General features: G+C 35.1%; 2 non-coding genes across 2 annotated transcripts; both read right to left on the bottom strand.

Moving 5' to 3' along the window:
- Positions 1 to 30,092: 30,092 nt before the first annotated feature.
- On the bottom strand, positions 30,093 to 30,165 carry TRNAN-GUU (transfer RNA asparagine (anticodon GUU)). The gene has a single exon. It is a non-coding gene; the product is annotated as a tRNA-Asn (tRNA).
- A 213-nt stretch (positions 30,166 to 30,378) lies between these two features.
- TRNAN-GUU (transfer RNA asparagine (anticodon GUU)) lies at positions 30,379 to 30,451 on the bottom strand. The gene has a single exon. It is a non-coding gene; the product is annotated as a tRNA-Asn (tRNA).
- Between the last annotated feature and the right edge of the window lie 41,638 nt (positions 30,452 to 72,089).

The following is a 72,089-nucleotide window of genomic DNA, read 5'->3' on the forward strand; positions in this document are numbered from 1 at the left end:
TCCATTATAATGAAACATACTCTCTCTGAATGGTTCTTTACTCCAAATACTTTTTCTTGAATCTATCCATCTTCAGTTTTTGAGTTTAAAAGCGAAAACGCAAGTAACAATGTCAGGACGATCAGTGAGTTTTTCGTGTGGGAGTGAAGCAATAGTAGAGGTCATTGTGGATTGTAGGTAAGAATTAAGAAAATGTCAGGTTTGCCATGCTTTCGAACAATAGACATAGCATCTTCGTAAAGCTGCTGCATGTTTCGTGAACTACCTTGAAATGTAGAGGGTAGAATCATTTTATCCCGCTAAGAGATCTTGCTGAAATGATCGGGAGGCCTCTTATTTTATCAGTAAGTAATACATTTTGGTCTTTCCTTAGGAACTGTAATTTTTTCGCTCTCTCCAAACAATACTGGAGAAAATCAGGCATATAAATATCCACACCACACCACCATTAAATATATGAAAAAGACCCGCACCACTTGATTAAGAACTATAAAAATATTTCATTCTTAATAACAATAATTATAAGTTACGTAAGTTTTGTAATTTTCAGTAACATATACTGTATATATTATACAGCCGTCACTCAGTAAATTATAGAAATGAAGATCTAATTTAAGATATTCTCTACGTCTACTTATATAACATCAAAAGGTTTGAGTTTTATATCATCAATAGGCTATATCATTAATATGTTTATTAGTGACAAATATTCGTATCATGGTATTAACTATAATAATATTTTACTTTTAATGGTGATAATGTCGTCAAACCACCTCAAATTTCGTAGCTTTTAATATCTAGTACACAGCTGTACTCAGATAATTACACACCACAGAATCAGATCTGTAAATTATTTTTAGTAAGTCGTGAAAGTTTTTAATATCCAATTATAGAGACGTTATAAAAAAATCACACAAATGAAGATCGACATATTGTCGTCATTATATAATCACAGAATTTGCTCTCATTTACGTCGATCCTGCAGGTCATGGCCTTCGTGTAATATTGCTTAATGTAATGTGTGTGTTTTGTTTTATTCTGAAAATCCATTAGTTCTCAAAACTGACGACAGATGGATTTTGGAAAATAGGAAAATGTAGGAAATTGACATTTCACTAAAAACTACTATTTTTCTGAAAATCTTTGGGTTGCAAGCTTCAAAATGAGGGGTCATTTATTAAAATTCGTTCAGCCATTATCCCGTAATTTCCATTCCCAGTTCAAATTATATATATATATATATATATATATATATATATATATATATAATTAAACAGAATATATATAGCTTTCCGCCGATGCATTTATATTTGTAACACAAAAAGAATATGACTATTATTATCAATATTATACAGTAATTACACTTTGAACATAATTCACTGCAATAATGTTTATGTTTTTATACAGGCACAGTAGTTTCTGTCACACCCAGAACGAAGAGAAATTGAAGAAAAATGTATTGTAGTAGACAAAAAATAACTCATACGGAATCAATTGTATGTAGTAAATAATAGTACCAGTCATTAAAATCATGATTTTAGTGTGATTGTAATCTACAGAACGAATCAGTTTACCTATGTTATATTAAAAATAGAATTACTTACAGAAAATACTCCCATTAAAAACATTTACCTACTTTATTGTTTTTGTACAAGAAGAACCATTCTCTTTCTACTATAGAATATCTTAAGAACAATTTCAGTAACTCCTTAATGCTATTCTTTAATTTTCTCGAATTAACAACAGTGGAAATATAAATCTCACAAGTTTCCTCATTAATACAGTGTTGGCACCTGTTAGTTTAAATATAGACGCATAAAAACCTTAAGTCGTCAACATAATATTTCTCCAGTACATCAAATACTGGGTGTTCATTTCAAAGTGTGTCATGACGTCACTGTTGTGAGTCAGCGATTTGAAGCGAGTTTCAGCTTTTGTGTCAGAGAAGTTGCCTATTAATCAAGGCGTTCAATCTGAACTTGAGAACGTGTACGGTAAACCTGAATGTCGTAGCAACAGATGGCGGTCTGTAAAGTCTGCGTGCTACCATAACCTCTTTCGATCTGTGTTTTGCGAGGGCAAGTTGTACGCAGGGTATTTGTTATCAACGGTTGCGTACGGCAACATTCCACAATACAAATCAAACGCTCCGTGTCCATGTTGACCGTCGAAGTTAATGTCAACGAATACGTAAGTAATAGCCTTAACCCTCTCTACATATCCCTACAGTAAGAAAAAAGCTCACCTCAGTACGTGTTTCCAAACAGTTCACATTCCTGCCACTACAGATGTTACCGTACGCATCGTTAAGTACTCTTCTGAATGAACGCCGTACTTGCTAGGCAACTTCTCTGGCACTTAAGTAATACGCCTCTGCGGAAGTGTAGGAAGATTGAATTCTCTAGGCTCAACGACTAGCCACATGACGGCATACAGCGAGCCATGACACACTTTGAACTGAACACCCAGTAGTGATGATACTAAGGGCATATGTCGACATAAAACGTTAATACAGACAAAATATTAGAAAATAAGACTGTATTATGACATGCATTCCACCCAGACAAAGGTCCGTAATACCAAATGAAAACTTAAGTTTTTCTTTTTAATAGCTTTTCTGAAACTAAAAATTGTAGAAAAGAAGTGAGTTGAGTCCCATTGACCATGCATCGAAGAATTATGAAAATAAAAAAAAAAAGTAAGAATTCTATTATAGACAGGCCTGTACGATAATCTTTAGATCTCCTGCGGCCCGGTAAAAAATGTAATCAAGAGACCTAGTTTTCTTACTAGTTAGCCTATAGTAGATACTACGAGACAACTTTCGTACACCCTTATTTTTTTTTTTTTAATTTCGGAATGTCTTTCTCGATACGCCGTGAAGTACAGGCCGACTGAGAGGGAACACGAATGTACTCACACACACAGCAGATAAACAGTTTAGTTCGCAGGACCACCGTGTCCTCACTCGCCTTGAACGGGTAATATAGGGTAAAGGTTGGTAATACTGTGATACGAATAATATTATGATAGTTCTTTTTGAGAATTTATTACAATTTTACTGTGTGAGAGGAAGCTCGGTTTTTTGCGTCTACGTATTAAGGGAATGTTCGTGGACAAGTTGCTGCCCAAAACCGATCCTTCTCTCGCTCAGTAAAATTGTAATAAATTCTCAAAAAGAACTATCACAATATTACTCGCATCACAGTATTACCAACATTACCCTACTTCTATTTTGGCCCTTTTATGACAGGCATATGCTGTTCTTTTTTATAAAATTATCGTTGTTTTGATTTTTTATAAAACTTTCAGTAGGGGCCGCAAACAACGGTCTCTCCCAAAAGTTTGTCGCGTCTTCAAAAGTTTGGAAACCTCTGGCCTACAGAGAAGCTATAACATGTAATACGGACAACTTGTTGAATATATATAATTTGAACTGGTAATAGAAATTATGGGAAAACGGCTGAACGGATTTTAATAAATGACCCCTCATTTTGAAGCTTGGAACTCAATGTTTTTCAGAAAAATAGTAGTTTTCAGTGAAATGTCAATTTTTCAACATAATTTTCCTATTTTCCAAAATCCATCTGTCGTCAGTTTTGAGAACTAGCTAAACTAGCTAATTGCATTTCAGAATAAAACAAAACACACGCTACAATAAACAATATTACACGAAGGCCATGATCAGCAAGAATGCTGACGTATGTAGAGCTCAAATTAAATTGGTTATTAAAAACTTAACTTACTAAAAATAATTTACAGGTTCGATTCTGTGGTGTGTAATTTTCTGGGTACAGCTGTGTATTGTATATTAAAAACTACAAAACGTGAGGTGGTTTGATGACATTATTACCATTAGAAATGAAATATTATTGTAGTTAATGCCATGATGCGACTATTTTTAATTAATTATACATATTAATGCTATATTGATGATATGAAAGTGAAACGTTTTGGGGTTATTTAAGTAGATTTAGAGAATAACTTAAATTAGATTTTGATTTCTATATTTTACTGAGTGGCGGCTATATAGTATATATAGTATATGTTACTGAAAGCTATAAAACTTACGTAAGATAAAAATATTATTAAAAATCAAATATTTTTATAGTTATTAATGAAGTGAGGTTTGGTTTTTTTTTTCATATATTTAATGGCGGTGTGGTGTAGATATTTATATGCGTGGTTCTCTTCAGTATTGGCTCGAGAGAGAGTATGTTTCATTATTATGGAAGCAAATAACTTTCAGAATATCTGTTATTCTTCATTGAAAATAAATCTGAAAAATGTTTATTTGAACGTCTAATGAAATTAGTTGCAGCATTTGCTTCATAAGCCACTAGTATTGATAGAATTGTGACAAGTGAAATGTCAACACACTACGGAAATCTGCCTCAATACTATCTTTATCATAAATATCACTTGCTCACTTTGTGATTCTAAACCGGTACTTTAGTTTCCATAATAACTTGGCTGCCTTTGCACTCCAGTTATTAAGCTCAATTATAAATAATTAAGTAATTTGCTCCATAATTCAGACAACACTTGAGAGAGAATGAATAATTTATAATATATTTGCTCGTATGTCTTATAGGTAATTTGGTCACTCATAATTGTCAATTATTCTAGAGGTATCATTTCAATTAGTCTATTACTTACTAGCAGAGGATTCCAGCCTATAATCTAACATTATTACTTCTTAGCTATGTTCATAATTATAAATGCTAAACTATTTGATGATACTACCTTTATAGAATTAATGGAGCCAGGAAGGTAAACATCTGATCTGAAACAAGAAAACAATTCAGTTTTGAAATCGCTGAAATGTATATTTAAACATGAAATGACGCAGTGCCACACATTGCAAAAAAAAAAAAAAGTATTGCCCTGTCGTGTAGAGTATTATTATTATTATCACTCCCCTTCGTTTTATACTCTCACTGCAACAACAAAATGCCCTTTCGAGGAAAATGTTTTATGAGGTGTAATTATAGAGTCGGAGCACTCAACTGTAAATACGTACGTCTGTCTGGCTCGTCTTTACGAGGCGCTTTCTCGGAACGCAAGTGCGTAGGGCTAATAAGTTCACCACGAACACATCATATCAACTGCTTTCCCTAGCTCCATAAATTTACAATTGAAAGTAGCCAGAGCGCCTTAATTTGCTTACCTTTACGTAAAGATTAATTTTTGGTACTACAGCGAAAAAGCCACTCCGGCGCCGGGGATCGAACCCGGGTCCTTAGTTCTACGTACCATGTGTTGTAACTACTGAGCTACGCCGAAATTCAATCCACAGCACCGGATCAAATCCCTCTTCTCTAGTGTTTTTCCCTTGTGGCCTAACTCGAAGTTCGACATGTATGTCAACTGTCATTATACAACCGGGATTCCACAATACTGTTGGGCGAAGAATCTAAGTAAAGATTAATTCTTGGCCCTACAGAATATATCTGTTATGGTAACAATATTATTAGAGGAGAAAAATTCGCTCCGGCGACGGAGATCGAACCCGGGCCCTCTAATAATCATTACATACCTTTCTCATGAAATGGAATTCCAGTTTGACTCGCCGATATTCGAACCCGGTTTACCAGCGTATAAAACGATACTGTAGCCATCCAGCTAACGGTACACCCTTTCAGACAAATGACATCCAATTTATTTTTCCTTCTTTGCTACTGGCTACACCTAATTCAAGAAAAGCGCAAAACAGAGTAAATGAATTGTTGAGATTTATTTACTGGCATTCCTTCCAGCGTTAATGTCGTAAATGGAGGTATAAAATGAAATGAAAAAAATTCTGCGCAAATATATAAATCCTCTGAAAATTCCTTCGCCCACCGAAGGCATTTTTCCTCTGAACATAATCTAAAAATCACCAGATTCAGTGAGGAACTACCAAAGTTGGCAACACTATGGCATAAGTTGCAGGATAACGAAATTCTGAATTGAAATGCAATAGAACCCAGTCATAAGTAGTTCTGGTTTGTACGTAATTATGCACATTTTTTTGGCAAAATTACATGTAATTACTACGGATGGAAGTTCGGACACCGAACCTATGAGGTTAACTACGTCGCGTGTTATACAAGTCGTGTTGTTTACATCAGCTCAGGGTGGTAGAGGGACTTATACAGAGCACTACTATGTTGTAATCAAAGCATTTCTCGGTAACTAAAACAAATACAGTATAACACACATTTAGGAAAGTGTCTTATCTCATTCCTTTATCTGTAGAAAATGGAGACCTAATACGTTTTAAATAAAAATTAATAATGATTGTACTTTAAGTTCACTAATTTTGTTGCAATGTACAACTGCATACATTCGTAAATTGTCAAATATAAACCTATTTCGATTGTCACTCAAATAAGGAAATGTTCTTTCGAAATTACACGATGTTATTGATGCGACATTTTGAAATAGTTTGTATTTTTATAATGTCGTTGTGTATTATCTTGTGCCTGTTCACTATTTAATTCATGTTGCACTTCAGGATTATTTTTCAATCATACTCTTCAGTCTTAGTTTAACCCTTTTATTGTTATCAACAGCTGAATTTAAAGTTATTTCTTAACACTAGGATAAGTAGGCCTATTGCATAGGCATGGTTGTTCGAGTCGGCAATTTCCTAGACCTGTACTTTTCAATGAATTGTTTAAAATAAGGATTCTCAAGTTCATGAAACGCAATTTTCTCACATATCATTATCAGATACAAGTCATAATAAAAAGTGAACTTATTCGAAATCAAATCACTGAACAACTTCAGATGTTCGATGTGTCTTTTATAGTCACTATCGTTTTCTAAATCACGACGCTTATTAACTTTTATATCTAACTTACAAACTTCACAACATAATATATACGTATTTGGTCATTGACTAAAAAATAGTAATCTCAGAAGTCTTTTACAAGCCTAGGCAAAGTTACAGATTTTATTGGCGGCATTTTAATACATTTTCACAGTACCTTCACCAGATCACAGCTAAACTCCTTACGAAATGTTTACTTTTCAAGCAGAAAACAGGCATGCAGTGTAGAAACAACCTATCAGAATGCAGTAAACCAATAGTTCTCAAAGTGACGTCCGCGGACCCTCGGGGATCCTCGAATCTCATTCTGGGGGTCCGTGAATATTTTGGATAGGGACATTTTTTCTCTCATCAGAAGGTACATGTTTTATGTGGCAATAATGTCATAAGCGCGTTGGCCTTTGTTGGTAAAACGTATAAATTCGTTCGATAAAATCATTGTTGACAGCCTTAATGTGTTATTAATAAATATAGGAATTTACCCACAGAAACTACAAGGTTAGATATGCATAGAGTGTTCGTTGTTGAAAGAGAGAGTGGGCGTAGCTAGCAATGCAGGTGCATGTTAGGGAATTCTGCCGTGGTATAAACAGGGTGAGATTGTAGCTTTATGTGGTTAATCAATCAACGAATCGCAGTGCAATGTAAACAAACCAATTGCCGGAGCACAACGCTGAACCCTACGCACGAGAAACGTATCCCTATTCAATTGCTGCGATACACAACACATTTCAGTTGTAACCTGGCCATACTTCAGGCTTCACGCCATTCATGACGTAACGACAGTCTAAGCACAAGTAACCTAATATCCTCATGTTGTGGTATAAATTCCTATAGTATGGATGAGATAAAATGTTGAGCATGTTTTTAACTTACTGTAAGTGCTGTATAGTGTAATAGTCATGAATGATCATCCTCGTTCCAGTTATTGTATTACAAAAATTACGTATTAAACACTTTCCTTTTCTTTTGTGACATCTACACAGCGATGCTTGCCTTGACTGTTTAAAAGACATACTGATTTGAAATCTACAATCTAACTGAAAAACAAGAGTTTCAAAATAACCGTTACTTTGTTGTCAGTAATTCCCAAATACGTAACAAACAAAAATCAACATTGGACGTTATACCCGATAAAATGAGATGAAAATACCTCGTTTTATATGATAAGTCGTAATTAACGATTTTTTAAGTACAGTGTTTAACATAAGATTTAGACAGGACCGTTAGATTTCGCCGTTATAGCCAATACGTCGTTAAAATCGATGTCGCTATAAACGGTTTCGATTGTAATATATTGCGATTAAAATGTGGTAAGTGCATTATAACAGAATCGAGGAAACAGTTTGAAAAAACGAGACGAAACCGAGTTTTTCAAGTTTCCGAGATTCTGGTAAACACTTAACGCCCATCGCCCATTATTTTTTGGTCGATCGTCATTTAAATAAATATTTTTTTTAATTTTGAATATTGCATGAATTTGTTTCACAAGTAGAAATTTTCCCTATAAGAAAGTTACGAACGTCGTTGCCAAGGTAGTATTATTAGGTTGTTTTGTTTCATTGTAAACAGTCGTTGTTTCTGGTAATGAAATTTGCATTAATCTGATAAATAAATGAGTTTTATTGTAAGTTTGTAATCATTTAATGATTATGGCAAAAGAATTGGTTGAGGATTTAATTGATGAAGAGATTGAAGAAGTATGGAGGATCGTTTGCACAAAGTTAATTAGTTATAACAGCACTGTGATTTCTTTTGTTTGCATAGCAACCAAAGAATGTGCGGTGTTATCAACTTACGAAGCATGTAATCAACAAAAAAAAGCTTGATCTTCCAAAAAAGTATATATTATAAATATCATTTGCAATGACAAATAGTAGGAATTGGCAAAAAATAACTTTACCATTGGATTCACAGTTTAAGATATGTGTATATTTTGTTATTAGGTCAAAATCGATTTTAGAGCAAAATAGCAGGTTTTGGAATCAAACCATTCAAATATGAATATTACATTAGTACTTTCTTTGTACCTATTGTGATTTTATCTTTGTACTTGTATTTCCTTTCCTCCCCTCTTTTCATTTGTATTTCTGGTGGTGTGGTAGAGAAGGCCTGATGGCCTGAATTCCACCATATATATATATATATATATATATATATATATCATGGATGTTAGAAGGTGATCAGAACATTGTTTAGCACAGGTGACGTACATTTTGAACACTTACTATGAAGAGTGTACGTATATGAACAATATACAGAATTTCTTAGAAAAGTCCACACCTGTGGAGTAAGGGTTAGCACGTCTGGCCGCGAAACCAGGTGGCCCGGGTTGGTTCCCAGCCGGGAGTTGAGGTTTTTCCGGGGTTTTCCCTCAACCCATTACGAGCAAATGCTGGGTAACTATTGGTACTGGATCCGGACTCATTTCACCCACCTTCATCTCATTCAGACGCTAAATAACCTAAGCTGTTGATAAAGCGTCGTAAAATAACCTACTAAAATAAAAAAAAATTCTCAGAAAATACCATTTTTGTTGCTTTGTGAGCAAACAATAAAAGTTAGAAAAAAAGTTTCAGTAAAAGTTGTTTCTTTTTCAAAGTAGTTTCCAATGGTACCTTCAATGACCCATGATCTCATTTGAAATTTCGAAGTTGACCACAGGTATCCCTATTTCCGGTTTGTACAGGAAATGGTACTGCCACCAATAGATTATTTACATAGGTTTTGGTTATCAAAATGTTTTTATGAACAACCAGTGTCACATCGTTTTCGAGAAAAAGAGGGTGATACGGGTGGTCTGAAACACCTGGTATATATATAAGAGTTCCTTGTTTAATAGCATTGGATATGAGCCATTGCACAAAAATGCAGGGCTCGATTTTTTATGCGTTCCCTGACTCTTTATATCACCCTCTCTGCTGAACAAGTTGCATAGCAGCTGACTGTATTGCCGGACATTCTGTTCCATGCGTGAACCGCAAGGTTTTCTTTGTGTTTCACTGCTCAAGTCGAATAAGCGAAATGACACACACTAGCATTTCAAGATCATAAGAGTATATAAGCCGTTATGCTCTATTCATACAAGCCTATTAATTCTCCACAATGAGTCGGCTACATAGCAGAATGTGTCGGGCCCCACATGCCAGATTCTGCCACTTTGAACTCTGAAATTAGTTACGGACTTGCATTAGAAGGCTTACAATTCATTGAATCCGGGAAACCTGTCACCGATAGTGTTTGATAACAAAATTCTGGGACAATTGAAGCGAAATATAAAGGAATCTAGTACCAGAAAGTTTGCATACATCGCCAACTTCAGTACTCGAAACAGATCAAATTATTATATCAAAGGTGGAAGTTACCTTGTATGGTTCCCGCAAACGTTCTCAACAGAAATGTTTCTCGTTCTGAAATAATACAAAAATAACGAAGTGCCTGTTGTAATGTTAATTGCGAATGTAGTGACACTACGTCAACTCCAACAGACCAAAATGGAGTGTATGTTAAAAAATAAATATTAACAGGGATTTACAATTTTTTATTGCACTTTCCAAACTGTACTGCGATCTTTGTACATACTTCACTAATTGAGACAGGGAAATCAAAAACTACCTAACTCCAATAAACCAAATTTTACAGGAGAGAGAAAAAACTTATTATTTATCTTACTAACTTTAAATATTATACATTTATCTATTAATATTGTGTAAAATTACATTCTTTATTAATTAAATACTTCAAAACCTAAATTTTTACATTATCTTACGCTACAATTTGAAACAAACACTTCTGGAGTTAGTTTTCTGACTTCCACAGTAGATGAATTAAGAAAAGTGAATAAATATGAGCCATATGAAGAAAAAAGATAAATATATCATAATTCCCTTATGAAACATTGTAATATACGAGAAAATGGAAGTTTATTATTAAGATTAACATTGCTACATTTTTTTTAAATTCAAATATATGAGACAGAAAATCACAAATTACTATAAAGCACATCAAAATACACAAATAAAACCACAAACAATATTAAAATGTTAACACAGTCGCATTCATGTTACGATTCTGTTTTTTTTTTCTCTCACTCTCATGTTCTTCCTGTGCATCTAGATTCTAGATTATTACTGTCCGCAAACAGGGTTTGGTAATTCATCCTACTTTCCTCAGAAGTAAACTGCATTAAATTTTGCAAGTCCTTTTGCTTTCTTCTTTCAATGGCAATGCTGAATTGTCCTTTAGTTGACTGGGGAATAATGCATCTGTATTGGGTTTCTGGAAGTTAATCGACTCGATATTGTGCCTTTAATAGTCTTACTTACATGGATTTCATAGATTTTTATGACATTCTGAATACCGTATCTCAACACTTTACTCAGCTGGTTGAGCGATAGTGCTGCCACCTACCGGGAAATTAAGCTTGGAATGCAAAAACTCTCTTATTCCATGGAGTAAGTGGAGTTCTGACTTCCACGAGTTTTAAAACAGCCCCCAGAATGCAGATGAATGACGATATTAGTGTATCCTTGCCTTCCACGCATGCGGGACAAACTAAAAATCATCATCCAGCCCATAACTCAATTTTGTCAAAAATTGGAGTTAATGGGTTTTTGATCTCCCAGTCTCAATTTATATTAATTAATTTTATTTCACTAAATATAATAGTATTTAGTTATGCAAAGCTTCAATTAGAAATAAATTGCTTCATCTATACCTACATTTCCCATCAATAAACCCCAGATTAAAATCAAAGCATAACCTGTGAGATTTGTCATGGCATGCGACCATGAAATTAATTTCTTTGGATTAATTCGATGCACCAGTCAATCTTCTACGAATCAAATCAATCGTTATGAATATTACTGTCGTCATCATTATCATCACTGCCATCTCCATCACCGATATTAACACCACAACCATCATCATTACTCCCACTCTTGTCAAAGCAATCAATAGTTATTAACATTACCACCGCCATAACAAAAAAACAACCATAGCTACAACAGCTGCCGTGTCCACACCTGTGGAGTAACAGTCAGCTGTCTGGCCGCGAAACCAGGTGGCCCAGGTTCGAATCCCGGCCGGGGCAAGTTACCTGGTTGAGGTTTTTTCCGGGGTTTTCCCTCAACCCAATACGAGCAAATGCTGGGTAACTTATGGTGTTGGATCCTGGACTCATTTCACCGGCATTATCACCTTCATTTCATTCAGACGCTAAATAACCTAAATGTTGATACAGCGTCGTAAAATAACCCAATAAAATATAAAAAAACAGCTGCCGTAAAAGAACCATCGCTCTAACGTCAACCATTGCCACAAATATTCCTATAAAAACCCCCTCCTTAAAACCATTATGACAACAACTAATGTATTAACAACCACCGCGATAACCAAACATTGCTACAATCACCATCACAATAACTACCCCCACAACAATCATTTCCACAACCACAAACCAAAACACCAACCATTGCTGTAATCACCGCCACAATTATTATTGTCATAACAAGCACCGCCACAACCATCTCCATAGCAGTCACAAATACAGAGTGATCCGTTTGGGTATGGATAAAATAAAAACACCATAAAATATTTACTACTGAACTTTATTTGTTGAAACTTTGTGCATACAACACTGAAAGATGGGAAATTCCTCAGAGCTCAACATGATCCCCATTGCGCACCCCGCACAACTCATAACGGTGATGCAATTCAGCCCATGTTCGTTGTAACATAAGAGGGGTGATTTGTTGAAAACCTTGAGTAATTTTTAGTCTCAGATCATCAATGTCCCTGGGTTTCTGTGAATAGACATTGTCTTTAATAAAGCCCTACACGAAGAAGTCAGGAGGGGTTAGATCTGGGGAGTTTGGGGACCAAGCCAAGAGATAGCTGCTTCTCGTACTGGGTTTCGCCTGCGACCTCCTGCATAATTTTTTAACACAGAATCTGTTTCTACAAATGTTCGATACCACAACATTATGGAATCGTATTTAGGTACATTATGCACACCATACTCAAGTCGAAATTCCCTTTGAACTCTTTAACACTCAAAGTTAGCATACCAAAGAACACATTATGTCCGCTGTTGATTTGTAGTAGCCATTTTAATCATCTACGGTTTTCATTTGTTCTTACAGATTATGCATTGTTAATTGTCATATATGGAAACTCCCATCCTTTAATCACAATATAACCAGCAACAATTTTTCTTACTATCATAATAGTTTTATAATAATAAATTAATATTATCCATACCCAAACGGATCAGACTGTATAATACAGTCATTTTTGTTTCACCATTAATTCCGGAATTGGTGCCCATACTCGTTGTTGGAAAAGACGTTTGCTACGTTAAAAGTGTTCATCAGTTTTCATATGTCACGATTATCATATAGTAATAAAACTTCATCATCTCACACAAAAGCATTATTTCATGTGTAGCTAAATTCCTGCGTTTAATTCGTATGGTAATTACGTACTTCTATACGCGAAGCTTCTCCATGAAGTACAATTTACACAAAGAAATTGCCAAGACGGAGAAGTATATGATTTTAATGCTAACAGTAAACTAACCTTCTCCTCCTTTTAGAAGTTGCTTTTTGTGCTTGCGGATTACTCATAAATTTCCTGCAAGTCACATCTCCCACAATTTTAAATCCACATTCATCATACATAGTGAAGCCTAGTCACTCCAAACAATCCTTCCCTTGCGTGACAACGCTCAGTCTATAAAGTCTCTATCTCTTTCTTATTTCACATTTTATGCATTAACTAACTACTTGGTACAGGATCTTCCCACAATAATCGATTTTTAACAACTGTTCAATAAAGCTTGTATTCATTTCTCTGCTGCCTTCTTAAGGACAGAGCTGTTATGGAAGTCAGTCAAGCTCTATACTAAAATACAAAGCTGTATTTAAAATAGTAGCCCTATTGGCTTATATTCTTTAGAATATTGTAGCTCTTCAATTCATTTCACTGTAACATTTTCGGTGCTGATTGCACGATCATGTCCATTATGTCTCCGGAACTGGTTTATAATCCTAAAAAGGATGTGGGTTGTACGGGCAAGGAAGCCTGATTTTCAGTGTAGATAATTATTATTATAATCATGAGCATGATAACTATGCTAATAATAATAATAATAATAATAATAATAATAATAATAATAATAATAATAATAATAATAATGTGTAACTTTGCTTCAAAATCTTCACAAGACTGAGTGAGGATGAAAAGGACTAATCCTCGAAATGTTAAAGTATAGTATTATATTATTATATATTATTATATTATTATTATTATTATTATTATATTATAATACCAATGACAAAGTATTAACTTCTTACAGGCTGAAAGGGGACTAAATAGCATCCTCTTGAGAGATGAATCTGAGCAGTGAATTGAACATAAAACTCTGATGTCATTCCGAATTTCTGTGAACGGGTTCTGAGAAAAGTAGCATTGTTAGTAGAATTTTAAAATGCGTAATCCAGAAGAATGTGCGACTTTGGAGAGATGATTTTGGGGGATTTTGTAGAGCAAATACCAACAAATTTGTCCTTTATTGGTTTGTTGCGTAATATTGACGGTTTGGCCGTAATTTCATTGAAGATCGGTAAACACCTGTGGAGTAATGGTTAGCGCGTCTGGCCGCGAAACCAGGTGGCCCGGGTTCGATTCCCGGTCGGGGCAAGTTACCTGATTGAGGTTTTTCCGGGGTTTTCCCTCAACCCAATTAGAGCAAATGCTGGGTAACTTTCGGTGTTGGACCCCGGACTTATTTCACCGGCATTATCACCTTCACCTCATTCAGACGCTAAATAACCTTAGATGTTGATAAAGCGTCGTAAAATAACCTACTGAAATAAAAGATTGGTAACAAAGAGTGTCACAAGAAGATGTGGTAACCGTGCATTCAGTGACTGTAGAAGCAGGTCGGAATAGAGCGGGAAGGAGGAAATGCAAAGTTACGAATACCTCTGTGACACGATGTTTCCATCTTTTCGCTTTTATTTTTATGAATACAGGGTATACACAATATAAACTGCCAAAATTATGTAGACAGTACATATCGGCATACTGAACAAAATTCCCTTGCAGTTTAATTATTTCTTATAATTTGAGTTTTAATTTGTAAAATACCATGTTTTTAATATTGTTAGTAGTCTAATATTTGTTTACATTTTGACTGAACGTGAATACAATTACTATTGACCTTGCGGCCAACACATACTAATACACAACAGAGTAACAAACGACTGCTTCGGTGCACGTATCGGCAAAGTAGCCTAAATACGAGTAATGTCTGTCTATTCTCAATTTCAAAAAGAAAGTTAGACCCATGACAAAATGTTTTTTAGTAAAAACTCGACATTTACAGAAAAATATTGTTTGATTTTTTTCTCCAGTTGTTTATGTTCTACTAAGTAGGCTATTTTTGGTAGTTTATATCGTTTATGAAACTGGATATTTTTACGAAATTAAAATAAGAAAACTAATGGACTTAAACGAGAACAGATTTCACACAATAAAGTATCTCCTATAGGCATCCAACAAACAAAACTCAGTGCGCAGAAATCAGCGGGCGTGACTGTCTCGCGCAGATGACGTTTGCTCCCTTTCTCAGCATGCTCCTCGTCTCCAATTACACCACCGACACTATGCGCATGCGCACGTATTATCTTCTTGTGCTGACCTGAACACGTGTTATTGCTATAGAGTCAGGGAGTCACATAGTGTTTTATATTATATATTAATTTTATTTTATTTAAATATTTAAAATTTAAATATGAGGACAGTTTCAGTGACAGCAGATACCGATTGACTTAGAAAGAGACGATGTTGACATCTTGTAATGTTATAATCTCTTAATTGGTTGCTGTTACAGCTGCTCTTTGAGTGCACATGTCCGCAACCGTAGTCGTTATAGCCATACCAGTAGCCGCTTCTCAAGGAACCCGCCTACTGCAGGGGGGTAAGAGGGGTATAGCATGCGCGGCGCGTGTAGTCTGAGCTGAGTTTTGCTTGTAGGATACCTATACCTCGCCTTTTTTCGAGGAATTACACAGTTATAAGGTTTTTGCTATCCGATTTCACATCGAATGTCCCATATGCGGGTTGGTGGCGTTGTGCAAAAAAAAAAAAGTGCAACATGATGGATTTTAGCCGCTTTACAGTTTTCGCCATAAGAAATTGTATCACCGAGCGTAGCTCACAGCTGGCGGGATTTTCAATTAGAGCACACATTTTGAACTCGCGTAGCCACTGTAATAGTCGCACGACCACTCTGTGCCACTACTCGAAGCGAACCATGTCGATTACTGCGCGCTCTATTTGAAAACGGAAGTTATTTTATGAATAGCCATAATATATTGATTAAGAATTAATTTACTATAATATTTACTTTTATAAATTGTAATATTTTTATGTAGGGATGAAGTTACAGGAGAATGGAGAAAGTTACACAACGCAGAGCTGCACGCATTATATCCTTCACCTGACATAATTAGGAACATTAAATCCAGACGTTTGAGATGGGCAGGGCATGTAGCACGTATGGGCGGTTACAGAAATGCATATAGAGTGTTAGTTGGGAGGCCGGAGGGAAAAAGACCTTTGGGGAGGCCGAGACGTAGATGGGAAGATAATATTAAAATGGATTTGAGGGAGGTGGGATATGATGATAGAGAATGGATTAATCTTGCTCAGGATAGGGACCAATGACGGGCTTATGTGAGGTCGGCAATGAACCTCCGGGTTCCTTAAAAGCCAGTAAGTAAGTAATATTTTTATGTATGTAACGGGAGTGTCCCGAGAAAATCTCAATAAACTTTTCTTTTCAACAATAAATACTACTCAAACTTATCAGAATTTGAACCCGGATCCTTGGCGTAGAAAGGAGACGCACTAACAAGTGAAGTTGTGAGCCAGTTTAGTTAACGAGTTAGTTAATTATCCACGTCGCGGGCTGACAGAGACACCCCCGCGCACGGCCACTTGATCCATCTCTGCGTAGTTTCGCGCCCCCTGTCGCGGTATTAATATGAAGAGGTTTCTTGCGATGTATGAAACCAGCCGCTGTACTTGTCAGGGCGCTGTGCGTGGGCGCCGCCGGCATATTAATGACTAGCTAATAAATGACACACACACACGTACAGGGGCGGGAGGGGGGAGCGAGTAATTTAAGGAGGAACTGTAAAATATCGATTGGTGTTAAGGGAGAGTTAAGCAAGAAGAAGAAGAAGACGACGTTGTGGAAGGAGGGTGCTACATACACATACAGCATCTTCTCCCGCTTCCCTACTACCCTTTCACAACTTTCTCCTCTCGAGCAGGATGGAGATAGACATCTAAGAAGCTGCACATGAGATGGAGGGAGATAGTGAAGAAAACCCCCTCAAGGATTGGTAATGAATTCCTCCGTCCCGTGTAGCAAGGCACCAACTAAGATGGATGGTGCAGGGCAAGCTACTTCTTTCCCAACCCACCTTCTTCTTATTCTCCTGCACCGTGATTCTCTTATAAGTTACTAAGGGGCGCCACTATGATCCCCCCCCACCCAGCCCCTTCAACGGACTGTTAATTAAGACGTGCAAAACCGCGTCACATATCTCGTGGTCATTGTGGAGCCCAAGACTTTTTGAGTCTTGAGCAGACGGGAATAATGCAGATACTGTCCGTCGCTGTGCAGAATCCAGGTGGACGATGCTTTCTGAGCAAAGGGAATGTGATTCGTTTCCAGGCGGACCCAGATAGATTAATTATAGTGCATGTTCTTTTCCTTGAGCACTTCAGTTACTTCTCCTATTTTCATTACACCATTGACCCATGACATTTCATTGACGTTGAGAAACCAGTGAGGGAAGTGACACAGTTTGAGCCGGTATGGAATACCGCCACTGGTTTCTATGGCCAGAAAACATACTGTTAGAAAAAAAGACATACTTACTTACTGCCTTTTAAGGAACCCGGAGGTTCATTGCCGCCGTCATATAAGCCCGCCATTGATCCCTATCCTGAGCAAGATTAATCTAGTCTCTATCATCATGTCCCACCTCCCTCAAATCCATTTTAATATTATCTTCCCATCTACGTCTGGGCCTCCCCAGAGGTCTTTTTCTCTCCGGCCTCCCAACTAACACTCTATATGCATTTCTGGATTCGCCATACGTGCTACATGGCCTGCCCATCTCAAAGTCTGGATTTAATGTTCCTAATTATGTCAGGTGAAGAATACAATGCGTGCAGTTATGTGTTGTGTAACTTTCTCCATTCTCCTGTAACTTCATCCCTCTTAGCCCCAAATATTTTCCTAAGCACCTTATGCTCAAACACCCTTAACCTATGTTCCTCTCTCAAAGTGAGAGTCCAAGTTTCACAATCATAAAGAACAACCGGTAATATAACTGTTTTATAAATTCTAACTTACAGATTTTTTGACACTAGACTGGATGATAAAAGCTTCTCAACCGACATACCGTCACTAAAAGAATGTGATCAGTAAAAATATTTGTTTATACATTTCTTCACAGCAAAGAGTACTCTCTGTTTGCTTCATAAATCTAAACCACGGCCTTCTGTAACTGTATTCAACGTGTATTTAGACACATTTATTTGATAAGTCAACCCCTGGAATGCTTACAACGGTAGTATTTCAAGTATATAAGACTGTGGTCTGTACCTTGTAGTGGTCATTGTTGCTAATTTGTTGACTGTATCATTTTTGTTGTTGCACTTTTTATGAATAATTAAGTAAGGCACTTTGAAGCTTTAACATTATTTTAAATTATAAGTCTCAATGGACATGCAAAATAATCTAGTAAATAACTAAAAAAACTCAAATTATTTTATTAAGAAATTTAATGTGTTGCGTAAGCTTCAAAGATTCGCGTTACTGACTGCACGAAACAATTTATTGTATACATCATGTATGTGTATGTTGTAAGGGAGGGAGTGTACCTTTTTTTAATCGAGGTATGCCAGGGGAAATTCCTGGGGTAGCATACCGCCTCTGGCTTTATCTCACTTCCCTCAATGTGTGAAACACAGACACTTCAAAATTTGTATGAGAAAGAAAAAATAAATCTATTTATTAAGGGACACTAGGACTGAATTTTTAAATGTTTACAATTTTAATCCGATATCTTTCATTTTTAACTGTTTGTTAGATGCATTAAGAATAAAGTGTGTGGAAATTTTCAGCTCAGTCAGACTCTAGTTTCGAAGTTAATTATAAGATATAATAATAGACTTCCCGAACAGCTATACAAATATAGAGCAATAGAGAAGAAAGATAGAGGACGACCACAGACAAGATGGAAAGACCAATTCTGAAAGGAATACTTGAAGAAGGAACAGTCTAAAAAGACTAATCTTTGAAGTTAGGGGAGAGGATGGTATTTTTTGGTGAAAAATGAGTAAATTAAAAAAAAAATTTAAATACTCTGTGATATGTGTGGAATGCATAGCATAACATTTTGTGGGTATTTGTGCCCTTATCGGATGTTGAGTAGCCATTTTTAAACTTCCTGCGTTATGGATTTTTAAATCACTCGCCCACTTTTATTGTTGTTTCCGGTAAATTAAATTTTCAAAAAACAAAAATTGTTTTCTTTAAAATACCCTTTGAAGTGTGTGGAATGCATTGCATTACATTTTGTGAGTATTTGTGCCCTTATCGGATGTTGAGACGTCATTTTTAAACTTCCTGTGCTATGGATTTTTAAATCACACGCCCGCTTTTATCGGTTTCCAGTAACTTCATTTTTTTTTTTTGCTGCATTCCCAGACAAAAATGGATATAATTTCTGAACTACTAAAGATACATGCATGAAATTTAGAACACACATTCTTTAGACTATTAGGAAACTTTTCTCTGTAACATAATTTTTTTGATTGATTTCATTTTAAAAATAGGTCCGTTTTCTTGCAAGAAAGGAAATCGGAAAATTGTTATTAAATTTTAATTGTTTATTTTACAAACCTAGGGACTAATATCAAAATTCTGTTACAGACAGTTTGTAGAACATGCTTTTGCAAATACATTGCAAAAACTGTTTGAATCTATCTTTAAAAACGGTTTAGATATATCAGTTTTAGTACAATCCTACATTGGGTATATTTTTTTTAATGTCGGCCCCCAAATATTTTTTTTTCAAAATATTTTATTTGTTTGAGTTGCCACAGCTATGAGTTCTCTACATACAAAAAAATTAATATTTTATACCAAATAGGAAAAAAGTTTTAAAAAATACCGTCCTCTCCCCTTAATGATCATATTAAAAAAATAAATAAAAAAAGTGATGTCGAAATGTGGACTTCTCCCATAATGGGGAAAATTTCGACATAGCATGACAAACATAGGAAACACTTTAAAACCCAACATTTACAACACAAATTTTGTCCCTGAAATATAAATGTTTCATAGATTAATATATTTTTGCTCCCATTAGTCACATGTGAATTTTTCATCCGTGCATTTTCCATACATGTCCATTTTTGGCATTCTCCAACACACTGCAAACAAAGTTTCTAGCATTGTCATGGTAGTAATATTTACTACACGCGACACATTAGGGTTTTTTAATTGTCTAGATTGTTTGATGAACTAGCTCGTCTAGCTCCCTCCTCCTACACGCGGAAAATTAGATGACTTCCTTCTATGGGAATACCTAACTTCTTTTTGCTGTTCAGTCTCCTTCAACTGTTCCCTATAGTTTTCAGACGTTATTACATCTGAGTCTTGCAGTTTTCTTACTCTTTTGTCACCAGATGGAAGTGCTAGCAGCGGAACAAGTAACAGTTCTTCAAAGACAGTATCAGTAGGTGAGGAATTAGGCAACCCTAAATGTCTTTGTGTTGATTGTGTCTGTGGTGTTCTTGAGGGAGTGGTAATGTCTTCTTTAACGCGAATTTCAGATACAATTTCGGCTAGAACCAGATCATACTCAAATATATCATCCTGGAGTACGTTAGGATGTCAATTCTCTTAAGTCATTAATTGTTAATCCACATACCCTTTAGAATCAAAGCAAAGGATATGCCAAACTAATTGATCTTCCATGTTTGTATCGAGAGTTTGTTCGATATCAATGAAAATTAACATGTAGTTTAATTAAGATTGGTTCAATGGAATATGATCAGTTTCATACATGCAGGCAGACACAGAGAGAGAAAAAACAGATAGACAAAGTGGCACTGAGAGCTCTATGAAGTATTACGAACTCTCTTAACACCAAACACATACATTTTGATACAGATATCTCCCCAGGTCATCTGAGAAAGACCACAAGCGAAATCAGGAAGAACTCGACAAATGCCGAGATCTCCCCAAAACACAGTGTCAAAATCTCTCGCGTTACACTTTCATTTAAAAAAATGACAGCATACCCGAATCAAAGATAATTGTTTGAAAGTAATCACTTTGGCGCCTTTGCTAACATGTAAAATGTATATAAAATAATTTGCGCTTCTCTAATATCACAAACAATCAGTCAAAGTACAATAAAATAAAGATGGTATATTATATTTCATGACCGAAAATAAAAGTGTGTCTTTGAGTCTGTCTACTTTTTCTGTTTGTCTGATTGTCTGTGTCTATTTGTCTTAAATCGTGTACTTGTCTATCTCTCTGTGTCTGAGAGCCACCCCACTTGTCTGTTTTCCAGTATGTCGTTTAATATATCTACTTGCCTATTTGGCTGTTTGTATCTTTAATTTACTTCCTTGTATTTTTCACTTCCTGTGAATCTATTATCTGTCTTTGCATTTGAAATTGTCTACTTGCTGTTCATATTTTTTTGTTTGAGAATCTGCCTACTTTTCTGTCTTTTTTAATCTGTTTGACTTTCTATGAATTTGTCTACTTGTCCATCTTTGAAATCGTCTGCTTGTCAGTTCATCGCATAATATGAAGAAACGACAAAAAATGACTACGTACTAGTTTTATGTGGATTATTTTGCTACACTTTATCAATTGCTATGGTTATCTAGCGTCTTAGTGAGATGTAGGTGATAATGCCAACAAAATGAGTTCAGAGTCCAGCGCCGAAAGTTACTCAGCATTTGCTCTCAATGAGTTGAGGGAAAATCCCGGAAAAACCTCAACCGGGTAACTTGTCCCAACCAGGATTTGAAACAGGTCCCGCTCGTTTCACGATCAGACATGTTATTATATTGACTAGGTACAAAGGAGAGATTGAAATCGACTGAGAAAAAATTGGGTGTAGAGAAATAACTGTTTGCAGTTAACCTTGGCTACAAGGATGAGTATGTTCTTCGAGCATGACGGAGCCCCTGTACATATCACCCGTCAGGTGACATAACATCTAAAGGCTGATTCACAATAAAACGGGAACGGAAACGACAACGAGAACGAGAACGGAAATATTGTTAAAATAGATGTATTTAAATGTGAGCATTCACAATTAATTATGTGAATGCTCACATTTAAATACATATATTTTAACATTATTTCCGTTCTCGTTGTCGTTTCCGTTTCTGGTTTATTGTGAACCAGCCTTATATCTCATATTCCCCGAACGATGCATCGGCCGCGGTGGTCATGTGCATTGATCACTTTATCTGTGAGAATGGATGAAAGGCGAAGTGTACAAAAACAAAGCATACATAAGGGAGGAAGTATTCGCTTGCATTATGAATAGTGCTGCCTTCATTAAGAGAAAGACAAGACGACCTCGAAAGAGCAACACTTTCTGTTGTCTACAGTGCGAAAAAGTGCACTGAGCTGTTCAAATGTATTAATACCATTTAAATAAGCAATATGTGTAATCATTAAGTCATCTGTCTTTCCTTCAAACCAGGGGTCGTCAGCACACAGTACGCAGGGGCTAGTCTCTCTTACTCACGGAAAACGCAGTGCACTAGGATGCACTCCGTAGCTGCTAGCGGGTATGCTCTCTATCTCTCCCTATTGCTCGACAGTACACACGGGACAGCACAGCGTACCCTTTGCACATTTCAGCGAGTGTTGATGACCACTGCTTTAAACCATTTGTAAGGCTTGTTACGCGTAACATACAAACAGCTATATCTTCACACTCATTGAAAAGGTTGGACACATGTTTATATAAACTTCCTTACTCAGAACAGACCATACTAGGTTTCATCTTTCGTAACTCTAAATATTTGAATATTTCTATCTTACAGAAACTTTTTTACATATTATTCCTGTCAAAAATTAGAATACTGTTTGATAATTTGGAATCCAATGACAATTAAACATATAAATTTGCTTCAACTAGTTCAAAATAAATTTCTAAAATACCTATATTTTTTAAGTTTTAATTATTATCCATAGTATGAAACATATACTTTTATGATTCAATTTTTTAACGTTTCAACCTTAGCATTTAGAAAATATTGCAATGCTTTATTATTTTTATGTGAATTAATAAATAATAAAATAAATTATATTTGTATATGTGATATTTCCTATTATGTCCCATACAATGCTTTTTACAAATATCATTTTTTTTTCATTACAAAAGTAATTCATATTCCTACTGTTATTGTCCTATTTATAGAGTTCTTCGCACTTATAATAGTTCGCATAGCTTAGGAAGAATGTGTGACTAGTTACAGGAAATAGAATCTAAAGTCGGATTTTTAATTTTTTTGTTTTTTGTGGTTTCAAAAAGAGGATGAACTACTGAGCACTTAAAGAAAATATATGGTTCTAGGTGCTATAGTTTTTTATATATTACTTATTGAATGTTGATATTACATTATGTACTTTTCGAGAAAAATGCAATTAAAGTTTTCATTTGTTTTCTTAGCAACTATAGGAAAGATTTAGGCATTTAAGAACTATGTAAAAGTACGTCCTAGTTTAGTATGTAAAAAAGCCTACAGGTAGCGCAAGATGTCAAAACATAGAAATGCAGTTTTTACACCGCAAAATCGTTATTTTATTCTCCTGTAAAATTTCCTTTTACGACTTAGGTCCCTTTTCGCGCAACGAGTCACATGTATAAAATTTTATATGAGTCTTAAACAATTCAAATACTCTTGTAATACATTTCTGAAAATTATATAGCTTATATTACATTATGTTGCTTTGTATTAAGATTATTTCATTCATATTAACTTTGTTTTAAGATTTATAGGCCTATTTACTTTATTTCGATTTTGTTGTTCCTATATATCTTTATATTTTTTATGTTTCTTGTATTTATATCATTACATTGTCTTTGTCGCCATAACTTAACGTGGCACACTTCCTAAATTCACATGTAATATTTTAAAAGCACTCGGTCTCCGTTTTTTTAATTCAAAATATTTTATTGAATATTCTTAAAGATTCAATCCAAATATTACATTACCATTTATATTTTGGCCATTGATGATTCTATTGGGTTTTCATTTCTCTAGATTTTTTACTAAATAATTCCTGTATTTAATCTTTTTGTCTTTCTAAATTATTCTGTAGTGATTTTATTCTGGATCTTTATGGTCACCCTCATTGAGGACAGATTATTTTGTTAAAAAAATATATATATAATTTTTGTATTTAATAGCTAATATTTTAGTTATAGGAGAATATTATAATTGGTTGACCTGTTATGTTCACATCTTAAATAAATAAGATAAAAATACTACCATCTCCCTAAAATATTTGCTATTCCTCGTGAACCACGGCATATATAGGGCAAAGAATAAATCATTGTAAGCGGAATGCATGGATTCATCTAGGGTCCGACCCTTGAATGCCAAACTAAGGCATAAAGTGACGACGTACACGTACTCGCATTTCTTACGGTCTCATTCGTAACTGGTGGTGAGTTCACAATTTTCTCGTAACACGGATGGGTTTAAAAATCCACTTTGTTTTAGTATGCGTGAATGCTTGTGATTTTGAGTGTGTCACAATGGAATTGTAATTGCTGTACTTTATCTGAAGTTCAATTTAAAATTATCTGTAAAAGTTTTAATTTCTTTGGCCTCGGAATCGAGTGTTAGTCTTCAATTCTTTATAGTTTAATGGTTAAATTAACTGCGCTTCTCGGCTGAAAGAATGAAACACTAAGTAAAAGGACACAATAAGAAAACAATGGAACTGCGAGAAAGAAACTAATTAACTTCAAGTACTACCAACTCCTGGAATAGTTGCTCTGTCGATAATTATTCTGCTCTTAAAAATAGAAGAGACACAGACTACGTGATACTCAGGGCATTAATGTTTATAGTCGTCACTACAGATCCTGAACGCACGACACACCTTTTAAATGCTGCTCACATGCATCAACTTCCTTGAACAGGCTGAATATTTATTTACCTTCAGTTGTGAAAAATTGAAAGCTCTAATTTAGTTTTGACTATCGCTGTGGACTAGGGGTTAGCACTCAGGTTTGGTTACAATCCGGCTGCAGCCTATTAACTAGGTTCGTTTTACACAGTTTTCACCAACTGTAAGACGAACGTCAGGTAATCCAATGTCGATTTTCCGAAATCATATCGCTATCAGCAAGTCACAGATGCTAGCTATCCTCGCAGTTAATACGACGTCGTCAAACGACCGATTTGAGAATTAATGAACCCCATTTTGAAGACAGGGTATATTATAGAATGTTAAGTTGGCGATGGCCCCGATTTTTGATTAATCATTTTTGCGTTCTCTTTGTGTGAATGAAGATAGATTATTGTGATGCTGCGAATTACTGATATCTATATTTCGACGGAGATTTACGTTTTCAACATCTCTAATAACACAAAAGTGATTTCGGACTGGCTGGCTGGCTAACTGGCTGGCTGGCTAACTGGCTGGCTGGCTAACTGCCTGGCTGGCTGGCTGGCTGGCTGGCTGGCTGGCTGGCTGGCTGGCTGGCTGGCTGGCTGGCTGGCTGGCTGGCTGACTGACTGACTGACTGACTGACTGACTGACTGACTGACTGAGGAAGAAAAAAACAGTAAAAATAGGGAATAACTAAAGAATAAAATAAAAACGAATCAAGGAAATAGACAACTAAGTAAGAAAATAAGTTGCTAAAGTACAAAGGAAACAACTAAAGAAGAAATAAACAACTAAACAAGAAAATAAACAATTAAACAAGAAAATAAATAGCTAAAGTACAAAGGAAACAACTAAAGAAGAAATAAACAACTAAACAAGAAAATAAACAACTAAACAAGAAAATAAATAGCTAAAGTACAAAGGAAACAACTAAAGAAGAAATAAGAAACTAAACAAGAAAATAAACAACTAAACAAGAAAATAAATAGCTAAAGTACAAAGGAAACAACTAGAGAAGAAATAAGCAACTAAACAAGAAAATAAACAATTAAAAAAAAAATAAACAACTAAACAAGAAAACAAATAGCTAAAGTTCAAAAGAAACAACTAAAGAAGAAATAAACAACTAAAGAAGAAATAAACAACTAAAGAAGAAATAAACAACTAAAGAATAAATAAACAACTAAACAAGAATATAAACAACTAAACAAGAAAATAAATAGCTAAAGTACAAAGGAAACAACTAAAGAAGAAATAAACAACTAAACAAGAAAATAAACAACTTAAGAAGAAAATAAATAGCTAAGTACAAAGGAAACAATTAAACAAGAAAATAAGGAAAAAACTAAAGAAGAAATAAACAACTAATCAAGAAAATAAACAACTAATCAAGAAAATAAACAACTAAACAAGAAAATAAATAGCTAAAGTACAAAGGACACAACTAAAGAAGAAATAAGCAACTAAACAAGAAAATAAACAACTAAACAAGAAAATAAATAGCTAAAGTACAAAGGAAACAACTAAAGAAGAAATAACCAACTAAACAAGAAAATAAACAAATAAAACAAGAAAATAAATAGCTACAGTTCAAAAGAAACAACTAAAGAAGAAATAAACAACTAAAGAAGAAATAAACAACTAAAGAATAAATAAACAACTAAACAAGAATATAAACAACTAAACAAGAAAATAAATAGCTAAAGTACAAAGGAAACAACTAAAGAAGAAATAAACAACTAAACAAGAAAATAAACAACTTAAGAAGAAAATAAATAGCTAAAGTACAAAGGAAACAACTAAAGAAGAAATAACCAACTAAACAAGAAAATAAACAACTAAACAAGAAAATAAATAGCTAAAGTACAAAAGAAACAACTAAAGAAGAAATAAGCAACTAAACAAGAAAATAAACAACTAAACAAGAAAATAAATAGCTAAAGTACAAAGGAAACAACTAAAGAAGAAATAACCAACTAAACAAGAAAATAAACAACTAAACAAGAAAATAAATAGCTAAAGTACAAAGGAAACAACTAAAGAAGAAATAACCAACTAAACAAGAAAATAAACAACTAAACAAGAAAATAAATAGCTAAAGTACAAAGGAAACAACTAAAGAAGAAATAAGCAACTAAACAAGAAAATAAACAACTAAACAAGAAAATAAACAACTAAACAAGAAAATAAATAGCTAAAGTACAAAGGAAACAACTAAAGAAGAAATAAGCAACTAAACAAGAAAATAAACAACTAAACAAGAAAATAAACAACTAAACAAAAAAATAAACAACTAAACAAGAAAATAAATAGCTAAAGTACAAAAGAAACAACTAAAGAAGAAATAAACAACTAAAGAATAAATAAACAACTAAACAAGAATATAAACAACTAAACAAGAAAATAAATAGCTAAAGTACAAAGGAAACAACTAAAGAAGAAATAAACAACTAAAAAAAGAAAATAAACAATTTAAGAAGAAAATAAATAGCTAAAGTACAAAGGAAACAATTAAACAAGAAAATAAGGAAAAAACTAAAGAAGAAATAAACAACTAATCAAGAAAATAACCAACTAAACAAGAAAATAAATAGCTAAAGTACAAAGGAAACAATTAAACAAGAAAATAAGGAAACAACTAAAGAAGAAAGTAAAAAACTAAACAAGAAAATAAATAGCTAAAGTACAAAGGAAACAACTAAAGAAGAAATAAACAACTAAACAAGAAAATAAACAACTCAAGAAGAAAGTAAATAGCTAAAGTACAAAGGAAACAATTAAACAAGAAAATAAGGAAACAACTAAAGAAGAAATAAACAACTAAACAAGAAAATAAACAACTAAACAAGAAAATAAATAGCTAACGTACAAAGGAAACAACTAAAGAATAAATAAACAACTAAACAAGAAAATAAACAACTCAAGAAGAAAGTAAATAGCTAAAGTACAAAGGAAACAATTAAACAAGAAAATAAGGAAACAACTAAAGTAGAAATAAACAACTAAACAAGAAAATAAATAACTAAACAAGGAAATAAATAACCAAAAAAGAAAATAAACAACTAAATAAGAAAATAAACAACTAAACAATAAAGTAAACTATACAAAAAATAAACAACTAAACAAGGAAATAAACAACTAAAGAGGAAAACAAACAACTAAGGAAGAAAATAAGCAACTAAGGAATAAAATAAATAGTTAAGGAAGAAAGGAAAGAACTTAACAAAAAATAAACCAGAAAATAAACCAATAAACAAGAAAATAAACAGCTAAAGAAGAAAAGAAACAATTAAAGAAGAAAATAAACAACTAAACAAGAAATTAAGGAAGTAAAGGCTAAAAAATAAAGAAAAAATAAAATTAACAACTAAGGAAATAAATAAACAAGTAAAGAAGAAAATGAACAACTAGACAAGAAAATACTGAACTAAGCAAGAAAATAAATAACTAAACAAGAAAATAAACAACTAAACAAGAAAATAAACAACTAAACAAGAAAATAAACAACTAAACAAGAAAATAAACAATTAGACAAGAAAATAAACAACTAGACAAGAAAATAAACAACTAAACAAAAAAATGAACAACTAAAGAATAAAATAAACTAAGTAAGAAAATAAGCAACTAAAGAATAAAATAAATAGCTAAGGAAGAAAGGAAACAACTTAACAAGAAAATAAACGAAAATAGAAGAAGTAAACGGCTAAAGAAGAAAGAAAACAACTAAAGAAGAAAATAAACAACTAAGGAAGGAAATAAACAACTAAAGAAAAAAATGAACTAGACAAGAAAGTAAACAACTAAGCAAGAAATTAAGAAAATAAACGACTAAAAAAAAAAGAACGAACTAAAGAATAAAATAAACAATTTAGAAAGGAAATAACAACTAAAGGAGAAAATAGAAAAGCAATTGAATAAAGAAACAGCTAAAGAAAATAAATATCTAAATAAGATAGGAACAAAAAAGGAGTGAAGAAACAAACAAGGTAAAAAGAAATAAACAAATAAAGAAGAAAAGAGAGAACGAGGAAAGGAAAGAAGAATAGAGAAATAGCGAAGAAATAAAGGCATAAGAAAGAAACAGATGAACAAAGAGCAGACCAAGAATGAAGAAAAAATGAAAGTACAGTAAATAACAGACAAAGAATCAGACGGAAGGGTCTTTGAAGAATTTTGTATTATAATATTTTACCAAGTCTGGACTCAAAAACTCGTCAGTTGGACAAAGTTACAAATTGAACTGACGGAAGAAGTAGTCCAGATTGTCATCTAACCCTCTCCGCGTGTTTTAATAATCCAAACACGCTGGAATTGTTATGTAATGCGAACACTTCCTCGCTTCTTTGAAAGGCAGGAAGTTACGACTGGGAGTAATTGAATGGTGGTACACAGCCCCACATGGTGTGTGGAGTCATGTTCAGACCATTATCGTATCCATGTTCATATGGCGGAGATCCCTATGGAAATGCATTTCCGCAATAAAACTGTAAGACGGGAGGGGAGAGGAGGAGAGCCGTTGAAGCAAATGTTACAAGTATAATTACAAGCGTTAGAGCCGAGATTTCATTGACAGTTGAACCGGTGACCTTCCTCACAGGTGACCGCGGGCGCCATTGTTGATCGCCGGAGCGGAGAGGACGATCCGACTGAACTTTGAAATGTTACGGCCGCAGCCACGAGTCCAAATGGCAGGGCTGTTATCGCCTGGCGCATCTGATCCGGTCAGCGTCCCAAATAATTAGTGCTTCGAGTTGCCTCGCCTTAAGAGCTTGTCCGTGACCCATTGATCACGAATCTCGATTAATTTGCGTGCTTTGGTAATTAATTTTTACTTTCCCATGATACCAAGCAGGAGAAGTGTTTTGATGCTACAGAGAAATAAACTTAGAGTTTCACAAAAATATAAGGAAAATGTACTCAATATCTCATCATTAGGAAACGGCTTCCCGGGTGCTAAAAAAGAGAAATTTAGTAAGCAAATCAAAGTTGATTTGAATAATTTCGAGGGAAAAATTGCTCCGGGGCCGGGTATCGAACCCGGGACCTTTGGTTTAACATACCAACGCTCTACCAACTGAGCTACCCGGGAACTCTACCCGACACCGACAAAATTTTTCCCTCTATATCCACAGACCTCAAAGTGGGCTGACAACCGTCAACCAACCAACTTCGAGTGCACACTAACTCCGTGTGACTTAAATTGTGGTTTTCTGTTAACGAACAGTGACGTGTATTATGCAAATCAAGATTTCAGGTATAACTCCCTGTAAAGTTGATTTGAATAATTTCGAGGGAAAAATTTCTCCGGGGCCGGGTATCGAACCCGGGACCTTTGGCTTAACATACCAACGCTCTACCAACTGAGCTACCCGGGAACTCTACCCGACACCGACACAATTTTTCCCTCTATATCCACAGACCTCAAAGTGGGCTGACAACCGTCAACCAACCAACTTCGAGTGCACACTAACTCCGTGTGACTATAGAAATTTAGTACTTTATAAAATCCAATTATGTGACTTAGGACTTTATATAAAATTAACAATTAATAATTTTAAGTTTAGTAAATATTCAACACTGGAGTACATTACAAGATTAACGAATAACTGGAAAGATCATGTAAACAGAATGTTTAGGCTTAGAATCCCTAAGGAGCCCTCGCGATATCACCCTAGAGCAGCGGTGACTAAAACTCGAACAGCAGTGATTACACGTGAGAAACAGTCTAAGAAGTAAGGAGACAGGGGAGAGGTACATGGCATGAAAACTACAACCAGTTATGGTTCGTGCACTAACATTGATTTTCTCATCACCCCGAGAATAAAAATAGCAAGCTTTGCTGTATCAGTAATGTCACTACTGTCATCAAGAACCAATGAAAAATATGTACAAATTTTCTTGCTTTTTTAAAATATACCTCAATGATCACAATCAGAAATTTCCTGAATTCTCTTCTGGATATTTACTCGAGAAATGCGCAGTTTTTCAAAATTAATTAACAACTTTCATTGGACAAATTATTTCAGCCACCTTGAACATTACGCTTTTATAAAACTTTCCTTCGTTGGAAGGCTTAAGAGAACGAGCTATTTCCTGGCTTCCTTACATTTATTTATGCCATCTTCCCCTTCATGACTATGATTGAAGGCTGATTTCAGTTCTTGAAATTTAATAGTTCACTTCATTACTACACTAGCACGTAATATTCAATCAGTTTCTCTATAGTATTATTATTATTATTATTATTATTATTATTATTATTATTACTATTATGTCTCGTGACCAGAATATTGCACGAAATGGAACTATAAAAATTGGAGATTTATCCTTCGAAAAGGTGGAAAAATTCAATTATCTTGGAGCAACAGTAACAAATATAAATGACACTCAGGAGGAAATTAAAAGCAGAATAAATATGGGAAATGCCTGTTATCATTCAGTTGAGAAGCTTTTGTCATCTAGTCTGCTGTCAAAAAATCTGAAAGTTAGAATTTATAAAATAGTTATATTGTCGGTTGTTCTGTATGGTTGTGAAACTTGGACTCTCACTTTGAGAGAGGAACAGAGATTAAGGGCGTTTGAGAATAAGGTGCTTAGGAAAATATTTGGGGCTAAGAGGGATGAAGTTACAGGAGAATGGAGAAAGTTACACAACGCAGAGCTGCACGCATTGTATTCTTCACCTGACATAATTAGGAACATTAAATCCAGACGTTTGAGATGGACAGGGCATGTAGCACGTATGGGCGAATCCAGAAATGCATATAGAGTGTTAGTTGGGAGACCGGAGAGAAAAAGACCTTTGGGGAGGCCGAGACGTAGATGGGAGGATAATATTAAAATGGATTTGAGGGAGGTGGGATATGATGGTAGAGACTGGATTAATCTTGCTCAGGATAGGGACCAATGGCGGGCTTATGTGAGGGCGGCAATGAACTTCCGGGTTCCTTAAAAGCCAGTAAGTAAGTACGTATTACTATTACTACTACTACTACTACTACTAAAGCAATCAGTATTGTTATTATTATTATTATTATTATTATTATTATTATTATTATTAAATCAGTAATTAGTAAATAACTGATAACAGTCATCAAAAGATTAAAAAAAGAAATTAAAATGGAGATATAGCGTAGTAATTATTGTATCATTCAAGAGAAGATGTAGGCCTATATATTGAGGCACGTATATAAGAATTATGGTAACATTTGCTGATAAATAATAATAATAATAATAATAATAATAATAATAACAATAATAATAATACCTGTTACGCCTGTGCATTCAGCGTAATTCTCTGTAATGTCACTTCTATATACTATTACTAATTGAACCGCTGAGCAAAGCAACATATTACATTTTCTCCGACAGAACAGCGCATAAATGCCTCTCCCAATTCTGTACGAAACCTGTTCCTGCTCGTAGAGACAGAGGGTTTATAGAGCGATATGGTATCGACACTGCTTACCTTCAGTACGTGAGCGAGGCAGAGAGCAATACAAGAAAATTATTACGAAGTACGTAAAACATATAATGAAGAATGAAGTTTCAAGTACGTAGCACTTTTTATATACCGTATACAGTATTTTTAACTGGACTCTGATTAAATTATTCTGTTTGGTCTACATTTATTGCATTTAGTTTCATTTCATTTCACTTTATATAGGCTAATTTACTTTATTTTACTGTGGGTAATGAAGTATGTATTCTCAATCCATAATGCACTTTTGGTTGCTGATGTTTACAGAAAACAAATGTCACTGTGAAACAACGCACAATCGAGGTATCTTGTGCAAGATGTTACTCACGTGAGCGAACAGTTTCTATAGCTACGTTCGAAGCTGGCAATATAAACCGAGCTTTATCAGCCCTGCAGGGCGGGGGGGTTGGGGGAGGTAGGCAGACTGAACCAACTCCTGTGAACGTTCAACTTTGGATTATTATGCAAGTAGGCAAAATGGTGAAGGGACAGCACCACTCCCCACATCCTGTTTTTTTATAGTTATAGCCTCCATTTAAACAAGAAAGGTCTTCGACCTTGTATGTAGTGCTTTCCGTTCTTTGGGTAATTACAAAAGTTTTGAACCCTTCTTATCTAGTTGCTTTTGAATATCGAAGTATTCCATCTGATTCTGAAACCCCGCTAATCAAATGGCTAGTGTCGTAAGATTTGCGTACCGGGGACTCTGGTTCAGTCTAAGGCAGCTCTTCGGTTAATATACAGACCTGTCAAATAAGATATTCGGCCTTCGATACTCAAATAATTTTCAAAATATTTTGATGTAAAACTACGTCTTCCTTCTTACTAAGTATAGAGGTTAATTTGGGAAATGACCATCACACAAAAATGCAACTTCCTTTCGCCGATAATGGTCGCGAATTGTTCTCCTTGTATTCCCCTAGTTTTATTCTTTTGGTTGTCTTTTCCTTGTTCTCCTTGTATTCCCCTGATTTCCTTGTATTTCCCTTGTTCTTCTTGTCTCGCAATATGAAAAATAATGTTATATAATGGATACCTGTAATACCGATCGAATTGAGTAACATGACATCTAGTTTCGATTTTTGCCACCACCGACAGCAATATTCACTTATAATTTCAATAGTCTCTCTGTCGTATACATTGAGTTGGAGGTCTTCTAATGTATTTACCTGTTAGGGTTGATTTATACAATCTTACTACATAGTTCTGTTACGGATTACTTTTACAATAATGTGCAACATAACCAATATTCCATGTGACTCATTCGTCAGAGTTATAATAACGATCCAATTGGATAGTGACGTAATAAGGATTAACAACAAATATTATTAGAAATAGTGTGTGTTCGATATAGGCTAAGTGAACTAGAAATCAAGAAAGGAGTTGTAAAAATGTAAATTTTGAATGATCTAAATTAAATCGTTAGGTTTTAAAGGTGGGAATACTGAACAATTTAGATGGGGACAAAAGTATGAGATTATAGTAAATAGTGAATGAGTGTAAGGGAGCGAGGAGGATACAATAATGAGGGAATGTAATTAAGAGATATGAATCTACTCGTAAATTATAAGAAAGTTTACAAAAAGTATATCTGTAATAAATGTAATTGTGGCACCAGATACAAAATAATTGTGAGGTCCACATTACATGGATGTAAATGTTGACATATAAATATATATATATATATATATATATATATATATATATATATATATATATAATTCGTCAGAGTTAAAGCTAATTTAAGGTAAGTCCACAATTGTGAAGTAACAGTTAACGCGTCTGACCGCGAAACCTGGTGGTCCGGGTTCGAATCCCAGTCGGGGCAAGTTACCTGGTTGAGGGCTTTTTTCCGGGGGTTTCTAATATGAGCAAATGCTGGGTAACTATTGCTGGACCCCGAACTCATTTCACCGGCATTATCACCTTCAGTTCATTCAGAAGCTAAATAACCTGAGATGTTGATATAGCGTAGTAAAATAATCCACACAAAAAATTAAGGTAACCAGGTAGTGTAAATCCACTATAAAATACAGCAGTCCATATTTTGCTCTGTATCTCATCAACTTTTAAAGGTGCTCATGTGCAATTTTTAAGACAGATTAGGAAAATTCTCCCGAATATCCCCTGTAAATGTTAACATTCTAATTAGAGTCGGGCAGACTGCCTCATATTATCGCCCGTTCTCGGTTGCGTAATCTCCACAGTCTCGCTTAGTGCGCGCGTACCGAATGTAGCCAAATGACTCATTGATAGAGAACACGAGATTCTCTTGGTCCCGAGATTACCGATACTAGATCACTCCCGACAGTCTCGGAGGTCTAGACGGGACTGTAGTACTGATAAGCAAGCGATATCGCTCGGGCCGCGCTCCTATAGGAAGCATTGGCTTATACACTTTCCGGTTCTTTAAATATATATCATGTCGTAGCTCCTATAATACTTGATCAATCGCGCTGTAATTTTTTGGATTGATAGTTCAATGTCTAAGGAAAACATAGGAAAAAAATCGAACTGAAAATATTTTTTGGAAAGTGAGAAAAAAAATATTAACTTCGATGGAGATTGATGTGTTCAGAATAGACATTTGCAACTTCACCTTTGCAGGCTGAAAACTTTTTTGTTTTTCACATTAGATGGGGGGTCAAAGCGAGAGAAATGTTGAGAAAGGATGGAAATTACTTTTAAAAGTGATGGCCACTCAAAATTTTTACCGGTTCTCGAATAACGGCGAGTTAACCTGTTAGCGCAGGACTCATGATTCAAACGTTTGTTCCGTAAAATTTGTACGGAACCCTTCAACGCATGAAAACTCGTTATTGTACGGATAGTATTAATTGGTATTTTAATAAAGCTAGTTGAAAATGAGGCTATATAGTCCAAGATGGTTTACACTTTATAGTAATTAGGCTATCTTTCATAGCAACTAAATAAAAAAATTGTTTGTAACACAATGATATGAAACATGAAAATATTAAAAGCTGGTTCACAATAAACCGAGAACGGAAACGGCAACGAGAACTAGAACGGAAATATTTTTAAAATAAATGTATTTAAAGGTAAGCATTCACAATTAACTATTCTGAATGCTCACATTTAAATACTGTACATTTATTTTAACATTATTTCCGTTCTCTTTTCCGTTCCCGGTTTATTGTGAACCAGCCTATACTATAGAAAACTACACTTTCTATTGGTGTGCACGTTATAAATTATTGTTACAGAACAATGATTATTGTATTCTAGCCATGTTACAATATAAAATTATATAGGCTTATATGATTTACAATAATTATCCTATGTTATAGGAACGAGAATAACAAATTAAGAATTAATCAAATTTCTAATACTTGTACCTAATGATAACTTACAAGACAGTAATAAATAATAACCATCATAATAATCCTGATAATCATAATCTTAATCATCCTAATGATTACGATAATGATGATGATAACAGTAATACTAATAATAATAATGATATAATGATGATGATGATAATAATAATAATAATAATAATAATAATAATAATCGCTGTAGAGTAACGGTTGGCACACCTGACTGTGAAACGATCGGCTTCCGGTTCGAATCTTGGTTGGGACAAGTTAAGACTGGTTCACAATAAACCGAGAACGGAAACGACAACGATAACGGAAATATTGTTAAAATAAATACATTTAAATGTGAGCATTCACAATTAACTTTCACGTTCCCATTTCCGGGCTCCGGCAATCTTCTCGTTAATTGTGAATGTTCACATTTAAATACATTTATTTTAACACTAGTTGTACCCGTGCGCTCCGCTGCACTTATTAGAAATAAATATAAAGTAATTACATAATTAAAATAGAACATTGGGTCCAGGGAACATTCGTGTTTGATAGAAGAATAAATCGTTTAATATGTTACTTAATTTAAATTGTATTTAAATAATTAAAATGCTATCATTTTGGTCCAGAGACCACTCATTTGGTGCAAATAAAACTCGTTTAACATTTTTCTAAATTAGTCTTGAATGCATCCTTTAATAAATCACTCCAAATTAATAGAGTTGATTGTGTAAAAATGTAAGAATTCACGATCTCCTATGCACTACTACCATAGAACGAATAAATTTGTTTTTCTTCCTACTAAAAAATTTAATAGTTTGCACATAGCAGTTACGGAACAACGACGCTATAATCTGAGGCGGCGGTGAAAATGTATTGTATTGTTATTTTAAAACTCTTTTATATCCTTAAATATCAGACCTATCAAAATTTTGCCTGGGATAAAACTTATCGACAATCATTTTTGAAGAACCTTCTGTTATGTAACATTTTTCACAAAAATCAATAATAAGCGAGATATTTCGGTTTATTTAATTCAGGCCCCCTTACAACCGCCCTTTTAAATAAAGTATTTTGAATGCTACATAGCCTAAAATCTAAGTTACAACGAACTTAATTTATATTCCAATTTTCACTGAAATCCGTTCAGCCATTATCGCCTGAAAAGGTAACAAACATCCAGACAGACAGACAGACTTAAATATCAGTCCTATCAAAATTTTGCCTGGAATAAAACTTATCGGAAATCGTTTTTAAAGAAATTTTTGTTATGTAACATTTTTCACAAAAATCAATAATAAGCGAGATATTTTGGTTTATTTAATTCAGGCCCCCTTATAACCCCCCCCCTTTTAAATAAAGTATTTTTAATGCCATATAGCCTAAAATCTAAGTTACAACGAACTTAATTTATGTTCCAATTTTCATCGAAATCCGTTCAGCCATTATCGCGTGAAAAGGTAACAAACATCCAGACAGACAGACAGACAGACATACAAACAAAAATTTCAAAAAAGCGATTTTCGGTTTCAGGATGATTAATTAATTATATATGTTAACACCAATTATTTTTGGAAAAGCGAAAATTACCAGAAAAATTTCGCTTACAGATTTATTATTAGTATAGATTATTTCTCGTTGTTTCCGTTCCCGGTTTATTGTGAACCAGCCTTTACCTGGCTGAGGTTTCTCGCCTCAACCCATTGAGAGCAAATGCTGGGTAACTTTCGGCGCTGGACCCTGGACTCATTTCGCTGGCATTATCATCTCATTCAGACGCTAGATAGCTATAGAAGTTGATAAAGCGTCGTAAAGTAACTAATTTAATAATAATAATAATAATAATAATAATAATAATAATAATAACCCTCTTTTATTCTCTGTTGTTATGATAAAGCAAATATAAACGACACTCAGGAGGAAACGCAGAATAAATATGAGGGGAAATGCCTGTTATTATTCGGTTGAGAAGCTTTTGTCACCCAGCCTGCTCTCAAAAAACTTGAAAGTTAGAATTTATAAAACAGTTACATTACCGGTTGTTCTGTATGGTTGTGAAATTTGGACTCTCACTTTGAGGAACAGAGGTTAAGGGTGTTCGAGAATAAGATTCTTAGGAAGATATTTGGGGCTAAGAGGGATGGAGAATGGAGGAAGTTGCACAACGCAGAACTGCACGCATTGTACTACCACCTGACATAATTAGGAATATTAAATTCAGAGGTTTGAAATGGGCAGAACATCTAGCATGTATGGGCGAATCCAGAAATGGATATAGAGTGTTAGTTGGATGGCCGGAGGGAAAGGACGTTTGGAGAGGCAGAGATGTAGATGGGAAGATAATATAAAAACGGATATGATGGTAGAGACTGAATTAATCTTGCTCAGGATAGAGACCGATGGCGGGCTTATGTGAGAGCGACAATGAACCTCCGGGTTCCTTAAAATGCATTTGTAAGTAATTATGATCAATTTGTGAAAGGATCTACTCTGTTTCGTAATTCTGTCCTTCCTCTTGCAAAAGTGTTTCCATTTCACATGCAGCATTTTATCAGTTGGGAAACAAAAATATCTTTTGTCAGAGTCTTTGGTCCTTTATAATAATATAAATAAGTATTAATTATTTTATTTCGTCCTTACACAGCACAATAATTACCCATGCTGATGAAGATGCCGTTGCATAACAACGAAACATCCAGATGTGAACGCGCAATATAATAATACAGTCGTGTGATATCCATTACTATAGCGTATACAAAACACTATCGAATGATTAAATATGCAATGTCAACGAAATGCTGATAGCGAGAAAGTATATCATAGCTCCAACCATAACTTGTTATTGTTTTAGACTAGCTTAGGTTTAGGTAACGACTGAAAGTGCTGCATTATTTTGCTTCTCCAGAAAGGCAATAAGTAGTTCATTAAAATAGTGTGCCTTCTGTAAGAATGTCGACAATCATAATGTGCTGTATTATTGCATACCACACTGCTGTGCCTTCTTAAATTACTTCATGAACATTAATATTTTTCAGAAAGAGTCACGAATTTCAGTGATGAGCGGCAATTAAGCCGGCAGTCAGTGTACGCATTTCGTAACGATAAGTCGGCAGTGCGATAACAGGCCGGGACCCGGTATTCCTCGTTCCCGAGAGTGCCAATCTCGAGAATACGATTCTCGGAACTGGCGTTATCGGCCAGCCAGTCTCGCCTACGAGACGAGCGGGAGTAAGAGGCTGTTTGCCCGACTCTAATTCTAATGAACGTATAAAAAATTTTAGTAAAATGTTTTTGAAAAATTCTTGTGATGATAATTGAGAACACTGAAACATAATCGTCAGTTTTTTTCACAAACTAGTGGAAGGATTTCAGTAATATTTTTTTAAAGGCCTACGAATATCATCTAATTTTGGTAACTAGAGTCATTTTCCTAGATTAGTCTGGGAATGAGATATGATTTTTTATATTGTATTTGAAAAATGAATGTAATAATGCAATTTCTTTTATTTCTAAAAAATTCACTTCTCATTCCCAGACTAACTTAGCAAAAAATTTCAGTTACTAAATTAAATTAAGTCTTAGGCTCGTGTAAAAAAATCCATTCTAATCCTTTGACTAGTTTATGAAAAAATTGGCACTTACATTTCAGTTTTTCATTCTTTCTTTTTTTTCAAGAGATTTTTAATATATACATATATATATATATATATATATATATATATATATATATATATATATTATTAACATTTTTATATGTTTACTACAATATTAAAATTTACAGGTTATGCTCATCACAGTTTTCTTAATCTGCCTTAAAAATTTGAAATGAATAGTTTAAAAGTTGGTGAGGTGCAGAGCAAAATGTGGGCTGCAGTATTTCGGTATAGATTTATATTTCCTGGTCACCTTAAGCTACCAAACACGGCTATCAATAAACCATAAGAATAGGTACGAAACTGTACAACAGGGGAGAATTCTCATCGTTCAATCCAATTCATCGTAATTATCATTCTAATCAACGCCTGGCATTGAAAGCGAGACCTCGAAATGATAAACCCTCAGCTAGCATTCAGCTATCGAAGTTTCGAGAGCCTTGCAGGTGTTACAGGAGAAGACTACCACTGCACAGTGAAATAAGGAATAGAGAGGGCTATGAGGAGCGGAGAAGACTATACATGCGGACGCTCTGGGAAAATCGTAAAAGCCGGCCGGCGAGTACAGGCCCTTCATTACGTCCCAAGGTTGTCATTTCTTAACCCTCCTTCCCACAATATGTGTGGCTCTCTGATCTCTCCTAATTAGGGTGTACTAACTTCCCCGCATTCTGCGATTCGTTTACTGCATGTATGTTTGTTTTTAGTGTAGGCAGGATACGAACTCAGGACCCACCAAATTAATATACGAAGAAATGTTCGACTTTATATTGAAATATTTCTTACACGCGTCTTAGATAAAGGGTGGAGAGGGATAGCGTGCTGGTTTCACTTTAACTAAGTCCGTGATTTAATTTCCCGTTAATGACATATTATGCATTACAACTGCTCATTGGCGTCATATTCATGTGTGAATCGTTTCGGTGATCAATTGCATTGTTGTCTCGAGGCTAGTCCTCGCTAGGGTGACGAAACGTCCTCTTTTGTCCGCACATGCCCTCCTTTTTAGGCCTTTGTCCGGGGTCCGGGCAGATTTTTAAAAAATCAAGAAATGTCCTCCATTTCGTAACTTGTATGCCTGATATTTTGAAATTATCTGATTTGACACCTTTTCAAGTAGTCCAACACCTGTAGTTGGCAGCAGCATCGACGGAATATACGCTCTGCCAACGACCATAACTTCCTTTGCTGTAGAGTTGGGCAACACGATTCTTTTTCAGAAATCGATTCCAACGATTCAGTCATACATTACGATTCGATTCTAACTATTCGTTCACGATTCTTCCCAGTCTGCAATTCCAACTATTCTTTTGAATCGTCAACGAGTTCACGATTCTTCCTAGTCTGCGATTCCAACGATTTTTTTTAATCGTCAACGAACGACTCACAGGACAATTTCCTTTGCAAACACGGGTAGAACAAAAAAGTTCTACATCTCTCGCATAGATGGGATAAGAGGGAAGACATTCGATTGTCTCTTTCTCATTGGCTGGAACCATTCATCATGACCTCCATTAGTCTCCAAAATTATTTAAGTTGGTGTTTCTTAATTATAATTTATCAAATGAACCTTATTATCAAGTACATTTTTTTTGCATTACATCTCTATTTAACCTTGTAAATTTCAGGTTCGTGTTCATTATTTTTCACATTTAACAAATGCAGTACTGTATTTTGATTTCATTCTCGCTCGGGAACAAATGGTACGGTTCGGAAATGTCCGCTAACAGATTACATCAAACAAGGAAATAGAATCATGGGTTACGATACCATTCTGATTCGTTACTATTCTTTTGAACGACGATTCGTTACGATTCTTTTGAACGACGATTCGTTGATACCACGAATCGATTCTTACGATACTTTATTATTAGTCGTTCGAGTGAACGATTCGTTCATGAATCGACCCAACTCTACTTTGCTGCTCCTTGTTATAGTCGTTGCTCAGAAGTAGCTAGTAAATCGAGGTGTGAATGTAAATCTAATTAGATATTTTCTGTTCTCTTTAATAATTTTATTGTAGTTCCCATGACTTTCATATTTAGCTAAGTGTAAAATTAATATTATTAAGTTTTTTTTCATAATTATTTTGTAATAATTCATCTCACTACATCTAGCCAAAGAATTGTAAAAAATTGAAATTGAAGTTGTAAAAAATTGTAATTGTAATCTTGTAAAATTTTGACTTGTTCCACATCTTAAAGCTTCATTGCTAATGTAAGATTTATGGAATATAATAAATGAAATGAAAAAAATGAAATATTAACACACTTTTAATATGATATAAGCCTAAATGTGTAGTAATAAAATAGATATTGACGTACCGGTAATTTAAAGTATAATATAGGACTAAGCCTAAATCTAAATATATTTTTGTCCTCTTTTTTCGAACAATATCCTCGTTTTTTAAGCTTTGTGTACTCTTTTTTATCGATGTGAATCTGGTCACCCTAGTCCTCAAGGAATGGTGAAACTATTATGAAGTAATTAACGATAAGGCTCCGTTTTGTTAAATTTAAATACGAAGTGTATAAGGACAGAAATGAAATGAAGTATCAACATTTTATATCAAATCCCAAACATCCTTAGAATCCCAACCGTACTCACAATAACAATCACGAACAGCATAAACGTTTCACGCAGTTATAGGGATTCGATAAATCCCTCGTCACTTCTTGCTTTCACTTCTTGCCTTATTTGTGTCTCTTTCTTATTTCGTTCTCTGTCATTGTTTCTTATTTAATTTTAGTATTTATTTATTTATTTATTTATTTATTTATTTATTTATTTATTTATTTATTTATTTATTTATTTATTTATTTATTTATTTAGTCATTTATTTATTTAACCTGGTAGAGAGAAGGCCGTCGGGCCTTCTCTGCCCCTCTACCATGAGGTTCCAACTATAATATGAATAATAAAATTACAATAATTAAAATAATAAAATTATTAAAAAATTTGACTTACTTTATTTTTTTTAACTTTCATAGTTTTCAGGTTTTCTCTCTTTAGTTATTTTTTCGTTTATATATTCGTACCTAAAGTTCTTTGTCTTACCGTATCCTTTCTTTCCTCTTTTCTTTCTTTATTTATCATTGTTTTCATTTTCATTGTTTTTTTTTTCGTATTGCTGTATTGACTTCCTATATTTTTATTTTTCCCCGTTGATTACTGTAATATTGGGTTGATGCAAAATTTCGTAGCGTTTTCTTTCGCTGTGACAAAAGTTTTTTATTTCAGATGAATAGAAGATAGAAATTAATTAGTAATATATTCTCCTACATTATGTATGACTGTCAGCCAACGCTGGGGTAGTTCCATTCCACATCAGAATAAAATGTGCTGGTTTGAAATTTAAAAAAGTCGTCAAGGCATGTTTCTAAAGCACCTTCGTAATCAAGGAGTTCTCTTGAAGATTTTTGGATAGAGGACAGAAAAGGTGGAAATCCCAGGGCGCAAAATAGGGAGAATTTGGGGGACAGCTCGTGGTTAGCTGCTTTCGTCATATTTGAGAAGTGCAGGCATGCATTACAGTGTTGCAACATCACTTGATACAGTCTTCCTTGTCGTTTTTCTTCAATTTCGGCCGCAAGGCGTCTGAGCTGTTGGCAATAAATGTCAAGTTATAATTACATTCTTGAGAAGCAATTCGTAGTACACGTCTTCTTTATACTACTAGACGCATAAAATCATCTTATGTGGATGGACATTAAATTTTGTACGGGGTGGTGTGTGCTCAAACTACAGAACTATTTTCTTGCAGTGCTTTCTCCGATGGTATTCTCCCCGTACACGACTCGAATGTTTCGAGCCGCCTCCTCTGCCTTTCCTCCTCTGCCTTTCCTCCTCTGTCTTTCCTCCTCTGTTGAACTCAGACAGAAGAATATATTATCTGGGTGTTCGTTTTTTCTTTTCCGCTCGACACTTGATGTTTTTTTAGCCTTCAAATAGCACAAGCTTTCTTCAAAATCGCAATTATAAGTCGTATGTATAAGCACAACTTTAAAATAACAAATGGCAAACGATGAACAATATCCTAACAAAACAGTGTTATGATGAACAAAAACGCCAGGATCTTATGCTCAACTTAATATGTTAATACTGTACACAACGACTTCAACTTATTGTATTCACCACATAATATCATAAATACCTATAATCGAATTACATTCCAAACACCTGATAGTGGTATCAACGACCTGTAAAAATGCATTCGGTAAATTTTCTCACTGTCCATACCTGTGGAGTAACGGTTAGCGAGTCTGGTCGCGAAACCAGATGGCTCGGGTTCGATTCCCGGTCGGGGCAAGTTACTTGGTTCAACTTTTTCCGGGGTTTTCCCTCAACCCATTATGAGCAAATGCTGGGTAACTTTCGGTGTTGGACATCGGACTCATTTCACCGGCATTATCACATTCATCTCATTCTGACGCTAAATAAACTAAGATGTTGATAAAGCGTCGTAAAATAACCTTCTAAAATAAATAAATACAAATATTTTCTTACTTGTTCCTAAGTGATGGTCGCAACTCGTAGTACTGTGCAACGAAGCTGAGGGCCGCTGTTCTGGTGGGGCATTCTGTGCCACGCTTTTCAAATCGTGAACTGACTGACTCATCGATGAAAGATCTAGGAAGCTGGGTATCAAATAGCCGGATAATGAATTATCCACTATACACAGCCAGCTAGCTAGCCGAGTCGTAAACAACTGCAATATACTTCGCGTATGAGTCGCGTGCAATAGTGGACTAAGTCACGTCCTATTACACTCGAATATTCGTTGCAAGAATAGCTCATATTGCAAAGCGGTATATTGTCTAACATAGGAACAAAATGAACGTTTATTTATTTGACGTAATCAAATTCTTTGCATGCAACACAACTGTCATAAAGCAAATCTAAGCAATAACAAAAAATTGTTTATCTCCTTTTGACACATAGGCCTACACACACAAATGGTCTACTCAAGGGCAGGTTTTTCACTACAAACCCAGCATTCTCCAATCTTTCCTATTTTCTTCCTTCCTCTTTGTCTCCGCATATGATCCATATATCTTAATGTCGTCATCATCTGATATCTTTTTCTGCCCCAAATTCTTCTTCCGTTCAACATTCCTTCCAGTGCATCCTTCAGAAGACAGTTTCTTCTCAACTAATGACCCAGCCATTTCCTTTTTCTCTTTCAGCATCATTCTTTCTTCATCCACTCTTCCCAACACAGCTTCGTTTCTTATCCTATCTGTCCATTTCACGCACTCCATCCTTCTCCATATCCACATTTCAAATGTTTCTAGTCGCTTCTCTTCACTTCGTCGTAATGTCCATGTTTCTGTCCCATACAATTCCACACTCCATACAAAGCACTTCACTAGTCTCTTCCTTAGTTATTTTTCCAGAGGTCCGCAGAAGATGCCCCTTTTTCTATTAAAAGCTTCCTTTAATTTTAATTTTAATTTACATTTTCAATTTGCTTTAAGACGGCATTTTATTCACATGAAATAGGAATTATTTGTAACTAGAACATGTCAACAAACATTCTCATTTATGTGGATGATGGTGAAAAATAATGATTATTATGATTACGTTAACAATCCACACCACCTGTCCAAACATACAGTACTTCAGCAATCAGTATTAGGCCTACCGTTTAATTGGATCGAATTTTAGTATAGACCTACTGTGTGTATACAACGCATATAATCAATTGATCAGTGCATTCCCCCACTCTCTGCTGTTCAAATTATTATATGAACAATGAAAATATCGAACTCGAAATCTTGATTGAAATTGCGTTTTTGTCAGTCTCTATACTTACCCAAAAAGTGGTTTCGGCATGCTGAATCTCTATCCGTCCGTCCTTACGTCTGTCTGTCTGCCTTAGGAGCATAGCGTTTCTTACTAAAAAATACTATGCATTTTATTCGTATTGTGTTATCATTCATCCTCATGTAGCACGTATAGGCGAATCCAGAAATGCATATAGAGTGTTAGTTGGGAGGCCGGAGGGAAAAAGACCTTTGGAGAGGCCGAGACGTAGGTGGGAAGATAATATTATAGTGAATTTGAGGGTGGTGGGATATGATGATAGAGTCTGGATTGATCTTGCTCAGGATAGGGACCAATGGCGGGCTTATGTGAGGGCGGCAATGAACCTTCGGGTTCCTTAAAAGCCAGTAAGTAAGTGTGTTACTACTAATAAATTTATCCAGGAATGATAAACGTGAAATATAATAATTTCCAAAAAAAAAAATATATATATATATATATCGGTCCTATTGGAAAGAAACAAAATGAAGATTTGCATTTAATTCACTCTTAACGATTTTCTAATTGAGAAAAGTTCTTAAGTGAATGAAAGTGAAAGCGAAGGAAATTTATGAGGATGAGATTATTAGGAGAAGAAGTTGAATGAGGAAGAGTAAGTGTATTAAGAGGAGGATAAGTGAGAAAGAGGAGGTGTATGAGTAGGAGAGAATGAATTATAAGGAGATTATGAGGAGCAGATGATAATTGAGAAGAGGAAGTGTATTAAGAGAAGAAGATAAGTGAGAAGAAAGAGGAGGAGAAGATGAATGATAAGAAGGGGATTATGAGGAGGTGAATGAGGAAGAGGAAGTGTATTAAGAGAAGAAAATAAGTGAGAAGAAAGAGGATTATGAGGAGGAGAGATGAATGATAAAATAAGATTGTGAGGAGGTGAATGAGGAAGAGGAAGTGTATTAAGAGAAGAATATAAGTGAGAAGAAAGAGGTTTATGAGGAGGAGAGGATGAATGATGAAATGAGATTGTGAGGAGGTGAATGAGGAAGAGGAAGTGTATTAAGAGAAGAATATAAGTGAGAAGAAAGAGGATTATGAGGAGGAGAGGATGAATGATAAAATGAGATTGTGAGGAGGTGAATGAGGAAGAGGAAGTGTATTAAGAGAAGATGATAAGTGAGAAAAAAGAGGAGGAGAGGATGAATGATAAAAAGGGGATTATGAGGAGGTGGATGAGGAAGAGGAAGTGTTTTAAGAGAAGAAGATAAGTGAGAAAGAGGAAGTGTATGAGGAGAGGATGAATGAGACGGAGGAAATGAATGAGTAGAGGAAGTGTATTAGGAGTAGAGGATAAATGAGTAAGAAGAGATGTATAGAGAGAATGAAGGATAAGCTGGAGTTATATAATGGGGAGAGTTTAAAGCTGTGTATGGGGAGGGGATGAATTAGAAGATTGTGAGGAGGAGGATGATAAATGAGAAGATATTATGAGGAGGCGAAGAAAATGAATGAGTGAGAGGTAGTTTAATAAGATAAGAGAAAAATTGAGAGAAAGATGAGGTGTATGGGGAGGATATAATGATTGATAAAGTGGAGTTCTATGAAAGGGAGAGAATGACAAAAGCGGTATAAGCGGAGAAGATGAATTAGGAGGTTATGAGGAGCAGAGAATGAATGAAGAGATCTATGAGAAGGGGACATAATTATCGATATTTAAATAGTACCTTCAAGCGCATTTCTGTATTAATATCGGTAGTTTAATATCAGATCTCAGTACTCGAAATTCCGAATCATAATATTTTGAGCTCCATTACCGAGTCAATTGAAGCACTGGATCATATCTCGCTTGACATGTCGTTATGGAGAAGCAATCACCAGGCTTATGAACGCCGTATTACTTAGATTCAAATAATAATTGCTACTCCTTGAAGAAGACCTCCGCCGAGGGATTCTCCAGAGTCCAGACAGACGTCACACGGAGTTTTAATTGCTGATCGGCTCCATAATTCAGCCCGCTTCTGATTTAAATCGCAGGCAGGCTGTTAGAACGCATGCGTTACGAATTCCTCCATATGAATTGCTTGTTATTTATGACCGTAAATCGACAACATCTATTCTCCGAGAAGACTTTATTGCATATCACAAGATATCGAGTTACTTCGCTTTAACTTTCATTAACTTGGCCTCTTTTTTCCCTTCCCTCGCTATAATGCGCCAAGGGATAACCAAAAGAATTATTGAGTCACGACTGCATGCGTACGAGTATGTGTGATAAACTGTATTTTCATTGTGAAACATTTGGTTGCATGTTGAAGGAGTGAAAACTTAACCACCGCGACAAATCCAAGTAAATTCCGTCACAATTTTTCCAACAGTAAGATATTCTGACTTATAAACTTCATTGTAACGTAGAAGGCAACTTCTACAAGGTTAGATTATATGAGAAGGAATGGGTGAATGGGTAGTTGCATGAATAGAAGAAAGGATGGATGGATGGATGGATTAGTTGGTGGGTAGGTAATAAAATCCTTACCTCCATTTTCTCTGGAAGGGAAATAAAGTTATGGGACCCGTGTCATATTTAAAATAAGCCTGTACCTCTTTCAGGATTCCAGGCTAAATAAAATAGATATGAAGAGTTAGCGGGAAAAACTATGAATGTCATATTTCTGTTAAGGATTAGATAATGATCTAATTGAGTCTGTAACTGCAAAATGCAGTGTTGTTTCTATAGAAAATAAAGGAAAGGATTACTGTATTCGTGGTAATAATTCTCCTTTTTACCATTTTTCATAAGAACAACATTAAATTTCGCAGTGATCCATTGAATTAGATAATGACATCAACCTCAAGAAAGCCGTGACATTCATCGTTTTTCCCGCGAACTCTTCATTATGCTATTACTACTGCTATCACCACTACTACTATCATTACTACCACTCCTGCTACTACCACGATTACTAATAATACTACTACTATTGCTATTACCACCACTATTACTAATACTACTGCTACTTACTTATTTACTTACTTATTTACTTACTCATTTACTTACTTACTTACTTACTTACTTACTTACTTACTTACTTACTTACTTACTTACTTACTTACTTACTTACTTACTTACTTACTTACTTACTTACTTACTTACTTACTTACTTACTTACTTACTTACTTACTTACTTACTTACTTATAGCTTTTAAGGAAGTCGGAGGTTCATTACCACCCTCACATAAGTCCGCCATCGGTCTCTATACTGAGCAAGATTAATCCGGTCTCTACTATCATATCCCATCTCCCTCAAATCCATTTTAATATTATCCTCTTATCTACGTCTCGGCCTCCCCAAAGTCTTTTCTCTTCCGGCCTCCCAACTAACACTCTATAGCCTATGCACTTCTGGATTCGCCCATACATGCTACATGTCCTGCCCATTTCAAACCTCTAGATTAAAAAAAATGTTATGTTTTATTTAACGACATTCGCAACTGCCGAGGTTATATCAGCGTCGCCGGTGTGCCGAAATTTTGTCCCGCAGGAGTTCTTTTACATGCCAGTAAATCTACAGACATGAGCCTATCGCATTTAAGCACACTTAAATGCCATCGACCTGGCCCGGGCTCGAATCCGCAACCACGGCTTAGAAGGCCAGCGCTATACCAATTGAGCCAACCAGGCCAACTCTATATTTAATGTTCCTAATTATGTCAGGTGGAGAATATAATGCGTGCAGTTCTGCGTTGTATAACTTTCTCCATTCTCCTGTAACTTCATCCCTCTTAGCCCCAAATATTTTCCTAAACACCTTATTCTCAAACACCCTTAACCTCTGTTCCTCTCTCAAAGTGAGAGTCTAAGTTCCACAACCATACAGAACAACCGGTAATATAACTGTTTTATGAAGTCTTTCAGCTTTTTTCGAGAGCAGACTGGATGCTGCTACTACCACTATTATTGCTGCTACTGCTACCACTACTATGCTATTAGTAGACCTGTACTACTGCTACTACCACTATTATTTTCACTGCTACCAGTACTACTAAGCTACTAGTACTACTACTGGTGCTACCACTGATATTGCTGTTACTATCACTACTACCACTACTACTGCTACCCACCGCTGCTACTAATGCTACTACTATGGTTGCTACTAGCACCATTACTACTACTGCTACTACAGTACTATTACTGCTATTACTACCACCACTACTATTGCTACTACTATCACCACTACTACTGGTGCAACTACTATTATTACTACTACTGCCGCCACTGCTGCTATTCCTGCTACTATTAATAGTAGTACTAGTAGTTGCAGTCGTATTACTATTACTACTGCATGAAGACCGAACAGAGATATGGATAACTAGACAGACGAACGGATGGTTGGATTGATGGATGGGTGGCTAGGTATGTGGATAATTGGATGAGTGTATGAGTGGAGAGAGGATGGATTAATGAATGGATGAGTGGGTGGATGGGGATATACGGAGGATGGTTCCGTGGATGGATGTGGGCAATGAAACCGTGAAAGGTGATCTTAAAATAAAAGGACGGATCTATGATTCAATATGAACATCAAAGAACTGTCCCGCAAAAATAAATTATTTACTTTTCCTTTTCCGTCAACATTTTCAACCGATTAGTAGCCTGTATTAACACAATAGTGACATTCTAGTAACAAAGGAAAAGCAACTGAACCTGTGAAAGCAAAGAAATCTGTGCAAAATTTAAATACGTACAAATATCCGTAAACAAGCAAGTGCCAACATGTGTCACGCAGAGGATGGGACTTGGTGGATGATTTATGTGTTCATACTCAATTATGAGGGATCAACAACACGACGAACAGCGCGAAACGTGCGTCGCTGCTTGAGAAAGAGTGGGCCCAACGTTTTACGATGACAATACAGATGTGATGATACTGCAAGGAAGCGAAACGTCGCACCTGTCTCACACAGGGTCATGAGGGCCACACAAGACTTCGCTTCACGCAGTATTCCACTGCTTCCTTAACAGCAACATAAAGCTAAACTAGTTGTTAATGTTGCTGGCCTGTGTCATGTTTTATCTATCTTTATCAGAACTTTATTCAAAGAAAATAACCTAGGTGATAATTCCTTATTAATTCTTCTCGTTCTTTCTCCGGATTATGTATTATCAGACTAGCTATTTTTTGTCGATCGCGTAGTTCAATGGATAGTGTCATTGACTGTGGACTGAGAAGTCCTGACTTCAGTCCCTGGTGTTGCGAGATTTTGACATGAAACTTCTTTAAGGAGACACGGAATAATTACCTGTCACGACAATATTAATTTATGTCTTAAGGAACAAATAGGTGCATAACCGTGAATGAATATTGTTTCTCGAGTGATCGCATTTTTCCACGGGAAATAATATTGATTTCTACGACCTCTTACTACTTCATGGTGAACTGTAAGTCATCCAATTCAAACATAACCTCCCGGATGTTAGTCTACACAAATATTAGTCTTCGATAACAATTTGCATGTATGGGATCGTTTACGTAATATTAAATATGCAACAGATTTTACAAAAATAGGTCGATGTGCCTGAAATACAGTAGAGTATCGTTAATCCGAATTAATTGGGACCAAGACCTATTCGGATTACTAGATTTTCGGATTAACCTAAATATTCCCTGTAATACAATGCATGCTATTCACGAGCGCTGAGAGATGGTGGTGGGAGTACCTTGTTGCTATTTTTAGAACTACAACCAACAGGTTCACTTCATTAAGACAACAGAAAATTACTGATTTCATGAGTATGACAGATGTGTAAATTATGTACAGAAAACACTAATTGTTGTAAATACCCTTGAATGTGCTATTTTCATAATTTTTTAAATAAAAGAAATTGAGTGAATTTATAGATTTTTCCTTTTCGCTACTTTGTACTATTACAATAGATTTGTTTTTTTCTTAAAATAATTTTGTTCGGATTAACGTAGTTCGAATTAACGAGAGACTACTAAAGATACCAGAGGTCTGCATCAGACGTTTTCGCTCGAGCGCCAAGTAGTTCATAGCATAATCCGATAGGTAGCGCACATGCATGATGGGTAAAATTGTCACGAGCGATAAATCCTCGAACGGTATAAGCCGAGCGTTAGACATTCGTTCTTGTTACAGTGATGAACTGTGTAGTAACATCATAGATGTTTATCATGTCAAAACTTTGCAGTGTTTAACTAACCTCTCCATAGTACAACTACAAAACTTGCTTTAAAATGTAATATAAATGTTGTAGGTAAATGTTTTTTTTTTCTTTCCACACAGGAGTGATTTTGTTTTTGCCATATCTGATAGATGTTATTGGATGTAAATGTAATTATTATAAACGGAGAACACAATCACGATAATGCAAGAACTGTATCAAGTTTTCTAATAATAATAATAATAATAATAATAATAATAATAATAATAATAATAATAATCTCCAATAATTAGTGCATCAATCTTTGTGTCTGTAACAGTTGTGCAGCATGATTATTCCTTTTATTATATTTTCTGTGACGTTATCTCTGTACTAACATTGTTATTAATCTACAGCTATATCAATAATAATATTTTGTAAAACGTTTCTACATTGTCGCAGTATATAGGCGGAACACTATGTATGGACCTATCATATTATATATGTGGTAAATCAAATATTGAATAATTATTAATTAGCAATAATAACTGTATATCGAAGTTTTTCATACTATTTTTTTATAACTTCATGTTTCTGTTTTGGTACGTTCCATTGACTGTTCCATTAAACGTATGTCATAAACGCAGAAAATAAAGCCTTATTTTTACAGTGTGAGCAAAACATATGTGTATCTTATCTGTCGCCTTCCATACAAGATAAGACATGTCGGTGAGGGTGAGATGACCTTGTACTGTGCTTCTATTTATTACGAGCGTATCACGACCGATCGTATCTCACTCGAGGGTGCGACACTCGACCAAGTTCAAGCGAGCGATTTAACTCTAATGCAGCACTCTGTCAGATACAAAAACAAAGATGTTCAGTGGGGTTGAGAAGTTACGCGTAAAACGTTAATTTGTACACGACGCGTAAAATACGTTCACATATGTGCGAACATTTTATGAAGGGCTGAGATCTTTTTCAGAAATAATCGAAGAAGGAAAGAAAATCTTCAATCATTCAACACTGAAGGAATTCACTCCTTCAAGGTTACTGACATGAGGACCGCAGACCATAATTTGCACGACCCTGGTGTAAATTAAATGTGGAGAATAAGATGGGAGTCAACAACAACTGAAAAAAGGGAGGGGAGAGAGCTAGACAAAGAAGAAAGAAGGTCTTAAAATGTGGTAAAAATGGTGACTTGTCATTTGTCAGGGCTGTGAAATGAATTTAGCTGCATAAAGAAGCAATGCGTGGTGGAAAAGAAGGTTGAAAAAAAAAGACAGCAGGAAAAAAGGACGGCTAGGAAGGTGAGAATGTTTTGTTGCTTCACACGTTGTGACGCAGCATAACGCCGTGCCTATGTGGCGGAACAGCCACTGTGTCGGAATGACACAGCACAACACACATGTGAGGCAGGCTGCGTTGGAAGACTGCTTCAAGTCGGCATTCAAGGCTCTTCCCATTAATACATTAAAATACGTGGATTAGAATTCCTTGTGGAAAACGTGTCTTTGTCTCTGAGCAACGGGCCCGGGATTTTGATAGCCTAAAAGTGTCAAAAAAGAAGAGAGAAAAGGAAACTATTAAAACGAAACTAAAACTCGAAGGAAATTACCTCAAACTTAAGAAAAATTAGTCAAAATATTCTGATTGAAGGAAACAACTGTTTGAGTGATAAATTATTCTATCCACAATTGTTTAATAATGCCTACTTATCCACACTTATTTCTCCATGCTAATGATATTGATTACCTGAAAATATAATATCGATGGCTAAGAAGTGATACCTCGTATCTGTGAATTTTTAAATGAATCAGAGAAGTGTTTTAAAAATTAATTTTTCCTAAATTAGACAAACATTTTACAAATATTTCTCATTTGCAAGTTCTTCTACTCTAAGACAAAATATTAGTTCATTTCCAATCTTGTAAACATAATAATAACGCAGTTACTCTAAATCAGCGGTGACCAAAGCGAGTGTCGTGATTGCATCGTGTAATCACAGACATTCAAACGGGTACGAGGAGTTTCCTGTGCATTTCTGTGTGTTTCATTCACGTACTGAAGGCAAGCAGTGGCGGTATCATGTCGCTCTACAATCTCTGTCTCTACAAGCGGTAAGAGGTGGTTTCGTAAAGAATGAGAAGGAGAACCTTTTTGTTGTTCTGGCGGACAAAATTTAATATGTTTACTTTGCTCAACGGTTCAATTAGGAGTATATGGAAACATTAATTGCAACGGTGAATAATGTATTAGTATTATTATTAATATTATTATTATTATTATTATTATTATTATTATTATTATTGACCACTAAATGTGTGTTTCTATAATTCTTCTGTACGTGCATGAATGTTGATATTTTTACATCTTCTCCCTAGTAGGATAAAATTATTAAGTTTTATCTCAATTTTAATCTTCTTAATCTTTACATCAGGGTAACTATTTATTAGTTATTCATTTAATAATAATATTGTAGAAAAACTGATTCAATATTATGTGGCAACGAATTGTTAAACGCCAGGAATTGACATGACTTAAATCATAGCCAGGAAGAGAAAGATGAGATAAATAAATGTAAGGAAGTCAGCTACCTAATGGGGTTTGAAATATCTCGTGCTCTAAAGCCTTTTAATAGAACGGAATTTCTTAAAAATGAGTAATGGTAAAATAGCTTAAATAACTTGTCTATAAGAAGTTTTTAATTTTTTTATAAACTACGAATTTCTCGACCAAGTATCGAAAGAAGAATTCAGAAAATTTCTGATTATATTCAAGAGGCAGGTTAAAAAAAGAAGCAAGAAAAATCGTATATTATTCACTGGCTCTTGATGACAGCAGTGACATTACTGATACAGCAAAGCTTGAGATTTTTACCCGCGGGATTGATCAAGATGTCAGTACAGGAACCACCACTGTTTGTAGTTTTCATGCCAAGTACCTTTCCTCCGTCTCCTTACTTCATAGGCTGTCTGTCGCATGTAATCACGGCTGCTCGAGTTTGGGCACCGCTGCTCTAAATACAGTAGAACCTCGATTATCCGAGCTCCAATTAACCGAGGCGTCGTATTATCCGAGCCAAATCTGTAAATGTAAAATAATAAAATTAATTTTTTATGCATTACATACTTCTTAAAAGTTTTGCCGTGAGTACCGTGACATATTTTTAAGATTTCCTTCCCTGACGGAGCGGACATACAAAAATGATGAAAGTGATGATGCCGACGATGATGACGACGACTACATAGAAAATCCCGATAAGATTCCACATACAGACGGTCTAAATTCTATACAAAGAACTCTGAACAGCAGGATGACACTACAGCCGTCGACATTTTTATGCTGGGATAACTGCAGAACATCGCAGCAAAGAAACAAAGTGCCACTATGGAACAAAAAAAAACTTTGAAGAACTTCTTTGGGAAAGTGTAAAGTGTTTTATGTTATACAAAGTGACTCAGTTTTTGATACAGTGCAGTACTTCCTTTAACTTTAACTTTATTTTATTGTAAAGTGAAGGTAGACTACAGTATTAAGTAGACTACAGTACTGTAAATTATTTACTGCAAAAATAAGTATAAAAGCTTTTCCTCTACTTTTATATATGAGCAGATGTTTAATGATACTGTAACTTACATTTACTTACTTACTAACTTACTTACTTACTTACTCACCTACTTACTTACTTACTTACTTACTTACTTACTTACTTACTTTCTCGGCCTCCCCAAAGGTATTTTTCACTCCGGCCTCCCAACTAACACTCTATATGCATTTCTGCATTCGCCCATACGTGCTACATGCCCTGCCCATCTCAAACGTCTCGCTTCATCCCTCTTAGCCCCAAATATTTTCCTAAGCATCTTATTCTCAAACACCCTTAACCTATGTTCTTCTCTCAAAGTGAGAGTCCAAGTTTCACAACCATACAGAACAACCGGTAATATAATTGTTTTATAAATTCTAACTTTCAGATTTTTTGACAGCAGACTGGATGATAAAAGCTTCTCAACCGAATAATAACAGTAATTTTCCCAAATTTATTCTGTTTTTAATTTCCTTCCGAGTGTCATTTATATTTGTTACTGTTGCTCCCAAGTATTTGAATTTTTCCACCTCTTCAAAAGATAAATTTCCAATTTTTATATTTCCATTTCGTATAATATTCTCGTCACGAGACATAATCATATACTTCGTCTTTTCGGGATTTACTTCCAAATCTCTCTCTTTACTTGCTTCAAATAAAATTCCCGTATTTTCCCTAATCGTTTGTGGATTTTCTTCTAACATATTCACGTCATCCGCATAGACAAGTAGCTGATGTAACCCGTTCAATTCCAAACCCTCTCTGTTATCCTAGACTTTCCTAATGGCATACTCTAGAGCAAAGTTAAAAAGTAAAGGTGATAGTGGTAACTTACATTTGTTAACAAAATTTTTATGTCCATGCGGCTGTCCGTATTATCCGAGCTTTAAGTTATTCGAGGTGGCCTCGGTCCACATTACCTCGGATAATCGATAATCTACTGTAATAATGTAGTTAAACTAAATGATCATTTTTGTAGATCCGAGATATCATTTCATAGTTATCGATATATAATTCTTTCGCTGAAATAAGTGATTGTGAAGAAAACTTCAACTGTTATTTCATATCTCTTACAAGGAAAATCGAGAATTAAATATGAATTGCACTGAAAGTACAATGGCAACAGAGCATAATATGAAACCAACAACTCCAATCTTTATGTTTTTCATTAAGTACGTAGAATAAATTGACAATTACGACATTGAAGTTGGTATGAATTGATAAATGCTTTCATAAAAAATTATTCAAGTTTTGTGTAGGATTATTTCTATTTTTCGTTGCGAATTTTAGTCTCAAAATTCTCTGGCGGTCGCGGAGGACAATAAGTCGCGTATTTACAAAGCGAGGCTGTCACGCGCGGCCGCCTTTCGCGGCAGCCTCGCTTGTTGTTTGCCTCGCAATTTCGTTCTTTTGGTATCGAGGCAAGAACGCAAAGCAGCGTGAGCCACCAGTTATGCGCTGCAATTGAGAGAGTTAAAATCATGTTGTGTGATGGCATCTTTACCAACGAACAGTCCACATGGAGGCACTTTTGATCGCATTCAAAAACCGAATGGAATTGGCTCACGGATAAGGGAATCCGTGAATATGCCCTTTTAGACCAGAACAATGATAATTATAATTATGATTGAGATACAGTGGTACAAGCCGGGGGAAACGAGAGTACCCCGTGAAAATCTACCTCAAACATGGTCTTTGTTCTTCAAAAACTGACTCGGATTCACCGGTATTTAAGCGCAGGTCTTCGAACTGGAAAGTTGGCGCATAGAGAAGTTGCATCATTATTAAGCTCCCCGTTATACTTTTCTTGTTTATCGCCTCCGAGTTTTTTTTTCTCCCGCTACATCCGCGATATTAATTGAAGTACTTACGTATGAACTCGGTACACTTCCCACTGTGAAGCGTGTTTCTAGGAATGCATGACGCAAAGATCAATATGACGTCTTTTATTATGAAGAGGCGCCAGTTTCTTGGTAGACAATAGAACATGTGACGGTTCCGTTTGAAAGGACACCGGTCTGGAAGTTGATATTAATGTGACACACATTTCCATGCAACTACAAAACAAAGCCTTAACTTCACCTTTAGTAAGACGCTTTGCGTTCTGAATTGAACTATCAGACGATACTGAATAGCGAAGATACTCGTCAACAGTGTGCAACATTCTCCAGATGTGTTTAAAAAAAAGCCAAATTCCACTCGTGAGGACGAACAATATTTACTCGTATTTATTTATTCATTGTTCCTCTTTGTTTCCTTCTCATTCGCTTGCTTTTGTGTTTGTTGGTTCTTTCTTTTCTTTGTTTGCTAGATGGTACGTTTGATCATTTGTTCGTTCGTTTGATCTCTTTTGGTTCGTCCATTGATCATTATTTCGTATGCTGAGTCTTTCATTTGATCGTTTGTTTGATCCTCTGTTCTCTGAATTCTGTGGTGTTCGGGTAAAGGAGGATAAGTCATGTTTTTGTGCAGATGGAATTTTGTTCTCCACATCAACACAAGTTAAATTATACAAGTGAGTGTGCAAAAATTAAAAGAATACTAGCAGTTGATGTGTTTTATTTGTGTAGAAAATTATTTGCAATAAGGGTCCGATGTTCAATTTTCATTTATCTCGAAACTCATTTTTATGACTTATCTCCCGTTACCCAAACAACAATGTTTGTTGGTTCGTTCATTTGATTTATTATTGGTTCGTTCGTTTGACCATTTGTTGATCCGTCTATTTTATTCATCGTTCATGCTTATGTTGGTTCATTCGTTTGATCGTTTATTGGTTCGTTCCTTCGTTCCTTCGTTCATTCATTTGTTCCGTTGTTGGTTGATTCCTTCATTTGTTGGTTCGTTCACTTGATATTTTCTTTGTTTGTTCGTTCGTCTTTTCGTTTGTTCGTTAATTTGACTGTTTATTGGTTCGTTAGTTTGATATCTCTTGTTTCGTCCATTTCATTTTTCATTCGTTCATATGGTGGTTTTTAAGTTAGTTAATTTGCTTGTTTGTTATTTTGATTGCTCGTTTGTTTACTCGTTCGTTCGTTTATTTACTCTTCCGTTTGTTTGTTTACTCTTTTGTTCACTTTTTCGTTCGTTTGAACCCCTTTTATTCCGTTTTTTTTCTTTTGATCTCTGGTTGGTTCGTTGTCGTATGATAGTTTTGGTTCTTCTATTTCTTTCATCGTTCCTTTGCTCGTTTGATCTTTTATTGGTTCGTTCATTCACTCGTTCGTTTGTTCGTTTGACCTCTTGTTTGTCTGTTCGTTCAATCTTTTTTCTTGGTTCGTCCATTTGGTTAATGCCCATGGTTTTCGTGTTCAATCTTTTATTAGCTCTTTCGTTCGATGTTTGTTTGATCTTTTGTTGGTTCGTTCGATCTTCTTTCTTTTTTGGTTCCTTCATTTGTTTGATTACACGTTCGTTTGTTTGTTTCATTTCTTATTCGTTCGTTTCTTCGTTCACTCGTTCGCTCGTCTGTTCGTTTGATCTCATGTTGGTTCGATGGTTCGATAATTTTTTTTTGGTTCGTTCATCTGATGGTCCGTGCGGGTTCGCTCCCCGGCCAGATCGTAATGGAATTTGTGGTGGACAAATACGACGTTGCAGAGGAATTTGACGTGGAATACGTCTTTCCACCGAATATGGGCAACCGTTCCAGGATCGGTGGCGAAAAAAATTTGTAGAATTTCAAATGCTTACTATCCTATAACAAGACTAGTCGCAGTCGAATGTTAATGTTATTAGTAACTAGGCCATGAACCTATGTAATTTGCATAACCAAGCCAAATGACGCCACCTTCCCTCACTACGGTCACAAGGGCGCCGCATGACCTCTCTTAGTAATACCTCCGCATCGAGAGGACTACAGACCTATGATAACCCTCGTTTGATACGTATTCTCGAGTTCTGTCATATTAAAGTGATAACGGACACATACAATACACTTTAAGTGATCATAGTGAAAAATTTGCTGTAAACTGGAACTAAATTCGGAATGTCGCTGCAATTCGAAGGAAAAATACATTACATGCCCTCCGTTATTTCTCTTATCATACTCTGTATTTGTAATCAAAACAAATATAAAAATTTAATCCAACACAACTGCAGTTTCATTCCCGCAACTTGGTGACGTATTCTACGAGTTTTATTTATTTATTTATTTATTTATTTATTTATTTATTTATTTATTTATTTATTTACTTATTTCCTTTTTTATTTATTTATTTATTTATTTCCTTTTTTATTTATTTATTTATTTAGTTATTTATTTTTGTTTTGTTTTGTTTTGTTTTGTTTTGTTCCGTTTTGCCAAACTTTCAGAACGGTCCCGAGCTTCACTCAGCCTCCTATAAAATTAAGTGCCGGGTCTTTCCCGGGGGTAAAAACGGTCAGAAACGTGGTGCCGACCACACCACCTCATTCTAGTGCTCTACCTCCATGCCCCCCAAATGCCTTCATGGCATGTTACGGGGATACCGTTTTGTACCGTTCCGTTACGTTCTGTTCTGTTTTATTTTATTGTACTGTATGTTATTGTATTGTTATTTTATTTTATTTTAATTCATTTGTTTTATTTCATTTCATTTCTTTTATTTATTTTTTGTATTTATTTCATTTAATTACTGTGGTGGAGTTAAGGCCATCAGGCCTTCTCTTTCACACCACCAGATATGTATTACAACTGTAAGAAAAATGTTTACATCTTCATCATCTTGTGTAAACCTGATAAAGCGCAAAATTTTTCTCGGAGTACTCTCGGATCCCTCTATTATTCGACCAGCACTCTTCACCTCCCCCCATTTCATCCAAAATCTAAAAGAGTTAAAAATAAACTGGGGTGAAGTCTTGGGGTGGTAGGGGTTTCCGTTGCTGTTATGGGAGCACTTTTGATCCTGAGGCTTATTGGTGCTGATTGGTGAAGATGGGACCTGACTCTGTCAAAGACAAGGCAGGAGGCCCACCTGTTAGCATCTGATTCTCAACTGCCACCCAGGCCACTTGTAGCGCGCAATGGACCAAAGCAAGCCTACAGTAAGTACAAGGATCCGTCCCGGATCCAGCTCTCGAAACGTGTATGATCCGATATACGTAGCCTCTAGCATTCTTCTGGACTGCCTGTAGTTTAAATTAGCTCGTTTACTGCGAGTTTGAACCTAGCTTAGTCCTTGTTAATGCTTTATGTCGACCTTGCCTGCTTCCTAATGGATACAGATGTCGTGCATTGTAGAACCACCGGCACTGGACACGCGTGCTTGCTCCGCAAGGTCAGCTCACACGTGTCATCAGCCACATATGAGTCTGTTGCAGCAGTTTCTCAGACGAGTGTGGAATAATCAATGTTCGCCTGGTACGTGACTGAATACCGACACGCAATACAAGTGTTATAACACGTAAGATGTGACCTTTATGGAGATTTTTAGATCACGTGGAGGAATTTGAACTGCAGGGATTTACCTGCAGGGTTACCAACTTATTTTATTCTCTTGAGAGCTACTATTTTCAATCAGAAGTGTTTCAAAACATTTTTCATTTTTGTGAATCACATAATCAATTCCCAGTTTATGGAGATTTTGTAACACAAATTGAGAACATTGAACTACTGGGATTTTCTTCTAGGGCTGTCAATTTCTTAGATACGTAATGGAACTCCATATTTGCAAAAAGGAAAGTGTTCCAAATAATTTTAATATGTTGTGATTTAGAATAACAATACATAAGATGTGACCTTATTGGAGATTTTTAGACCACGTAGAGAACTTTGAACTGCAGGGATTTATCTATATGACTAACAACTTACTTTATTCTCTTGAGGGCTACTATTTTCAATCAGAAGTGTTTCAAAACATTTTTCATTCTTTATGAATCACATGAATCCATTCCTCGTCACCGTACCTCTTTCTATTCATCCTCTTTCACAGACTCAGTTTGTCGCCTATGGAACTCCTTATCTCGTCATGTCAGGGATTACCGAATAGTTAATCAATTTAAATTAAAAATTACATACTTTTACATGAAATTGATTTGTGAGCGTTAGCTGATTTTTATAGGTTATTCTGTGTATTTGCATAAATTGTCATTTAGGCCTATCAAAGTAGAATTAGGATATGAATTGTAAATCACTTAATAATTTATCATGTTTAGTCAATATTTATTTATATGTAAGCTTGCTAATATGTATGAAAATGATTTTATATATTAAGTATGACTATTAATATTGGGTGCTGTTTTTGTCATTGTTTCATTGTGTATTTCACTTCTGGTAGTGTGGAAAAGAAGACCTCCTGGCCTTAAGTCTACCGGAATAAATAAATAAATAAATAAATAAATAAATAAATAAATAAATAATCAATTCTCAGTTTATTGAGATTTTGTAACATAGGCCTAAATTGAGAACGTCGAACTACTGGAATTTCCTTCTAGGGCTGTCAATTTCTTTGATATTTGCAATAGAAAGTGTTTCAAACCATTTCAGTATGTTATGATTAGACTTCGAAGTTGAGGTACATTGTCTCTTAAGTTATGTGCACACAGCACGGAAGTGTTTACAGAGCAACTGGCAAGGTAGTTCCCTGCCCTCATACACATACCATGTCAGTCGAATGAAGCTGTTGTAATACGTAACACAGGCCCAACAAAGGAAACAAAATAAGCCTTCGCTTGAAGGACAAACGTAAACATTATGTAGGATAGAATATAATGTATTATCGTTTATCAGGTGCAGAAAAATGACATTTGTCTTAGGTGTATAAACAGTTATTTAGAACAAAACTATTTACCAAGATACTTATAATAATAATAATAATAATAATAATAATAATAATAATAATAATAAAATAATCATCATCATCATCCTTCACGAATTAGGCCTCTGTAGACCTGTTTCGGCTCCATCTAGCAGTCTTCTTAAAGGTAATATTTTATACTGCTTGTTTGAGACTTGAAAATAATGTAATTTTCCCTAAGATAGGTTACTAGCCTTATCGTTAGGTAGTCCAGTAGTGGGGCTGCCACTTTTAGCCTCTGGACAGGCTTGTAATGCAGCATTTCCTCTGCATTTGATGAAACAGTTATACCGCTGTGACTCGGTCGCCATTTCCTCGTTGGTAGAAACAGGGTGGACCTTTCAGTTTAAGTTCCACCTCTTAAAATTCAATCCGGCATCGGAACTGGAATCCGGTGTGGCTTAGTGTATAAAGCGTCAGCACGTAGAGCTGAAAACCCGGGTTCCAGTCCCGGTGCCGGAGAGAATTTTTCTCCGCTCCACCCATCCTTCATCATATAACGCAGAATTCCTGCACGGAAATATCATAAGTACTTCGGTACATAACAATAATAGTCTGAATATAAAATGAAAGTGATAATGCCAGCGAAATGAGTCCTGTATAAATCTTACCTCCGTATGAGTAAAACTTGTGTTCGGGGAGAAAATTGAGCATACAGTAGCCTAATATATAAATTCCAAGAAAGGAATGTAATATTGTATTTAAAAGGAAAATAACTGGAGTTTTGTTGAGTAAGAATTTAATATCATTAAAAAGTCATAATGAAAGTTTTCTAGGTTAACTTGGTAATAAAACAGTAAACGGAGAAACAAATGAATTAAAATGAAATATCATCAAATCATAAAATTGTTTGCCCATGCGTTTCCATATTTATTTGCTTCGAAGAAAATAATTACCTTTAGCTATAAGCAAAATTATTTCTACTTTTGGTTGCGAATTTTTTCAATCACCAATAGCTCTTACATAAAGCTAGGAATAGACAGTACTCTATTGTTAATTTAAATGGTATCAATATAGCCTGTTTCACTTGTGAGGTTCAGACCTGTCTTCGGACAGTTGACTAAACAACAACAATATAGCCTATTTCATCAGTTCAAAATAATGTTTCAAGAATTCCACAACTGCATCAATGCACTTTTCCGTTCTGTTGATAACAGTAGGCCAAAGTGTTGCTTTTCTGAAATCAGTGAGTCTCCGTCTCCCCAAAGGTCTTTTTTCCCTCCGGCCTCCCAACTAACACTCTACATACATTTCTTGATTCGACCATGCGTGCTGCATGCCCTGCCCATCTCAAACGTCTGAATTTAATGTTCCTGATTATGAAAAGAGAAGAATGCAATACATACAGTTCTGCGTTGTGTAAATTTCTCCATTCTCCTGTAACTTCATCCCTCTTAGTCCCAAATATTTTCCTAAGCACCTTATTCTCAGACACCCTTAATCTCTGTTCCTCTCTGAAAGTGAGAGTCTAAGTTTCACAACCATACAGAACAATCGTTAATATTCTCTAACTGCTGTATAAATTATAACTTTCCAATTTTTTGAGAGCAGATTGGATGACAAAAAACTTCTCAATCGAATAATAACAGGCATTGCCCATAATTATTCTGCTTTTAATTTCCTCCCGAGTGTCATTTATATTTGTTACTGTTGTTTCAAGATACTTGAATTTTCCATCTTTTCAAAGGATAAATTTCCAATTTTTATATTTATATTTCGTACAATGTTCTGGTCACAAGACATAATCATATACTTTGTCTTTTCGGGATTTATTTCCAAACCTATCTCTTTACTTTCTTCAAGTAAAATTCCCGTATTTTCCTTAAACTTTTTTTTTGCAACCCAAAAAGTTTTATGTTTTTTTTTTTTTATTTTTGGGTGCCATTTGTGCAGGGAAAAATTTGTTTCTCTTACATATTGTACAATTTTTAATCTTGTTTGATTTTTTCTTCTCTATTTTATTCATAATGACAATGTTAAAAAATCCTGCCATTATCAATTCAAATAAGAAATATTTTTGTGATTTTTGCCATGAATTGAACCTCAACATGACATCAATTTAATGAAATATGCGACTTGGGTGAAAAAAGTAATTTTGAAGCATTAATTTATAACAATTTGGGTGCTATGCATAGACATTTCGCTAGCCCGCGCTACGAGCGTGCTGAACTAGCCCCGGCTATCGAGTGATTACTTGTACAGATTCATATAATATCGCTAACACTGGTTTATTAATACGAAAAACATTAGTTCGCTGATCATCCACCGGAAGCCCGAGCTAAGAATGTCTATGAATATGACTGCATGACTGCATCCAACAGCTGAATAAACTAGTACCCTTGATTAGTCAAATATTTCTGCTATTAAATATAGCTCTAACGAAATATACCCCTGAAATAATTTTCCTTTTTCCTAAAAGGTGTGTTGTAGATTTATTGGTTACACCCTTATTCCGGGAAAGTCTTCAATTGTAAAATGTAATTATTTTTACAAGAAGATGTATTAATAGAAAAGTAATTTGGAATGATAAAACAGTGCTAAAGAGAGGATTTGTTCTGCAGTATGAAATATATCTGCATGCAAAATTTCATGAATTTAAAAAAAGAGTGAAATTTATAAGCAAATAGGACTTTGAAAACGTAAGTTACTGGAAATGAGCGAAAAACTTACCGAAGATGATGAGATTTTTCCTTATTTAAATGGCCAAGTCAGTTGACACGGTCTCACGTTTTAGATCATAGATCGAAAAATATATAAGATATTTCAACATTTTTCGCTGTACTATTGAAAAAAGTCCATTCAACGAAAAGAAAAAGAAAAAACATTTTTTCGGCTTCCGAACGCGTATTATGCGCCCTTAAAGCTAAACAAGATTTAACAAATTAAAACGTGAACAGTGACAGATTGTACACAGCGACATGAATGACCGTGATGTAATAACGAAAAGTTTTGACCTAAATACTGTAATTAGAGTAATGAATAAATTGGGCTGGTTCTGAAACAAGTTTTAGCTGCAATTTCAATATTTATGCGGTGAGGAGGAGGCGGAAGGGTGGACACGGATTAGCTTTGGGTGGGGCTAACCCACCGAAGACCCCTTCTCTTTAGTGTTAATCCTGTAAATAATAAATCTAGAACTCGATGCATCGGTAAAAGCGACGGCGCTAGTGAGCGAACTTGGACGGGCTTGTGCTCTCTCAAAGTTAGCCCCTGTTCTTACCGCCACTTCTCATATATCGTCGCTTTGGTAGTGAATGGTTCTATGGCACAGCGAGTTGAAATTTTTATGCAATCAGAAAAACTATATTATTTAACATCGTGAGAGTAAATTGGAAATTTAAATGGATTTTATATCCTCACACAATTAAGAAGAATACTATACTATGTGCCATTTAATTAAAATATATTAATTTCAAACATCTATTTTACGAATGAGGAATTAACTAACTTAAAATGATGAAAGGACGTAACCCAAATCTTACAATATGAAACAAAAATATAGTAGACAATGTTAAACACATATATTTTATTTAAAAATTATCAATCAGTGTAATAATCCTTTCTGGCCTCAATTTTTATTTGCAGCACAGGATAAAAAAATCATGCTAAGTAAATTATTTAAGGGTATCATCAACCTCATTTAAAGTCTAAAATTAAATTAATGTCAAATATTTTCAGGTAGTATAGAAATGTTTCCAAATTAAGAATTTACACTAAATAGGCTTAGATACTATAACTTTTAAATTAGGATAAACTGTTTTTGAAAAAGTGATGTATACAGGTTTGAAAGAGTTAATACTAGTCTACATTGAACAAATGATATAAAGCATTAATTATAAAGGGTGATTCACGAGGATTTACCGTCCCTTACGCAGGTTATTTCCGAAGACATTCTGAGCAAAAAAGTCATATAAACATTTGTCCTTATTTCAATATTTTCAAAGTTACACTAATTTGAAGTTGTTAATAAAATACCTTTTTTCTTTATTTTTAAGGGTAAAAAAAATATTACAAATAGAGAACGAACTATTCAGAAGTATATTTCTTTAATTGGCTAGTGTTCTGAAGCTAAAAATGTGTTAATTGTTTTGCACAGATTTTATTTTTCTGTTTTTAACTAAAAATGACATCATTCTTAAGAACTTATCAAAAAAATTGTTACAAATCATACGACTTTAGGAACTTGATTCTTTAGTATTTAATTATGCATCCTAATGTACAGAATTTACAAGAGTTTCGTGATTTGTAACAATTGTTGTGATAAATGCGTAAAAAATGTAATTTTGTAGTTAAAAATAAAAAAACCTGTACGAAGCAACTATTCATTCATTCATTCATTCATTTATTTTATTCCATAGATCTTACATGAGCAATGAAGCTTTAAGATGTGGAACAAGTCAACATTTTACAATATTACAATTACAATTTTTACAAATTTTTATAGTTTTACAATTTAGTAATTTTCTACAATTTTTACAATTTTGTGCATTTTTTTTTTTTTTTTTTTTTGCGAGATGTAGTGAGATGAGATGAGGTCCGAGGATTCGCCAAAATATTACCCGGCATTTGCCTTTTGGTGGGGGAAACCTCGGAAAAACCCAACCAGGTAATCAAATCAAAGGGGGGTAATCAAATCAAAGGGGTTGATGCTAAGGACTCGCCATAGACTCGCCATAGACCATCCGGCTTCAGTCCCACGGCTGGGGAAAACCTCGGAAGAAACCAAAGACCAAAGGGGGATCCAACCCAAGCCCGAACGCAGCTCCGGTCAGCAGCCCAGCGAGTCTGCCGACTGAGCTACATCGATGGCTCTACTAAAAGTATACAAAACATAGCCAATCAAATTATTAAATTTACAAACGCAAACGATCATTCATAAGTTGAGCTATATGTATAATATAAAACAAGTTAATTAAATTTAGGGCATAAACAATTCAACCAGTTGTGATATACAGAAATTGATAATACATATCATGCAAACTACTTCAAATTACAAATACAAACAATTTATCAGTAGAGCTATATAGATTACTATTCAATTTAAAGCATATACAATTCATCGGCCAAAACTATACAAATATATACAAAACAAAGTAGCATACTTTCATTAAGCTATACAAATTTTGGAGTTCATAACACATTTTAACTTCATAATACTAGCTAATTAAAGAAATGATACTCCTAAATAGTTTATTTTTTATCTGTAATATTCTTTTACCCTTGAAACTCAAGAATAATGGTATTTTACAAAAACTTCAAATTAGTGTAATTCTGAAAATATTGAGTTAGGACAAATGTTTATATGACTTTTTGCTCAGAATGTCTTCGAAAATAAGCTCCGTAAGGGGCGGTAAATCCTCGTGAATCGCTCTATATATGTCATCTGATGAAGTTGTCATAGTAGATGTTGCATCCTTCGTTTTTTAAGGATTCATAAAATGAATGATATGGTTTTGAGGTGCTGTTGGTGTGACACAGCCGAAGTAATCCATTCAGTTTCCTTTTCTCAATTGAAAAGATTCTGAGTACAGTATGCTGATATGACTAGTAAGAAAATCTGTTTCTCTTCGTTTAGGTATCTTTTTCACTGCGATGGTTCGAAATTGTGAGTCAATCTTTCTTTGAAAAATATGTCGGTTGAATTTCCTTTCCTGTAGTGCAACATTTCACCTTCAACCAGTTTCTGGGTACCTCCATCCTCACACTTGTTTTTATTGGTTATCAGTCGAGCAGAAAAACTCTTAAAATCAAAGAAACCAGAGAAGTCCATTTCAATTACCCTATAGAAAGAATTTTGTGTTTTGGCTGTTCGGACAACAGTATACCATCAATCTGGGGTATAAATATCAATTTTATCTCCTCTACCTTCAATGACAGGATAGACACTATCACATTCCATTTCAGAATGACCAGAATTCATAAATGTTTGGTTGATTACGTTGATAAGTAACATCGTTACACCACGCAGAAACATAGCCACATTTATAAGGTTACGGTTTTGACTTGATGCTCTATCCGAATATATAGTGGCTTCTTGTACTGCTGGATGAAGATCTCTTAAAGCTTCCCAAAGACACGTCCCTATTTCTGAGGACATTTTTGATCCATCATCTTCATCCCACATGTCAGTTGCTACAGGTACCCCTAAATGGAGACTTCGACCTAGGATACCTAACCACTGAAGATGTCTGCCGCAGTAGTAGACGAAACGTCTGGGAACATCTGCACCAGTAGACCACGGCATCTTAGCCCTGAAGCTCCGTTTCAGCTGGATAAATACTTAACATAATCGCCCTTTTGGCTCTTTCGTTGAGGTTCGCAGAAAGCACACAAGGACGTTATTTGCTGCTCAATTATTTGCTGAATTACAGTGCGTTTGATTTATTATCATAGGAGCTACGACATGATAATGTTTAACGGTGTGGCAAATAGATTCCTCGTCTGGTAGCTCGACAACGAAAGAACAAAAATGGCGAACGATACTACCTACCTAGACTTTATAGAGCCTTCACTTCCTAAGACGTGATGAAAGAGGAGGAGTCACGCCGGGAATAACAGCGTCGCGACTATAATGGGGTAAACTGATCATAAAACAAAAGAATTAAACCATGGCATCAGCCTTATTTCTGACTTAAAACAATAAAAAAATACTGAAGAAATAGAAAAAATAATAATTAACTTTAAATATAATTATTTTCAGTGCTACTGACACCAGGTTTAAATCCTTGTTTATTTTTATGGTCAAGTTTACTCCAGCGTTTAATATACCCTATAAAATCTTCCCTAAAAATCTCCCCCCCCCCCCAAGTAAAAACTGAAATATCACCCCTGGTTTATTAGCAAAATTACTTCAAGAAATAATCGCTCTTCAGTTATTTGAAAACAACAGTATCCAAGCCAACATAACGTAAACAAAATAGACACATGTCGTCCACGTGCGACGCAAGTCCAAATCCACGAATCAGACGCCATCTATGTGACTGGATGCGCAACTGCGTGTGCGACGTAGTTCCGCCGAGATCCGCGAGAGGCGTCCCCTCCGTCCATAAGTAAATTGGAGACTGTCCGCGCGCGACTTCTCGAACAATAATTATCTGCTTCGAGGCATTTCCACGTTTCCAACGAACGAACGAAGGACGTAGCTGTTTCTCGAATCAATACTCTGGGTGTAATTTGCATTTGGTTCGTCTCCGGGCTCCACGGACCGGGGCTAGCCCCCCGTCCCGTCCCTCCCGCACATTAACAAGAGCAAGGCCCTGTCCGTCTTAGTACCTCCCCACCACCTCGCTCCGCAGCCCCTCCTGGATTACCCATAAGACCCGTGTATATTTTAAAGCAGCAAGGGAAGAACGAACCGGGAATAAGAAAGAACAAAAAAATGTGAGATGCTAGAAAAGAAGGGGTCATAATCAGATCTGACAGAAAAACTCATTTCCGTTCATTATTATGCATAAAAAAGGTCGCAGATAAGCTTCAGAATATAATTATTCATAAACATACGCCATTTCCGATGCAGTATACTTATACAAGGGAGATTTCATCAAACTTTAGAGTTAAGAATTCTGCTTGTTTCTGCCACGATCTAAAGCTGTAGATCCGTTGCTAGGAAACGGAACACATGCTATGACGACTATGATCAGGAACTTCCCGCTGGGAATTTCCTTAAGACAGAATTATACGTTGTAGAAGTTGAACCGTGAACATGAAGTCTCAAATAACAGCGCTTCTAGTCACGAAAATTGCTTTAACAGATCCGTGCTAATCACTTAACTCATATTACTGAGTGCATTTAATCGATTAATATCTAGCATATCGACTTACTACAATAATCGATCATTGTTTCGGATTGATTGGTCGTTACATTGCATTTTAATTTATAGATTCAGTTATGTTATTCTTTACGATAGTGAATAGCTAAAATGATAGAAATCCATATTGCACAAGAGACAATTTATTCGATTTATGTTCACATGTGATATTACTTATGGGAAAATCACAAGACAGTTTAACAACATTACTTGTCTCAGTAATAGGCCTATGAAGTATTTCGCTTCAGTTCAGGAAACGAATTCTGTTCCTAAAATTAGATGCAATGTACTCATGTATTTTATATTACCTCTACTATTAACGGAAGTCAATCTTGTTACGTAATTAGATGTCGAACTCATTTTTTATTTATTAACTACACTAAATCTTATATAATCTTGAAATAAAAGTAAAATTTTCTTGAAGTTAAAAATATAATGCGTAATCGTCAAATTATCATAAATAATATCTCAAGAAGCTTTCATTTTGTCGATAATTCACAACCACGAAGCGTGACTACAAACATCCGAATGGAATGCAAACCTCGTGTGATATTTAATTAGACTATTTCGCTAATAGCATAATAAATAATGTATTTATTTCATTAAAATGATACAGAACGTTATTTTTATACATTGTATCACATTTCATAACAAATCATACAGAAAAAATTAAACTATTTATTGATAACTGTGTGATAAATGCGGCCAGAGCCATCTATTGTTAACATTGCAATGAAATAATAAAATATTCATTATTATTATTATTATTATTATTATCATTATTATTATTATTATTATTATTATTATTATTATTATTATTATAAAGACAATGGACGGAGTGAATAAAAAAGTAGTAAATGCTGTTACTGCTAGCTTTTAAGTAAATACTTGCATTGCAATGATACAACTTTTCAGTAGGCGTATGCACCCCTATTTATTAGTAATTTTTTTCTTTTAGTAGGTTTTTTACGACGCTTTATCAACATCTTAGGTCAGCGTTTCTCAAACTATGGTCCGCGGACCACCTGTGGTTCTCGAGGTCTGCCCTTGTGGTCCTTCAAAAAAGACAGAAGAAAAAATAAAATTCAAACGAATTGCGTATCACACTATAGCTGAAAATCTCGGCGTTTGAAAATAACATATGGCAATCGCCTTTCACTTTTTTTCCCAGTACTAATATTTTATGAAATTTATTACCCTACCTGTCTACCGACTTCCCACTCTCAACAACAAAAGGGGGATTTAAAGCACTATGAACGTGGTGTTTCTTGCCATCTTTTCCCTGCACATCTGGCGCATGTAACCAAGCCAGGACCACCCGAATTCATAACAGAGGACCAAAGTACCGAACCTTTTCATATATTTATGTTTTTCTTAATAGTTTTGCCGACACCCAGCCTTCACATTAAAATGGTCACGTACTGTACGTCGTACACCAATAATACAACTCAGAGGTCACAATTTGAAACTTATTTTCCAAGTTAATATGACAAATTTCCATGGGTTCGTGATCCCTTTCATTGCGGTACTGAAAATAACAAACTTTCATTGAGTGAAAGAAAATAGTTAATTGAACTCTCGAATGACACCAGACTTAAAATGAAATTCCAAGCGGAAGGTATGGTTAATTTCTGGACCTCATCACAAGTGAAAAGAGAATATAGTGAACTGTACAATGGTGCTTTAGAGATTATAATTCAGTTTGCTTCTACGCATCTGTATGAGAAAAGGTTTTTATCACTAACTCTAATAAAAACAAAGTACCGAAATCGACTTGATGTAGGTGACGATCTTCGACTTAAACTTGCCAGCATTCATCCAAGTTTAGAACAACTGTGCAAGAATCGGCAGGCTCATCCATCTCATTAATGCGAGTACCAATATTTATTATTTTTTTAGTTAATTAGTTAAAGATTATCCAAATTCTAATACCTTGAATTATTAAAAAAAGAAATTAATTTTCTTCTATTAACATTAACTTAATTAGTTGATACTAATATAAAATTAAATGAATTAAATTAATTTTAATTAATTAATTATATTTCAAAATATAAGTATACTGGTATTAAAATATGCTACAAAAATTATAAATTTGCTTTCGAAGGGAACAAGAGTAAGGTGGTCCGCGGAACTGTACTGACTTAAAAAGTGGTCCCCACTTCAGAAAAGTTTGAGAAACGCTGACTTAGGTTATTTAGCGTCTGAATGAGGTGAAGGTGATAATGCCGGTGAAATGAGTCCGGAATCCAGCACCGAAAGTTACCCAGCATTTGCTCATATTGGGTTGAGGGAAAACCCCGGAAAAAACTTCACCAGGTAACTTGCCCCGACTGGGAATCGAACCCAGTCCACCTGGTTTCGCGGCCATTTATTAGTAATACGTACTGCAACTTTGACTTGTTGTAACTAATACTTACTGAGTTTAATCAGTGCTTAAAAATATATGAATAAAAGT

Source organism: Periplaneta americana, chromosome 13 (genome assembly GCF_040183065.1).
Source record: "Periplaneta americana isolate PAMFEO1 chromosome 13, P.americana_PAMFEO1_priV1, whole genome shotgun sequence".
In the NCBI taxonomy this organism is placed as follows: Eukaryota; Metazoa; Arthropoda; class Insecta; order Blattodea; family Blattidae; genus Periplaneta; species Periplaneta americana.